The sequence below is a fragment of the Oryzias latipes genome, chromosome 1 (genome assembly GCF_002234675.1).
Source record: "Oryzias latipes chromosome 1, ASM223467v1".
NCBI lineage: Eukaryota > Metazoa > Chordata > Actinopteri > Beloniformes > Adrianichthyidae > Oryzias > Oryzias latipes.
In genome coordinates, this window is record NC_019859.2 from 31,440,700 (window position 1) to 31,512,788 (window position 72,089).

Consider the following 72,089-nt stretch of genomic DNA (forward strand, 5'->3'; position numbering starts at 1 on the left):
CACAGGTTCTTGGCCAGAGGAAAAATACAATGTTCCCTGTAAAACCCAGGTAAACAATGAGATGAGATGACAGTGATGCTCCTCTTTGCTGTGTGTTGTCATTGTTATTTAATTGTAATGTAACCCTCGTGTTTTTTTTTACTGAAAGTGAATTAATTTAATATTTTCAATATAAATTTTTATTGTTTTTTAATTATGTTGATGTACGTTTTTTATAAGCACATTGTATTCTACAGCATGTTTTGCTGTACAAATGGATTGATTGATTGATTGATGTGTGAACTTAATGGGACTAAACAAAACTATGTGACACAGCTGACTCATTTTGTTGCTTTCCCTTTTTTTTACAAGGATCTGTAAATTTTCTTGCACCAGTCTTTTTTTTTTTTTTTTTTTTTTTTTTTTTTAACTTGTTCTGTCCAACAGCTGAGCAAACAGATTAGAGCTGAAGGCTTTTTGTGTTGGACAGGTTTTACTATCACAAAAAGAGGTTATATAGCTTCAAGAAACTAGAGTGTAGATTTGTATAAACCCCTTTTTGTCGTATTATTTTTTATTTATTTGTTACATTTAGTGTGTGTGGGGAGGGAGAGGGGAAGAATGTGAGGGGAGGGTGGAAGAGAGTAAAAGGAAGAAAGGTGAAAAGGTGGGGGATACAAGCACTGATTTGACTAAGTTATTAATTTAAGCTGTAACAATTATACCAGATCTGCTGGAAAGACGAATGTTACATCAAAGGTGAAAATCTGACACTAAGATGAGCGAGAAAAAAAAACTGTCCATCAATACACTGTAGGTAAGGAGGAGGGATGAAGCAGACAGGGAGCAGTGTGGAGTGTGCACGTGCACGTGGGGGTGGAGATACATGCATGCTGCCGACGTGAACCGTGTGTTCATAAAGGGAGCCAGATCCTACCCAGCCAGACCAGCCAGACCAGGAGAGGGGAGGAGAGCCCCCCAGGCCAGAAGCCCCCCCAGCATCCGGACCCAGGCAGCCCGGGAGGGGAGGAGGAGGGGACCGCCCACCCCACCAGCCAGGCACAGAGAGGGCCCCCCTACAGGGGCCCCCCCAATGCCCAGAGGCACAAGCGAACCCAGTGTCCGGCCCCCAGGCCACAAGACAGGAGCGCTTAGCCGTACCAGGCGGCAGCCATGGGGGCCACCGGGCGCCGGACACCGAGACAAAGGCCAGGGACGAAGCCAGGGCCCCCGGAACCCAAGAGCCGGCCACCACCCGACCGGCGCCCCGTCCCCGCAAGCCAGCCCAGGCCCGCGACCTTAGCAACCCAGGGATCGCCACGCACCCACAGCCACAGCCACCCCCCTAAAACCCTACGCACTACCACCCCCCCCGCCATAATATCTGACCCCCCCTCCCCAACCCTCTCAGTGCCCTCCCCTCTCTGTGATGGGGAGGGAAAGCCCCAGAGGGTCCCAGCGAGCCAGCCCCCAGGTCGGTCCTACCCATGCACTCACACACACATACTCACAATCATCTGGTTACCCTCCCTACCCCCGCCGCCAAGCAGCAACCCCCCCCCCAGCCGGCCGACCCCCAGCGCCGCATGCCCGACCCCTCCCGCAGCCGACAGGACACCCATAAGCCCGGCCGCCCTGAGAGGACCAGGCGTGTGAAGACCGGCCGCCCCCCCCCGACCCCACCCATGTATGGAGGTGTGGGAGTGCTGTGTGTGTGCTGCAGGTAAAATAGGAGGTCACCAGTGTGGGGGGATCCACCGCTGCCAAGCCGCAAAGCCCCCCACTCCGGAGTCCCTCTGTGAGTGGTGTGTATTTGCTGTGTGTGTGCTGCTAGCATGCAGTGTGTGTGTCTACAGAGGAAGTTAAAATTGTGGGGGGGCCAGCGAAAGGTGAGCACGGATGTTTCACCGTGCCCCCCTCCACCAGACCCTCTCCACAAGGCCCTAGATGAATCAGAGTGTCTAATATGCAAGTAAAAAGCGGGGAGGAGGGCGGGTGCCAACGAGAACCCAGAGAGGGGCATCCCCAGTGAGCCCCGCCAGCATACCCCTCCCATCCAGATCCCGGGGCCCTATGTGCCTGTGTGCAATATTTGTTTGGGTGAGAGCGGGGAGGAGCGGGCGGATGGGCACAACCGGGGGAGAAGGCTCCCCCGAGCGACCGGCCCCCCAGCCGGCCGCGGTAGGCGCCCCCCCTCCCAGAGCGGCCGGGCAGCCAGAAACGCCAAGCCAGCCGCAGTCGGAGGCCAGAGCCTCGCGGCGCCGAGAGACAGCCAGCAAGGAAGGGTCCCGGTGCCAGAACGGGGGGGCAGGGGGTCCAGCCCCACCATTCATACCCTGGCCCCCCTAAGGACTAGCACACTGCCCCCCCAGGCCCCCCCCCCAAAAAAATAAATAAGTAATAATAATAATAATAATAATAATACTAATAATACTAATAATACTAATACTAATAATAATAATAATAATAATAATAATAATAATAATAATAAAATAATTAATATAATAATAATAATAATAATAATAATAATAATGAAATAAACCCACCCAAGTGAACCCATTAACCCCTGCTGTGACTGCGGGGCCGACCCCCGGGGGGCCAGGCCACGCGCCAACTACCGGCCACGGGCGAAACACCGGCCACGGGCAGACGACCCCAGGCCCCAGAGCCCCAAGCCCCCCCCCAGCCCCCGCCACGGCGACCAGCCACCCAGCACGGCACCCGGCCGCCGTTCCCGGTCAGCCGCACTGCCTACCCTGCGCCCAGCAGGCACCCGCCCAGGAACCCCTGCCAAGTTGCCGGCAGAGTGTGCGCCCCCACCACCACCCCACCCAGGCAACCAGAGCCCCGAACCGGGAGAACGACAGGCCCGGCAGAGCCCACCCCCCCAAACCCACCCCGGCCCACCCAACCAGCCAGGACCCGGCTCAACCTATCACCATCCCACCCCCACTAGGTGATGTGACTAACCAGCTGGAGCCAGGGAGAGTCTGAAGCCGACAGGTTTTTTGTGGAGGACATTATCTCTGAACTAATATGCTCTGACATGAGGTTTCTGTAGTGGTTGATGCTAAGATTATTTTTAGATTTCCAGTTTAGGAGGATAGTTTTCTTTGCTATACATACAGCGGTGAGAACCATATAAGCCTTGTTAGATTCCATGTTGATGTTATTCAGGTCACCTAATAAGCAGAATTTGGGGCAAGCAGGAATCTTATGATTAAACCAGATTGATAAATCCTCACAAACCTTACGCCAGAATGATTGGACAGGTGGACAGACCCACAGGGCATGCAAATAGAATTCTTGCACCAGTCTTCACACAGAAAGGCATAAGTGAAGTGCATTGTGGGAGACACCATTAGTGCAGAACAAACATGTAAAGGGGCAGAAGCTACCTCAACAGGGACTTCATCGCCTTCAGGTCATACTAGTAACTTATTAAGCGTTAAACAGTTAGGTTTTTAATTCAAGCTTTTTAATTCAAATTTTCCTTCCTAAACCAGATGAAACTTTGGATTTTTTTTTATAAAGATACAATTTTCAGATTATGATTGAATTTGATCAAGTTTGACAGTAAGTGTTATTATTTCTTGTTTTGACAGAAATACCCATCATTTGCACAAAGGGGCTTTCTTTCTGCTGTATTTGGCTGTCTATGCGGCTGTTCACGGAGGCGGAGGTTCCAATTACCAGCATTACCAGCATCATATTTTTGTGCTCAGCCTATTTCTCATTGTCTTTCCCATCAGTTAGGGGGTGGGAGGTGTGCAAGGAGTGGGGGGCTAGGTACGGGGAGGGGGGCCCTATTTATTTTTTTATTTTTATTTATTTCTTTGATTTTGTTCCACCCACAAAAAGCCTTTCCATGCTTTTTGGAACGAGGTTCTGATGAGAAAAATGTTGTTAACAAATGATGTGACCAAAAAGGTGAAAGACCTTCACTAAACTCTTGAAGCATGAAACAAGATCATAGCATGATCAGCATGAACCCGTGCTTTAGTCAGTGAAAAATATGACACCTGCCAGAAAGCTCATTAAATGCAAATGGTATAAACAATGCACTGCAGCTAAAGTGTATTCCAGAAAGCGTGTTTAAACTACCCTGACTTTAACCCTGAAAGTTATGTAATGTATTTACAAGAATCCTACTTTGTCACCTAAACTATTGACTCTTTAACTTTTTGCAGTTACATGGAACATTGTGAAACTTAGTGGGTGTATTTAATGGGTCTCCACTATTTTGTGATGTTATAGATGTGAATGTATGATCTTGAGGTTTAGAATACAAAAATAATTAATTGACTAGTCAATAGAGTTTGCATGCGTCCGTTTTCTCAACGTTTTTCCAATCTTCTACTGTCCAGTTCTGGTGAGTCTGTTTGAATTGTAGCCTCAGTTTCCTGTTCTTAGCTGACAGGAATGACAGTGTGGTCTTCTGCTGCTGTAGCCCATCTGCATCAAGGTTGGATGTGTTTTGTTTGTTTAGAGATGATCTTTTGCAGAACTCAAGTGTAACCAGTGGTTCTTTGAGTTCCTGTTGTCTTTCAATGAGCTGGAACCGGTCTGTCCATTCTCCTTTGACCTCTGGCATCAACAAGGCATTTCCGCCCACAGAACTGCCGCTCACTAGATATTTTCTCTAGAGATGGTTGTGGGTGAAAATCCCAGTAGTTTCTGAAAATAGTTTCTGAAATCCTCAGACCAGCCCGTCTGGCACCAACAACCATGCCACGTTCAGAGTCACTTCAATCACCTTTCTTCCTCATTCCGATGCTCGCTTTGAACTGCAGCAGACCGTCTTGACCATGTCTACCTAAATGCATTGACTTGCTGACATTTCATTGGCTCATTAGAAATTTGCGTTAAGGGTTAGTTGGACAGGTGTGCCTTATCCCTTGTGCTATCTTAGATGACCCCACCCTTACATTGACGTGTGTTTCCTACCATGACAAAGGTGGATAAAGGTGGAAAGATTTCATGTAATCCATGGACACCAGTGAAGATCACAAATTATTGAAGAAAAAAGGTTCAGCGCACTGTCTAGTGGGTCTAGATGACCCAACTCCCAATTGTAAAGTTCCTAGGATAGCACAAGGGTTACAAAGTGGCTGGTGAGTGTATAATTTCTTTCAAAAATTGTGAGAAAACCTGTAGTACCACAAGGGTACACAGCCCTTCAGTGACACAGTGACATATCTGTTTGATAGGGACACTAAGATAAAAAGGGAAAAGAAAAGAGAAATATACTTTTTATTACAGGACCAGAAAACTGCACACATTTACAACCCTGATTTTAATGAAACAACCCAAGAACAAACCTATACTGAAAATGTGAAGCAGCAAAATGCTTCTTTGTGCTTTGATCTTTGGCCTTTAGCAAAGTAAAATTGTCTGTAAAAACGTCACTTTTCAAGATACAGAAAGTTGTTTGTTGAAAATAATCTAAATATTTCTGTTGTCTTTACTGCTGGTTGCTTTGGGTAGAGAAGCGCTTCATATTGATTTTTCTAAAATTTAGACTTTGCTGACCTCAAGTGGTTCCTTTTTTGACGTAGCTGTGGGACACACAATATTTGGGTACCTGCTGTCTTAACCCTTGTGCTATCCTATGGGGTCAAGAAAATTGACGTATTCTCCCTACCACGACAAAGGTGGATAAAGGTGGAGAGGATTTCATGTAATCCAAGGAAACCAGTGAAGATCACAGATCATTGAATAAAAAAGGTTTAGCGCACTGTCTTGTGGGTCTAGATCAGTGTTTTTCAACCTTTTTTGAGCCACGGCACACTTTAATCTTGACAAAAATCCTGCAGCACACCAGCATCCAAAAAAAAAAGAAGGTGAAAATCACAGTTTGTATTGATCTACAGCCCCTCTGCAATCTCACGTGCATTTTTGTGATAATTGTGGCAGAAAAAGCTGGAAGTTGCAGCTTTTTTTCTAAAAGATGTAATAAAAGTTAAGTTAAAAGATTTAAAAACTGTTTGATGTGTGTTCGTTGTGGCTTCAAGACGTTTAACAAGGAAGACTCATTGTGCGCGGAGACGCTGTCACTTTAACCCAATGCATAATGGGAGATGTAGTACAAACAGCCACTGAACGCAGACAGAATGGTGTCTCTGAGCTTAATGGTTTTGTTCACTTTTTCCACGGTCTGATGCCGGATTCTTTGAGCTACACCGCTAAAGACGAGATTGAGCTGGTATTTTGTTGGAACTGAGAGACTTTACGAGCAGAATCAGAACAAGGAAGTGAAGACTTTAACAACCTCTTATTGGTAAGACTGATGACATGTGATTAAGCCTCCAAGAATGATTGGTGGAGACAGTTAAAGGGGCGGGACTTTTCCGAAAAAGGCTGTAGCTGCAGCTAAATTGAGGTACGGTCATTCTTATCAAACTGTCTTAAATAGAATCAAATAAACACAAAGAATGGATGAACAAAGAGCTGATATCCTGGAGATGGTAAATGTTTTTAGATCAGTCAATGAATTTCCCACGGTACACTAGTGTGCTGCGGCACACTGGTTGAAAAAACACTGGTCTAGATGACCCCACTCCCAATGTTAAAGTTCCTAGGATAGCACAAGGGTTAAAATGAGCAAAAACAGTTAACCTGAGTCTGGGTGAGTGGATGTTACATGTTTGAAAAATGAGAAAAAACTCTGAAACAAAGCTCCAAGACAAGTTAAAACAGATACATGTTGTTAAAACAATATTTTTTTAATATTGGTTGAAAAGAGTTTTAAAAACATGCTTAAAATATGATATTTATATATGCACAATTATGAAAGAGAGATAATCACCAGTGACGTTAAAGTATTTGCTTGTTAAATGTTTTTTAATTGAATGTGAAGTATGAACATTTAAATGTTTCATAATGTAATCATCAGTAAATGGGTGTTAAATCGTTTCTTAGTGTCAAAGATCATATACCATCACTTAGATACAGTTCACTCTGACAGAGTAAACTAAAGAAAAGTATAATACAGGCCTTTTAAAATCTGCTGTTGCCCCCTTATCCTTAGATGAGAGTGTTTTCTTTTAGTCTAGGAATAAGGTAAAGTGTTTTGCTTCAGCTGGCACAGAGTTACTGAGGAGCCTACACCAAAGCCAGCATACAGAGGCTCACTGAAGTGGGCTTTGAACTTGTGGATGAGCTGCATTGAGTCTGACACAGCATAAAAGGCCAAGGTGTCACCTGCATGGTCCAGGTACACTCCTATTCTGGTGGTGCGGGGAGCGTTGGGGAGGTCTTTGTCTGCCGTGTTGTGCCAGGCTGAATACCCTGAGTCAGAGCAGAGGAGGCTCCACGACTTGTCATTGTAGCCCAGCAGGCTGGAGTTCTTGCCCTTGCGGTTGATGCCCTTGTAGGCCACGCCTATGGAAAACTCCCCGCTCCACTCCGCCTCCCAGTAAAACCTGAAACCGGACATGGGCTCCCTGCAAAGCACCTGGGAGAAGCCGTCAAAGCGCTCCGGATGGTCTGGGTAAAACTGTACGGACTTCTTTCTGGTGACCCTCTGATTGCCGTCTGACAAAACCAACTCTTTGTACACCGTGTTTGGATCAAAGGACAGTTTGCAGGCATCTGAGCACAACAACAATAACACACATTTCTCTGTTATGTCCCTTTAAACTGACTCTGATTGTGTTAAACGTAGATCTTGCCCCTGAAATAGAGAAGGTTTGACTCACATCTCAGAAAGTCTGGTCTAGATTTGGGTTCCTGGAAATCTTTCCTGGAAGGAACTGTTAGGATATTTAAAAAATTAACATTCTTGTGGGTTTTAAGTTGCTTATTGCTCAGATTATTCATCATCCCCTCACCTTTCAGACGTTTCTCTCCATTTCGTGGCAAAAGTATGTAGACAGGAGTTTCACTGACTGAAGATTTGAAGTGTTAGTCTGATCTGTGGTGGATCAGTTCAGGGTACCACAGTCCTACTCATATTCTCTGCAGGAACTCACCTGTCTTGGAGATTTTGCTCAGCTCCTTTTTACAAATGTCATCCAGATTCTCCTTCATCTCTGTGGCTGTTTTGCTGATCTCCCCAAAGGAGAACTGAGGGTTGATGAGCACTTTGGGCACCATGGCCTCAGGAGCGACGCACAAGGTTGGGAAATTCTGTTCAACCAAGAAATGAAGTCAGTTTCTACCACAGAGATTTAAAAGAAATGATCGTCCAGCACCTGCAGGAAGTGAATGTTGTCCTCTGTTTCAAGAATCTGTCGCAGCTCAGCGTCCCGTCTCTGCAGCTCCATGATCTCCTGCTCCAAGCGCTCCACGTAGCCGTCGGCCTGTGACATGGCCGCCTGCATGTTGGCCAGTATCATCTGACTGATTTCAGCCTTCCAGCGTTCGACCGCCTGCAGCATTTCGTGGAACGTCTTGTCGCTTTCTGTCTGCGCTCTCTGGGCGGCGTTCTGCAAAAACCAGTCAGGAGCTTTCAGGTGCGAATACATTTATCCCACATGTACACCACTGGCAATGAGAAACACGTAACAGAGGAAGAGGAAGGAATGCAGCTGCACCTTAAGTACATCCACATTGTGCTTGAGCTCCTGCAGCTCCTTCATCCTTTCTGAAATGATGTGCTGCACTTCGGTTTGTGTGACCACCAGGACTTTCTGATGGACACCCATGAAAAAAAGGAGACAATTCAGATATTTAGATTCTCTATCCTTCATGAAAAGGAAAGGATCTGTTGAACAGCATGTTCTCAGAAGGTGTTCAGACCATGTGGACACCCCTGAGGTTTTTTCTTTTCTCTGGAATTCGATTTTTTTTTAGGAGTTTTTCCTTACCGCGAAGGATGGTCTAAGAGCAGGGATGCCCAGTTTAGTCTTGTCAGTAAAGTTAGTTCAGTTTAGAATTTTCCCATTGAATTCTTGATCCTTATGATTTACTTTAAAATTACCGATATGAAGCCCATTGAGACGACTGATGTTGTGACTTTGGGCGAGAACTCACCTGTTTCTCGATCCGTTCATCTTCGGCAGATGCGATGTTGTGGCTGCGGTGCTCTCTGACGGTACAAAGCACACAGATGCACATCTGGTCGGTGCGACAGAAAAGCTCCAGGCCCTTCTCATGCTGGGGGCAGATCTTCCTGTCCAGATGTCCCATCTCATCCACCAGCTTGTGTCTCTTAAAAGTGGACGACTCGTAGTGTGGCTTGACATGTGTCTCACAGTAGTAGGCCAAACACATGAGACACGACTTCACGGCCTTGTTCCGACGACCGACACAGAAGTCGCAGTAGGATTCCCGGTGCATGTATGGAAAAGGAGTGAGCTGTGGAAGCTGCTGGCGAGGCTGGTGCTGAACATCAGGGAGGTTTCGTCGCAGGACAGGACGTGGGGTGAAGGTGGCCCGGCACTGCGGGCAGCTGTATACTCCCATGTGATCAAACTGATCCCAGTAGATCTTGATACAGTCCAGGCAGTAAGTGTCACCACAGGGAATGGTGACTGGATCTCTAATTCCATCTGCACACAGAGGACACAAAGAATCTGGCGGTAAAGGAAAGCCAGATTCTGCCATCGTGCTGGATGAAGTAAAAATAAGTAAATTAATATAATTTTTTTGTTCTAAATATCAGAACTGCTCATACAAGAACACCAAGCCAGCGGCTCTGACCTTTTTCTAACTTTACAAAATGGTTTGGCCCATATTTAAAGGTAAAGTTTTGTTTGTACTGTAAGCACATAGGTGTCATTTTCCTACATAACCTGTTTTCAGCATTTCAGTGAAATGACTGAGACTGTGTCAAAGACAAAACAAATTCTAACCCACTGGAATGGAGAGGAATTCACACAATACAGTCAAACACACAGAAAATAAAAATGGATTTTGTATCAAGAAACACGATGGTGTAGGGGTTAGCGCTCTCGCCCAACAGCAAGAAGGTTCAAATTCCGGCTGGTAACTTACTGTGTGGAGTTTGCTTGCTCTCCTCATGCTTGGTTGGGTTATCTGGGTCAACTGGTATCTCCGCATTGTCCCTAAGTTTTAATGTGTGTGAGTCTTTTTGTTCAACAGTTGCGCCTGCGTCCCTCTGACCCCCAAAGGAATTAAGAAGGTTTTGAATATGGATGGATGAAATATTCACCTTATTAATAATAATAATTTGTTGCTGTTCACCTTTCGGCATATCCTCTTAAGAGTCGCCACTCTGTGGTTAAGTAGAGTTTTACGCCGGATGCCCTTCCTGACACAACCCTGTATTTTATCTGGGCCTTAAAAATAAAAATTGAATGTACTTTTTTCTTTATAGTGCAATTTACTTAAAATTTGCCCCGATTCTACTAATCTGCAAATATATGGCATGAGAAATGACAGCAAGCAAAAGTCAACCTGTTTTGTATCATGTTTTTTTTCCCCCCCGTAATGTTTTTTATAGTGGAAGACCCGACTAATTCTTGAGACCTTCACAGTCTCAGGTTCTTATGACTAAGCAGCAGCTCTCATGCTGGCGTTTGGTGTCAAAACAAACTGCTTTGTTTGTCATGTGAACAAAGCACTGTACACACTGGTCCCCACAGTGTAACAACCCGTTATAGCAAATTTTTTTTTCTACATGATAAAGAAGAAGTCAAATGTAGAAAAACTTTTTTTTAAAGGTTTTTCTTGAAATGAAAATTAGCTGCCTGAGGATAACGAGAAGTGTAGAGAATCAAAGGTTGCTTCCACATTATGTCTTTCGGTATATTTGAATAAAAATGCATGTCACTCTGTCTTGACCTGACTGCATATCTCATGATTTAACTTTTTATTATTGTTATACTGTTCATTTTAATGGCATTTTATTTCTAATGTGTTGTTTTAACTATGTTTTTACTGCCATGGTGCCTTTCTGCCCATGTCTCCCTTGAAAAAGACATCTTATCACAATGTCACTTCCTGGTGAAATAAAGGTTAAATACAAAAATTAACAATATTAACAATAAATTTGCAAATTGAAACAATTTTGTTTCTATTTACGGATTCCCTTGATGTAAATAATCAATAACTATTGAACATTTATGTAACAAAAAAAAAAGATTGAGACCTTTTGTTACGGAAAAAAGAGGAGAAAAACTTAACCCTTGTGCTAGCCTAGGCTCTTTAACGTTGGGAATTGGGTCATCTAGACCCAGCAGTGCGCTGAACCTTCTTTCTTCAATGATGTGTGATCTTCACTTGTGTCCATGGATTACATGACATCTTTCCACCTTGTCATGGTAGGGATAACACGTCAGTGCAAGGGTGGGGTCATCTAAGATAGCACAAGGGTTAAGGAGGTAAAAAAAAAAAGGAGTTGGTTCAAGGTCACAGCATAACCTAATGGCTGGTAAGTGGATTCCACGCCAGATTATTTTAACATCCAGAGGTATTTCCTCTTGGAATTTGAAGGTCTCAGAAAGTTTGTTAGATCATTCAAAACACAGCCGAGTTTAAAGAAATGATCATTTTTACATGTAAAAGTGGTCTCTAACAGTAGAAAGACATAGGAAGAAGAAAAAAAAGCCACGTTTAAAGGTTACAGATGCACAATTAATGTTAACTTAAAAAAACAAAACAAGATTTCGCAGAATCAGATCAATTCCTGTAGGTACACCTAAATAATAACAATAAAAAAACTCATGAAATGTGACATAAAAAGGAACCAGGCAGTCAGGATAAACACTCAAAAGTTTAACAAACCAAATCAATGTTCTCAAAGAAAAAGATCATTTTGGACTTTAGGACCTTTGCTGTTAGAAGGCACACATACGTGGGGTTTAAAATGGGAGTACAGCTCGTTTTGGTGAATATTATTGGATGGAGTACATGAGTTTCAAAGCATTTCTCAGGACTCGTACCAAACCCTTAGCATGGCTTTCAGTGTACCTCCAGGTCCAAGTAACCTGAAACCACTCATGTTTTTGTTTTGGTCACTTTGTCATCATCTTAATCAAGTCAAACTTCTACCCCTGAGGAGCCTTTAAAAACCTGTTTGTTTTATCAGTTTACTTGAGAATTAAGAAAGCCTTCTAGATGAGAAGTGAAACGTTTTTATGATTAAAGTTCAGATGACCTTTTTAAAAACTTTTTCTGGTATTAATCTGTCAATGTGGCAAGCTGAGCAGTGAATACATACCGAGGAGAGTGCACTCTTTTATAAGTCGTGGGAAAATCATTCACAACTTTATCTTACTTTTAGCCCAAGATGCTTGTCTTGGAATCCTCCTTTTCTCAGTCTCACAGTCACTCAGAACAGAAGCCATACCCATATGGCTTCCACACTTTCTTACGTCTGAAAGACAATAAAGATCTCAACTCAATATGTCATAAGCCAACTTTTGGTTGTCCTTTCAGGAAAACATACCATTTGATCCTTTGATCCTACTGTGAAAACTTTTTGGAGAAAAGGTCATGTCTTTACCAATAAAAACTGAACCGAGTCAAGTTGAAAATTTGGTTCAAATGAGTGACCCTGGATGAATGTTGGCTTGGTTTGTTGAATTTGCTCTTAGTGTGTGTGTATGTGTGTATGTGAGTGTCAGAAGTCAGAACTCTGTCTCCCCCTCTGGTCACCGGCGAGTATCCTCTCCAGATTATGAATGCACTTCATCTCCCAGCAACCCCAGCGGCCAGTTTCTGAGTGCTGCACACCTGACTCTCATTCACTCAATCATTCAAAGTCCACTTAAGGACTGCACTGCAGTGTTAAGTATTGTTTGTGCCGCTCTGCTCTCCTTACCAAGCGTTGAATCTGGATCTGATCTTCTATCTCCTGACTCTGTTTGCTTGCCGCCTGCCCCGACTCTCGCCTGGATCCTGACTACTCTGTCTCTTTTCTGATGATCATATGCCTGCTATCGATTCCTGCCTGCCTGACCCTGCTTTAGCTTTGTGGACTTTTAGCTGAGCTAATAAACCTTCTGCATTTGGAAGCAGCCGTCTGCCTGTTCCTGTGATTATAAGACCACACTCTATTGAAAGTGTGTAAGAATTTAGGCCTTGCGGGCAGAAGTACTAATCCAACAAGAGCATTTGTGTAAAATGATCATGTGAAAAATAAGATGTATTCAAAATAAATAAATGTTCAAGTAACCAAATAAATCATTTAAAATGTTTTCCCTTTGAATATAATTTTAATAAACTTTGTTGAGAATGAACTATGAATTTAAATTATTTTAAATAATTGCAATTATAGAATTTAACTAAATTGCATTAGAAATCCACCTAAACTTAAAGAATTTAACCTAAACAAGCAGAAGTGATGTTTAACGGCTGCGAGACCGCTTGGACAGAAACAGATTGACTGACAGTGGGATGGGCGGGTCCTCGACACAACTGTCAACCTGATACTACGGTAAGTAACGTTGGACAATATTGCATTAGCCTCCTTAGTTTAAGAAGCCAAGCGTGAGTCTAAGATATCAATTCAGAAATATGACTATCACGAACATAAATTTTTACGGTCAAAACTAGTTTAGCTCGTTAATTTCCTCTCTTAACGTTTGGCTTTTATTTTATTGGCTATATTTTTTACTTTAATTTTATTTTATATTTTATATATTTACGTATTTGAGTGCTTATTTTCTATTTTACAATCTTTTCTTAAATTGCTTTTATGATTGCAGTTATTACGTTTTACTGTACTGTTTTAAGGTTTCATATAAATTTGTACTAAGATTTTATTTAGTTTGATTGGTCAGTCTGGAATTTCTCCTGCTAATGCTGCACAGCACTTTGGCTAACTGAGGTTTTTAAATAGTGTTATATAAATAAAATTGATTTGAATTGACATTGCAGCAGCTATTTTATGTTACTAGTAGACTTATTTTACAGGTTAAGTCACTTGGAATACTTTGTATAATTTCAATATGTTGTTTGACATTTCTTGGAGACAGTTTTGGACTACAGTCATAATCCATTCTCATGCCGGTGGGAGCACCCGTGTAAAGCTTGAAAGTCTTAGGCTGCCATGGTTTTTTCAGTTGCCAACTCAACGGGCTCGGTCTTAACCGAACCTCGTCCTTTAGGTTGATGTATGGTTGCATGTTGTGTCGATAAGTTCAAGACATTTTATTGAGCATTCACTCTATGTTCAGAATTAGCTTTTCAGAAATAGAAATAACCACTAAAAGAAAGTAGACGCGGTAAGTTGTTTTTATTTTGGCGGCAGTGGATCAGGCGGTTGATCAGGTCGTCCAATGATCAAAGGGTCAGCGGTTCAATCCGCGCTCTCCCAAATTAACTGTTGTTGTGTCCTTGGGCAATACACTTCACCCTCCCTGCCTCCAGTGTTGCTCCACTGGTGTGTGAATGTGTATGAATGTCCCGGTGATGGTCAGATGTGAACTGGCAGCCACGCCTCTGTCATCACCAAGTATGAACGAGGTGCCAAGTCACTTCTTCATGTGCAGTATTAGTTTTTAAAGTGTAAAAGAGATTTTCTTTTCTATTGGTCTGGATCGAGTTCTGAACCTTGCGTTTGGTGTGTATTCATACTGCCGTCAAGCAGACTTTCCTGTTTCAAACCAAAGCTTGTAATCAACACCAAGTGACTATAGATCTCCTCTTTAGCAGCAGCTTCTCCTCAGATGACAAAACTAAAAATCAATGCAAAAAACTTTTTAAAAAATTAAAAGACTGTCCTATGACACATCGCTGGATGTCATTCTTGTAGGAGAGGTGGCTGATAGAGGCCACATTCCTGAGTTGGTATGCATAGTCATTTGTGTTGATTATTTGAGTAAGAGGGTTCACATCTATGTAGGACAGCAGTGGGGACAAAGCATGTGCCTCATTCGGGCTGGTGACTTGAGGCAGTAACCCCCAAGCTGAAGGAGGCAGTGGGAGGAACAGCAAAGACACTGCCCAGGACTTTAAGTTCACAGGGTCGGGCAGTCGGTCGGTCTGTAATAAATAAATAAATAAATTCCCACTCCAGTCATATTTTGATCTATTGTAAAAGCGTTACTAGTGGTTATTTAATTATGATTATACCGTTTTTGAGCGAAATTAAAAACCTGTGTTGTTTTCTAAACATTGTTTATGCAGAGCGGGAGGACTTCATCAGAAACTCCTCACTGTAGCCAGGACTGATATCCCATCATTTTTGTTTAACCCTTGTGCTATCTTAGATGACCCCACCCTTACATTGACGTGTTATTCCTACCATGACAAAGGTGGATAAAGGTGGAAAGATTTCATGTAATCCATGGACACCAGTGAAGATCACAAATCATTGAAGAAAAAAGGTTCAGCGCACTGTCTAGTGGGTCTAGATGACCCAACTCCCAATGTTAAAGTGCCTAGGATAGCACAAGGGTTACATGGTCTCCCGCTAGCTTGCAGCCCCTCACAACCCCAAGCTAACATTAGCGGTGCAACAAAAATGGCAACCAATAACGGAGCTATTCAGCCGTCCAGTTTTGAGCCAGATTCCAGCTCAGGTGAGGAAAACAAAGACATTCATGGATCCATTTGTCTGCAAGTGGATGCATCAGAAAGGAACAGAGCAGGGTGAATTTGGCCTGCCCATTTCGGTTTCTATGTCCCAACTGAAAAAATGATATCTTTTCATCTGCTCTCGATTCAAAACGAATTGAATAAAGACCTACTCAAAAATGCATCTTAAAATATTTTATACATGTCCTCCATCATGTGAAAAATGCTGCAAAAACATGTTAAAAACACAATTTTCATTGGAGTCGGTCTTTAAGAAATAATCAGTGTTTGAAGAATCCTTGAATCCATCCAGCAAATCTGCACAGAGAAGGACAGGGGGAGAGTGAGCTAATGGAGGGACTGAGCAGCGATGATGTCATTGTTGTGCTGGCTGGTACGTTCTCCCTCCTCCCTTCTCCTCCCTGCCTCTCTGTATCACTCCATCTGTGTCATTACTGTGAATAAGCAGGGAGCGGCAGGAAGGAGGAGAGCTAGAGGACAAAGACGGACGAGAAGCAACCAAACAGATTTGCTAAAATCTTAGCTGAGCATCCTCCTTTCACAGAAGCAGGTACGCCATTCGTTTTCAGTATTTTGTCTTTAGTTTGGGGTGCACTGATCTGGGGCAACGAGACCGGCAGTGTGAACCAATTAACAACATGAATAAGTCTCTACTGTTGTGTGTTTCAGTTTTTGCAAAAATTGTAAGAGATGTATTCCTTAAATCTTGCATTGGAAGTAGGCTACAGACATGTAATGTTTACAATGGATTTGTTTTCTCACTCAGGCCTGTTGTGTCTTGTTCTGTCAGATAAACAGGCTCACTTATTTAGTGAGCATGTTAACTTTCCTTATGCGTATAGAATATATATATATATTTTTTTTTTTTTTTTAAAGTATAAGATGAGGTACAATTTGTACTGTGTGTGTGTGGCCAGAAAAATGGCTAAGTAAAAGAAAATGAGAGGGCGGAACCATGCACTCTGGACTGTAGTGCAGAGAAGCTATTAGGAAACTGAGGTAATTCTATTAAAGTGGCTTGAAAGCAGCTTCTGTAACACTAGCACGAGTATCTGCGGGAGAAAAGTAATCACTTCTTGGCAGCCAAGCAGCCAATTTACTAATAGCATTAATGTATTATATTAAGTGGGGGAAAAAAACTTAAGTTTTCCCATTTAAAAAGATGAGAGGTCTGTGAAGTTAATCATAGATGCACTTCCATTGTCAGAATAAAGGATTTAGCTCCAATGAGCAAGAAGAGATTCTGTCCCTCATAGATCTGCTAATTCCTCTTTAAGAAGGACATTTTAATGGAACCTGTCATAACTGGTCATCTGTATAAAAGATCTACTTAAATATTTGGACTGCATCCTCTTCACTATGACCAAGACCAAAAAGCTGTTTTAAGACTCCAGGGACAAGATTGTTCATCTGAAAAAACCTGGGGTGGACCATCAAGCGGCTTGGAAAGAAGAGATCAACTGTCAAAGCAAGTATTAGAAAATGAAAAAAAAAAAGAGATATTGAAAATCTTCCTCAACTTAGAGCTCCATGCAAGATGTCACCTAGTGGGGTACAAATGATTTTGAGAACTGAGAGGAAACAGCACAAAACTACATGGGGGAACTGGTCAATGACCTAAGGAAAGCGGGGACAACTATGTTGTTAGTTAGTTAGTTAGCACTTTCGATGTGAGTTGGGTGGTGCTTTAATATGGTGGCACTTTACGCAGCACTCCGGTCATTAGTAAGGTGCATGATTTGGACACACCTTCCCATTTTTATAAATGAGATAGTGTATCCAAACTTTTGGTCTGTACTGTAAGTTCCCGTGATATGCCCACGCAAACTGTGGTCTGATGATCCTTTCCTTATATCTGACAGCCAGGTTGCATGCAAAGGACACACAAGCACGAACTTATCACTTTAACAGCACTAACAGGCTTCTTGCACAGTACGCAGGGAATGAAAAATCTGCATGACGTGCCCACATCTCACCAACTTCACCCTTACTCACCCATACGTGATGTTAAGATGGTCCCTACAACCTTTCACCTGCAGCATGCCCTTAGAAAAAAATGTGGCTGAACGTTTAAACCTAACGAGCTCAACCAAGCGATCTTTGATATTTTCTGCAGGACACTTGCCCCCCCCCATTTGCGTATGTGCTCATGGGGGAGGAGTTAGACCTGAGACTGGATGGTGTTGTCAACATAGCCTACATGGTTTCGGGTTGTTAAGAGTCCTTTGTCCTGAGTTGGGGAGCCAGTGACTCCCTCCCCAAACTGGTCATCTCTTTCAGCTGTTAACGACCCAGGTGGAACTGGTTCGGTTTGTTTGGGTTTCAGAACACTGCCGTAGATGGATGGAAGATTAAACCTGAGACCACCATTCTTATTAAGAGAAGGTTTATCCTTCTTGATAAAGATGGCTTTTTTCACTCCTTGCTCAAAAGAAGAATGGTGGTCTCAGGTTTCTTCTTCCATCCATGTACGGCAGTGTTCTGAAACCCAAACAAACCGAACCAGTTCCACCTGGGTTGTTAACAGAAAGAAATGACGAATGGAAGCATCACCTTAGGGAGGGCTTTCCTCCAAAGGAGAGCGAACAATTGATCTGAATGAAGGAAAGGAAGAATGGGGCCATGAATGGTAAGAATTTGTGCGAAAACCTCCTTCCAGCAGTGAGAGCACTGAGGATGATACACGCCTGAATTCTCCCGCAAGGAATTGATCCCCAACTCAATTAAAGAGAATTTTTGGAGGTGGTTGAAAATCTGTGTTGCCCAGCAACAGCCCAAAAACATCACAACTCTTGAGAAGATCTGCATGGAAGAATGGGACCAAAATAGCAGCTCCATGGTGTGTAACCCTTGTGCTATCCTAGGCACTTTAACATTGGGAGTTGGGTCATCTAGACCCACTAGACAGTGCTCTGAACCTTTTTTCTTCAATGATTTGTGATCTTCACTGGTGTCCATGGATTACATGAAATCTTTCCAGCTTTATCCACCTTTGTCATGGTAGGGAGAACACGTCAATGTAAGGGTGGGGTCATCTAAGATAGCACAAGGGTTAAACCTGCTGGAGAACTATTGAAAATACACCAACCTGCAGTACATTACAAAGTATTCTGGTGAACTATTGTTTTTTTTGTTAATTACTTTTTCATTATAAAAAAATCTGTTAAAATCATTAAAATTATTTTCTGGATTTTTTTCATTCAGTCTTTGCCTCCAGTTGAAAATCTGTATCAATGATGAAAATTACAGACCTCTCATCTTTTTAAATGAGGCAATGTGCAGAATTGGGGACTGCCAAGTACTTTTTTGGCCCACTGGACATATTTTATTCCAACTAAATCTTTTCACAGAGGAAATCGATGCCATCTTTCACTGATCTTTTGCTGGCTTTGGAGATGGTTTTATTATTTATATTGAATCAAAATGTACCGTAGCTTTTAATTTGAAATAGGTCCCAACACAACTCTCCAAGTGAGTGCCTCTGTTTGCTATAACACTTTGCATTTATAGGCTTAACTGATCTACAGTTTTGTGTGCAAATAGTATGGCTGACGGCATGGTTACTCTGGCTGAAGTTGAGACTGCCTTCCAGAAGTTTGCCGTTCATGGAGACACCAAAGCCACAGGAAAGGAGATGCATGGCAAGAACTTTGCTAAGATCTGCAAAGACTGCCACATCACAGACGGCAAGAACGTGACCACTACAGATGTAGACATTGTTTTCAGCAAAGTCAAGTAAGATTTTTAGTTCATCAGGCAACAACTACATGATTGATTTTAGCTAAATAAAACATAAAGGTGTTTATTTCTATTACTTTTAAGACAGCTGCTATAATACAAGGAATCATTAAAGAGCAGTTAATAAGGTAGGTTCTATGGAACATCGCTAATTGGATGATGACATTCGTCCATCACTTCAAACAAAACCTATTTGACAAGAAGCGATACTGGATGAGCTCTGTACTAATCATGAAACTTTTATTAGTATGTGGACATTGAATACTCATTTAAAAAAAAGTCAAACTTCATCATCCAATCAGCGATGCCTCATAGTATTTTCCTTTTACGGTTTTCTATTGTGTTTCATTTTTTTACATTTAATTTTGATTTCCAGAAATTACTTTTTTTTGTTGTTGCTACTTTTTGTTTCGTTTTTAATTTGTTTGGGAATTCTGTTATGGTTTCTGGAATTTTGTTTCAATTTCTAATTTGTAAAGTTTTTTTTTTTAAATGTGTTGTTTTTTTAAAAATTGTTATTGTGATCTTTAATATGTTTTTGCCGTGAATGTTTTGTTGGTGTAGTTTGAATTTCAAGGCCACCGTAGCTTTAACAAAATCAGTCGTTCTTTTTATTACAAAGTTGGGCTTTTTTGTCTGTGAAACAACAGAACATCTAAGGACAATACTGGACTAATTTAAATAAATGATATCTCTTAGATGGTGATTAATTTGAGTTAAAAAACATTCTAAACCTTCTTATCCCTTGTTGGGGATAAGAAATGTAAACAAAAAGGAAAGAGGTTGTTCTATCAGAATGTATTTTCCTCTTATCCAATTGGCACTTCACAAAAAGGGTTTGGGACTGATGGCTTGTAATGTCGCCATGCCATCAAATAGAATCTTGATGAAGTCATTTTATCTTGGGAGAGTAAAAGCAAGCTCTCCAGCATCAATGTAAAAGACTCACACATTTAAAATTCAAAGGGTTTCAGAGCTGGTTTGTGATCTTCCTGACTAGCACAGTATTACATGACATCTTTTTAATTCTGAACACAAACTGCAGGAAGTCAACTGATTATTGGTAACTTTACCTGACGTCACACAGCTAAGATAATCAAATATTTTTCTCAAAACCAAGCCAGCTGTCTGCTTTAGGGTCAATATTTTTGTTGTGACTATAAAAACAAAATCAAACTAAAAATATTTTAGGTTTTCACTAGTGGACATCTTTCACCATCGTGCAAAAAGAGAAGGAACTTGTGCAGAAAGTCTGAGTAACAAGCTTGGCACAATTTGATCCTCCACCCAGACAGCCCTGGAGTCTCAGCCTGTTTTTCCTTCAATGTGTTCCAGGTGGAGCCTAAACTTCTTTAGTCCTGAAAGACCTTGAAAAAAGCTGGGGTTTGACAACATACATTACTTTGACTAATATCTACACAGTAACTAACTGCTGGTATTTAAAAATGACAGCATGTGGAAGGAAGGCTGTTTTTATTGAAAGGATGAACACAAAACAGGGAGGCTACAGTTAAAGATCCACGATAAGAAGTAGAGACGTGTTGCGTTAAAGGGGTGGGAATATTTCACCCTAAAGTTGGTTGAAAATGTGTCATTTTAATAACTTGGAGATTTAATAAATGAAGGAAAAATATTACTCAGTTATCAGCTGTTACCTCATAAATAGAGTAATGATCAATGTATCAATCTCTTAACCTTAGACAATTTGCACAATTTGAAGAGACGAATAGTCTCCAAACAAATCTGAACAACGTTGTCCTTTGAATAGAGACTGAATAAAATGAGGATAAAACAAGCATGAAATACTGGACGTAACGGAAAATAATTGAAACTAGATGTAAAATATATAAAAAAACTAAAATGATAAAAAAATATTAAATGAGAGTTGTACTGATCATGTGTGTGTGTGGAGATACTGTGTGGATAGTGGGTGTTCAGTGGGAAAAGGTGTTTTGGTGATGAGTGGAGAATAGATCCTCAGAGAAATTTAAAGTTGAGGGCAAGACTTGACGTTTGTGATAACAAAGTAAATAAACAATCTATATTTCATAAACATGCATAACTTTATTCAAGACGTCTCCATCACTGCAGTTTCTAGCAACCTCTGAGTTAAAGCACACACGGCACGTCACCTTGCCAGTAACCGCCTTGCGACACGCCTCTGCCATACCAAAGTAACAACTAAAAAGTGTTGTTCCCGACGTTTAAAACTGATAGTCGACATATAAAGTTGTAATAAACGAACTGCCCCTATAAGGATCATAAAGCGCAGCTCGTCCGTCTCCTGTTGTTTTGACCCGCCCTCATAGTTCCTGGCCAATGGCTGAAGAGAACTTCAGTCACATGGTTTTGTTTACACACTTGGGTCCATAAGGGAATGGTCCTCTAGATGCCAATCTGAATACAGGGCAAGCACAATCTTTGGGACTCCATCTGGAACAAGGAATTTTCCCAGTCTTAATACACCCTATGTAACAATTCCTATACTGTAAGTGTCAAAACAAGAGGCTTCCTAATACACATAATATATACCATCAAATTCATAGCAGTATGAATAGTTCAAAGAGAATAATTTCATTGGTTTTGGTTTGAAAATTTAGATACAGTCTCTGTAAAAGCACAAGTTAGGTCATTCACACTTCAAGTTTACAGAATTTCTTGAGATCTTGAAGCTATGAAAAGATGTTTTACAGCTTGGGAGGAAATAAAACGATTGTTCTGTGTTACCAAATTGTAGTGGAAGGGTTATGGTGATGGTAATGTTCAGATTGTCTTGGCGTTATTCAACATATGTTCAACAATGGATTTGGTGTTCACATCCAACTCCATGACAATTTGTCAAAAAGTGTTCTACTTTGTGTCTCTTCAGGGCAAAGTCAGCTCGTGTAATCACATTTGAGCAGTTCAACCAGGCTCTGACTGAACTGGCCCCCAAACGCTTTAAAGGCAAGAGCAAAGACGAGGCTCTCCAGCAGCTTTACGGTCTGCTCGCCGGGAAGGAACCTGCCAACGTTGGAGTCACCGTGAGTGCTGAATTATCATCTTAACATCAGGGGTCCAGGTTTTGCTGTGTCCCACTGAATGTCATGTTTTATGAACTGATTTATTTTTGCGTATTATTTCACATTTTCAACAGCACTTTTCTTTTGTAATCCCCTTCATGTTTAGGAAGTGGAATTTATATTAAATATGCATTTGTTGTTTTTTTGCAAACATTTTATTTGGAAATTTGATGTTCGCCCTCTTTACTGTATACATTTACACGATTGCGCCAATTCCCCAAAGTCAACTAGGTCCCGTGACATTTTTTCGCATTGCCAGCTCATCAAATCACCACAATTTTGCTACCTTGGCTAATTGTTTTAATTTTGTAAAAAGTTGTATTTTAGAGGCTCAGTCATACATGTCGTTAATTTAAACAGACGTGGTTAACGTCTCCACTTCCTTGTGAACATGGCTGCTGAAGTCACTTGGTTACAACTTCATGCTTTTTGTGTTGCAACCAGCCTGTAAAAACAATGGACAGATCGAAGTGTGACGTCACCCATAGAACACGCCTTACTTCCAGCTCTCGCGAAATAGGGAACAATCCCTCACCATTGCTTCCTGATACACTCGCCGCCATGTGGAAATCAGTCGACAGTGATCGGTCTGAACATGGCGGTGACGTATCAGGAAGCAATAGTACTTCCTATTTGGGAACATGTGAAGGGAGGGTTTGAGCTGTCCATTGTTATACAGTCAATGGTTGGAACAATCTCAAAAAACAGCCGATCCTGGGGGAACTGACATTTAACCCTTGTGCTATCTTAGATGACCCCACCCTTACTTTGACGTGTTATTCCTACCATGACAAAGGTGGATAAAGGTCTAAAGAATTCATGTAATCCATGGACAGCAGTGAAGATCACAAATCATTGAAGAAAAGAGGTTCAGACCACTGTCTAGTGGGTCTAGATGACCCAACTCCAAATGTTAAAGTGCCTAGGATAGCACAAGGGTTAAATGAAGTAATTTTGTGCATAGTTTTATGTGAACTTTTTTGCGCTTATCAGCTAAACACTGTACTCACACCTGTTGTTGTCCATTTATTTTTAGAAAGTGGCCAAGGCTGCAGCAGTGGACAGACTGACCGACACTACCAAATACACCGGATCCCACAAGGAGCGGTTTGACGAGTCAGGGAAAGGGAAAGGAAAGGCGGGACGTGCGGACATCCCAGACACCAGTGGCTATGTGGCGGCTTACAAGGGCACTGGAACCTATGACGACAAAGTTAAAGACGCATAAAGGAGTCTCTATCCTAATTCAGAAATGATCGAAATTAACACTATTTTCTGTGAAAGTAAAGGGGCATGTAAAATGAAAGAAATGTTCTGTATATTATTTCCTTTTGTGACCAAAGACAAAATGCTTGCTTTATGCAAAACATTTTTTTTAATACTCTTAACTGTGTGCCTTAATTTAGTTATTGCAGCTAATGTACATGCTCTGAAATATGGCTCTATTCTAAATGATCTCAATACACTGACTGGTACATTTAAGTGCTTCCAAATCTCCAATATTTTAAGTTTCCTTGTAGTGCAAAGGTGGTGTTTTGCTTTAAGAACAAGCGGTTCCTTGTTTCCTGTATTAGCCTGCATGAGGAAGAAAAAATCATTGTCTGGGATATTTAAAAATAAAACCAAGATATAAAAAACATCAAGCACATTTTTGGGTGTACCAAGAAAGCTAAAATGCAAAGATGCAATGTAAACAAACACAGTTTCTAGAAACGCAGGCAAGTTAGAACTCATGACCATATAAGAAGTCTAGGTACATAAAAAATCTGTAACTTGTACATTTAAGAACTATTTGACCAAATCTGACACAAATTCTGACACAGAATTGATATAAATAGTGCTTTTTACATGTTCTAGTATATTACACTCGAAGACAGCATCAGGTACAGGTCTTCTTGGTACTCAAAATAAGCTTGGCGGTTCAAAACACATGTAATGCAAATTTGTGAAAGAATTTATTTGAAAGGAATGATGCATTGACAAGCATTTATTTAAATAAACCAGAGTACTAACAACAAAGAGATTCAGCTGATTCAAATCTCCCAAAAAAGGGATAACATATGGTTTAGAATGTGGACTTTATAGTAAATACCTGCTGACTATAACTGTCATAACTCAAACTACATACAGTTTGTATAGCCCTTGTGCTATCTTAGGCACTTTAACATTGGAAGTTGGGTCATCTAGACCCACTAGACAGTGCGCTGAACCTTTTTTTTTTTTTTTTTTTTTAAACTTGTCCTGTCCAACAGCTAGGCAAAAAGATGAGAGCTGAGGGCCTCTTGTGTTGGACATATTTTATTTTAACAAGAGGGGTTATTCATCTTCAGACAAACCAAAGGTATGTCTGAATAAACCCCTTTTGTAATTGAGGCCAAACTTTATTAGTTTCAATCATGTTTGAAGATCTTTGGTGTTGGACCGGACGGAAAAGGAAAGAGGGGAAAAAGAGAGAGGGACGTTAGAGAGAGGGGGGGGTAGGAGGGTGATAATAGGAGGGGAAGGGGGGTAAGACCATGAAGCAGCATAGAGCAGACAGGTTTACTGGTTGTTTATCATTACGGTACAGTTCAAATGTAGTACAAAAAGGGCGGGGCCTGTTCACACACACTGAACCTTTTTTCTTCAATGTTTTGTGATCTTCACTGGTGTCCATGGATTACATGAAATCTTTCCACCTTTATCCACCTTTGTCATGGTAGGGAGAACACGTCAATGTAAGGGTGGGGTCATCTAAGATAGCACAAGGGGTAAATACCTTTTAGAGCCAATAAATGTAGTATGCATATCAATGTGTTTACATAGCAGCCCAAATTTAAAGTCTGTTGCCTGTTATCAAATCTCAGTTCATTATAAAGGGACACATTGGATCCCATACTAAATTCTGTTAAATCTAAGATCTCCTATCATGCAAAAACTTATATCAATGTGATAGCAATTATTCAGTTTTTGTGGAAAAGAAGTTGGTTTATGGTGTTGACTAAGCATGTGACTAGAGGTCTTACAATGCATGTGGTTTGTTTGGTTTCTATGCAAACCCAACACATAATGCTTTTCTTGCTGATAAATAACACAGAAAAAACAACTAAAAACAACAGTCTGGCAACTCTGCTTTTTTCTTTTTAGTTAAAAAATGTATTGGAATGCAATTCTTCCCAATTCTAATAAAACTATATTCAGAAAACTAAAGTATTGCTCATTGAAAAGGAAGAATTTGCGAATGAAAGCCAAACCAAGAGAACAAGTAAGAAACATTGAGCTTGTTTTATTTAATTGTTTTATTTTTACCATTCCATGAACACAAAGTTATTTTTTGGACTCTGATTTCAAACAAGACACTAAATCCCAACAAAAGACATTAAACATGTTGGAAGATTGCTTTACTGTGTCTGGTCATTCTGAATAAAGTATGACACAGAAAAAAAATGGACAGAACAAAATCAACACACAAGAAAACGAGGAAACGACTATAAATGATGGTCCTAGTAACAAAAATACCATTACTATTTACACAACATATAAGGGAAGAACGGCAAAACATTACTACAGACACAAAAGTCTTTCTATAGTCTTAGGAGCAGTTAGAACAGAAAAAAATTCCATGGATTTGAAACTATGAACTTTTAGTCTAGTACTCTAGAAAACAGGATCCCATGAAATTATGAATGCAAATCTCTGCACTCATTTAACTGTAGCTACAGTTAGAAAAAGTTAGTGCAGAAGTTCTTTTTGTTCTTTTTGTCCTTCCAAGCTTTGTGGAAGTAAAAGAAGGGATATGTGCCTCCAACCCATACCATAAATGAATACGTGATGGACTCCCACAAACAAATTGAGTCCACCAAGTCGGTCTTGGAAAGGTGGAAAACTGAAATCAGAGGTAAATAGCCAACAACTGCAATGGCTTGGAAGTACAGCACTAAATTAAAAGCCCTTCTCTTCACCAAACTTGATCCATCCTTGCCCCCCTCCCCTGGAGATGGCTTCTTTAAAACTCGGAGAATTGAAATGGAACAACCGGAGTTGATACAAAACACTAAAACAAAATATGTTGTGGTCAGATCTAGGTTTACCACTCTACAGAAAACAAGTTGGATGGCACCGATCAGGAAAGTCTGAAGCCAAATGAAGCAACAAAAGCTCATTCTGTACCTGAAAGCTTTATACCGGAGGTACAGCAATGGATGTACCACTGCAACATACCGTTCTACACAGACTGTGCTTTGGAACTGAACTCTGGCCATGAAAATAATGCAGATAATTTTAACAACAATGTATGTGAGTTGATCTTTCAAGTTCAAGCTTAAAAGCAGCAGAGGGACTCCCACAAATCCAAATAGCAGCTCTGAGAGGACCATGTGGAACTCCGACATTTCCATGCGGTTCGTCCAGAAGCCAGGAGACGATACCATCAGCTTCAACACGCAGCTGTTGGCAGGCACGGAAATCAGCACATACGGCAGGATTGTAAGACGAAAGATGGGATCCTCCAAGCAGGGATCACAGCCCTTATATGTCATTGTGTGGTTTGCTTCACTAACTGTTAAGTTTTGCATGACTGTTGAGAGGAAAAAGAGCAGGAAATTAAATTTTTTTTAAATTCATTCACAGGAAATACAACATTAGAAAAAAATAAAAAAGCATTTCTTGTACCGACTCCAAAAAACTTGAAAATATAAGGAGTCAAATGGTTCTGCCATTGTGTCACATTTATGGAAATTAAACTTCATTCATAGTTGAATATTTTTGTCTCAATCCAATATATGTAGCTTAGTTTTTAATAAAGGTGAAAAGAATATGCTTGCTTAAATCTACTCTGAAATAGTTTGCTTCTCCACTACAATTTGAAAACGTCTGTATCTGCGCCGACCTGCATTCGAGCAGCGACTTTCAATGAAAAGTCTGCAAACGCACGTAGACCAGGATTTCCGGCTTCTGCGTCTGGAGAGAGAGAGAGAGAGAGAGAGAGACAGAGAGAGAGACAGAGAGAGAGACAGAGAGAAAGAGAGAGAGATTTCAGTTATGTTAAACACCAAAAAAACATCTGAACTATTCAAAAAGGAAGGAGAAAGACAAACAAACCAAGGTGCCTTTGATGAGGAGAACGAACAGAGAATAATGCCCAGTTACAATCTCTCTCCGCTCTGCTGCATATTCTTGTCCCATCCCCTTTTTTATTAAGTTCGTGGGTTTCCCTAATTTACACATGTGCTGAGCTCTAAGGAGGGGGAACAAGAAGGCAAAGCTGCAGCACGATTAGGAAACATTAATTACGACATTTCCATCTTTTGCAGCCTTCTCACATCATCTTCGGACCTGCAAAGCCTTTTCACACGGATAAACAAGGCTTATTTTCCCGACCCTGATCACAAACATCACATCTACCTACAAATTGATTGAACCTAAAAAGCTAAACACTTCTCAAAATTACTTCACAACTACAAGAGTCTCTCTGTCCAGAAGGTATTTTTGATATATTTTAAATTTATACATTTTCTTAAACTGAAATACAGAGTTTGCATTCTTCAGATTGTCAGATAATAATTTCCACATGTTGACCCCCTGACCCCCCCTAATGAACAAAAATACTATTCTGTAATCCATTAGTTCTGACCACTTTGTTTGTAAATATATCCTTACCCTGAAAATCATAATTATTAACTTTAATTTCAAACAAACTCAGCATTTTGGCGGGTACACATTGTTTTTTTTAACTTAAAAAATAAAAATTCCAGTACTGAGATAAACTAAATCAAAAATTGAAATGCCCTTAATTTTGGAAATATTTGTTTTGTGGATTGAGCGCATGAAGAGTAATTTACAACTTGAATTGTTTTTTTTTTGCAGAATTAAAATAGGTTTTGTATTTGACTTGTAACTGTGCCCTCAGATTTCTAAACAATAGGTCAAATAAGTCATTATGAGGACACAATATAGATTACACTGTGGTGTTATCCTTGCCTCTGGGCTTCACACCCAACAAGCTTTGCAGTTGCTATGGGCGTGGTCTGATTCAGTGTTCATATATAAAATGATTTGCCCACTTTATTTCGTTGGCATATGAGTGAATAAAGCTTCACGTATCGAAGTCAAAACATGTCTCCTCATCATTGCCACATCGGTGACCCCAATCATGAAAAATGTCAGAAGGAGCAGACGCGTGAGTTTCAACGTCATCATCTTCAGTGACCTCGCCATCTCCTACGCGCGGCGATCCGGCCATGCTAGCTGCCGCCGCCGTGAAGCTGCCCGAGTTCTGGCAGAGCGATCCCGCCTCCTGGTTCCAGCATGTCGAGTGAATAAAGCCTCAGGTATCGAAGTAAAAACGTGTCTCCTCATCATTGCCACAACACTATGGTCCGGGTGAATACTCGATTCTGATTGTCTGCTGGGTGTGCATTAAAAAGTGATAACGTACAGTGATAAAGAAGTTCCAGTCACCTATCTTAACTCTTCTGTATCAGTGCGCTGGCGTCTTAAAAAAAACCTTTAACTTCATCATCTGGACAAAAACAAGCAGTGAGAGGTGAACTTTCTCTCTGAACTGATGCTTTATTCAACCCATCGGGACGATCAGCATATATATATTGCTTTATATCGCCGAATCTTGACCGCACCACGTAACAAATAGTCCGCTTTTTGTGAAAAAAGCGATCCAAATCGGAAAAAACAAGAATGAAGTCCTAAAAACTGGTTAATATTTATATCTTTTGTAAGTGACCATGGTATAAGTGGGTCAATGGCCTTCGAGGTGTGCATTATCACTTTTTAACGCACTTCGCGGAAGCAACGGTTCAGGGACCTGGCGTGCGTTAAAAAGTGATAATGCATACTTCGTCGGCCATTAACCCTTACTTAAAATTTTCATGCTGAATCGCATCAACTCAGCAGTTGAGGACTCTGATTCGGTAGTAACGTGTGGGTGGCGTCTGCGCTGAAACACGAAAGTGCCAATCATTGTAAACATGATAACAAAGGAGACATTAATAATTGCGCTTTGTACCTGGTGGGATTAATCTTACACCAAGACAGACATTTATAGGAACAGAGCTGTGAAAAGTCCTGACCTGAATAAGGCAGAAATTTGAATGTTTCTGCTGTAAAGTATTAATCACATCGCCATTATTTGGTTGACCTATGGCGTGAGTCGGTTTGTATATTTGCATAATTATGATGTAATGGAAACAGTGTAAATGCAAAATTCTGTTTTTCAACATTTTTATAATTTGGATAAAATTTTGCGCACGAACAATAGAAACACAGCTACTTACATATAACAGCGTCTTTAATCTGGTTTTATTGAGCATTGATGAACAGGCAAAATCTTTTTTTGATTTATGTAGAGAACCTTTTCCATTTTCCTGCTCTAAAAAAATCAGAAGGAGCTCTGTCTCTGGTCACCGGTGGGAACCGTCTCCAGAGTGCACTTCATCTCCCAGCAACCCTGGTGCACAGTTTCTGGATGCCACACACCTGACTCTATTTTGCAGTTGCTCACAGTACACTTAACCCTTGTGCTATTTTAGATGACCCCACCCTTGCATTGACGTGTTCTCCCAACCATGACAAAGGTGGATAAAAGTGGAAAGATTTCATGTAGTCCATGGACACCAGAGAAGATCACAAATCATTGAAGAAAAAAAGGTTCAGTGCACTGTCTAGTGGGTCTAGATGACCCAACTCCTAATGTTAAAGTGCCTAGGATACCACAAGGGTTAGGCACTGCACTGAGCCTCACTCAGTACGAAGTGTTGTTTGTTCCACTCTGCCTGGATTGTATCCAGACCTGATCTTCCGATTTCCTGACCCTTGTTTTTTTCTCTGAATCCATTTGCTTGCCGCCTGTTCCGAATCTCTCCTGGATCCTGACTACTCTTGTTTCTTCTCTGATTCTCCCATGCTCCTTTTTGACCCCTGCCTCTCTGTCCCTGATTTATCTTTGTGGACTTTTACCTGTGCTAATATAATAAAAACTGCTTCAATTGGAACCGGCCTTCTGCCCATTTTGTGACAATAAACACACACCCTATGGTTGTACACTTGACTATGTGGTCTTTTTAGCAGAATCCCTAATGATGTTTCATTCCTATACTACAAAAATAAAATATTGCTACGATGTACAATTGTGAAAAAGCATTACATTTGTTTACAAATAAAATAATTTTAGAAAGAAGGTATCACACAGACATTTCCTTGCTAGGATTTTGCTGAATAGGGATTAACTATTATTCTTTGAAGTGATTTTGGCCTTTATTTAAGGCAATAACAAATATTAACAAAAGCCTTTAATTACTGAAATCCTAGTAATCCCAGTAATCCCATCATCGGGTTCTCAATTAATGATAAAAACAAACTACCTTTTGTTTAGGACCAGTTGCATGCAGCAGGAGCTCCAGATTACATCGCATCAATGACAAAAGTTCTGCTTATCTGCATACAAATCATTGCATGAGTGATGTGCTGGTATGCAAAAACCATTGCTGTAGCCATGTGAAGTTACTTTGAATAAAGATTAGAGGTTTGACAAATTGCGTCCAAAGGGAGGAAATATGGAAATCTTTTGGCAAATGATTTAAAACAAACAACAAACACATCAATCCCATAATGTCAACAGGAACATTTTAGCTTATGCATGAAACATCTCATGGATGCACTGGGACGCATCCTCAGTGATGTATCCTGGGGTCTTCGGGTGTTTCGGGTCTCACAACATCATACACCCTCACCCAGGCGACCCAGCCAGGGTTGATCAGACCCCGACTTGCGTCCCAGCAGCAGTCCAGGGATCAGCCCTCTTCATCCACAGCCAGCTCGTAGCCTTCTCTGCGGCCCTCTTTTTGGCCGCCCCTGTGATGCCTCATTGGCAGAGGACTTCACAAAGGGAACGTCCCGCAAAGCCTCTACAGCCAACTTCTACAGGCTCATAGAATGTTTTTCAGCCTCTTTCCTTGCACCCCTCAACCAGTTCCTGGTACTTAGCGCGTTTCCTCTCATTTGCTTCCTCCATATGCCCTTCCCAGGGCACCGTGAGGTCCAGCATGATCAGGTTTTTCGAAATCTCACAGATTAATATCATGTCTGGGCAGAGATTTGTACTAACAATGTGCTGAGGGAACCTTAGCTGTTTTCCCAGGTCGACCTGCAGCTGCTAGTCCGAGGCTTTGTGGAGGAGGCCTGTTGTTACTTGTAGCCGCGCCTGAGGTTTCTCCCCAGCTTTGACGAAGGGTCCTGCCTTCTTTGGAGCGCGCTGGTTTGTGCTGGTTTTAATGGCTGAGGCTAAACTCTTGGCAAGAGCTTTAAGCACCTGGTCATGGCGCCAACGGTAGCGCCCATCAGCCAGAGCCCTTGGGCAGCTGCTGAGGAGATGTTCTAAAGAGCCACTCCCAGAGCAAAGAAGGCAGGATGGTGTTTCACTCTTTCCCCAGACATGGTGGTTTGATGGGCTAGGCAGGACATCATAGACACCTTTTACCAGGAAACGGACCCGATGGAAATCTGCCTGCAAGATGTCTGCCCAGCTAATCCTGCGCTGCAGTGTACTCTCCCCCCTAGTCCATGCTTCCTGCTGCCGAAGGCCCGTCAACCTGCCCGCTCGTTCTTCCTCCACACCTGCTCGGACCTCTTCCTGGAGTAGACGGTGTCTTTCTTTGCCATGGGCCTGGCTGACCACAGTCTTTGGGAAGTGCCTTTTGTCTCAAACGTGACTCTGCCTCCTCCACTGCTTTTCCAGCCTTCCATTTTCTTCCTGTCCTCACTTCAATGCCAGCTGCTGACACCTTGCCATCTCTGGAGTCCCTATAACGTAGGACTTCCCTGGTGCGTACCACCATAAATTCTTCTGTGAGGCCACTGAAGGGCAATTGCAGGATATTACTTGTCCCATACATCCCCGCGCTGGTAAGACACCGTGGAAGGCCCAGCCACCTCCGAAGAAAGCCACTGATCTTCCTTTCTAGGGACTCTACTGTTGTCATTGGGACTGCATAAACCAGCAAGGGCCACAAGACTCTAGGCAGGATGGAATGCTGGTAGATCCAAGCTTTAAATCTACCCGGCAGACCAGACTTGTCGACCTTAGCGAGCCATACTCCAAGTTCTTTGTTGGACTTGTGGATGGTGGCAGCATCTTTCAGGCTGGAGTCGAAAAACTTCCCCAAACTCTTAACCCGTTGTTCTGTGATGGTCGGGATGACCGTCCCTGAGATGGAAAAACGGAACTTGTCAACCACTTTCCCCCTCTTCAGCACCATGGACCTTGACTTTGAAGGCTTAAAACTCATCGTTGCCCAGGTGATGAGTCTCTCCAGTCCTTGTAAGATCCACCTGCTTCCTGGGACCGATGATGTTGTGATGGTAAGGTCATCCATATAGGCTCTTATAGGGGGCTGTTGTACACCTGTCTTGGTTAGGGGCCCTCTGCATTCCACCTCAGCTGCCTTAACCACCATGTTCATGGCAAGGGCGAAAAAGGATAACACAGATGGTACAGCCTGTAATTATTCCTTTCCGAATGCGATGCCAGTCTGATATCCCTGACCCACAAGTGACCTGCATCCTGAAATTATTGTAGTAATCCACGATCAGGTCCTTGATCTTACTGGGGACATGGTGGAGGTGTAAGGCGAGCTCAACCAGCTTGTGTGGAATTGACCCATAGGCGTTGGCCAGGTGCAATCACAAAACAGCAAGGTCACCTTTGTTCTCATGTGCCTATCTGATGAGTTGTGTAACTACACCAGTGTGCTCCAAGCAGCCGGGTGCTCCAGGAATCCCCCCATTCTGCACCGAAGGGTCGATGTAGTCATTTTTGAGGAGGAACTCTGTCAGTCTTCGTGAGACGATGCTGAAAAACACATTCCCTTCAACACTCACCAACGAAATGGTTTGAAACTGATTGATGTTTTTCGAGTTCTCCTCTTTGGGGATCCACACACCATCAGCCCACCTCCGCTGGTCAGGAACTCTTCCTCTTCGCCAAATCACCATTAGGATTTTCCACAGGTGTCTGAGAAGTTGTGGACAGCATTTATATACCACATAAGGTACACCACTGGGGCCTGGTGTAGATGCTGAGCAAGCTGCCTTGATGATCTCCTCAACCTCCTTCAGGGTCCTGACGCAGGTGAACTATCTTAGTGGCTCTGTGGTTCCTGCTGTAGGGGGTATGCTTGGTCTGTCCTTTCTCTATGTGGCCAAATCTTTCTGAAGCATAGCTAACAATGATGGTAGTCATCGTTTGTAGTCGGCTCTCAGCATCTCCTTTGGCTGCGGCTTGGATGATGTTGGACACATTCTCATCAAACTGACGGCACTCACTCCGTTTACTGGCTGGGGGCCACTTAATCCGCTGCTGCGGAACTACTCTGCTGGGGTTGGGAGGCTTTGGTACGTGGAGGGACTGGGCTCTGTGGGTTGCCTCCTGGCCGGGCTCCTCCTGCGTCTCACCAGGTTCAAGACCTTTGCGTTGAACCTCCCTTTCCCGCTCCAAGCATTTCATTCTGGCCTGGTGGATTTTTAGGCCACGATGATTTTTGCACAGCTTTCAGCAAATACATATGACGTTTGTCCGTTTGCATGAGTTCTTAACCTTAGGTCCGTCCGGATAGAGATATCATCCTCTCCCCCTCTCGCGATCTCTTGGGGGTATCTCTCTGTAGGGCTTTACACTTTTATCTATCTAAGTTTTCAGTTCATAATGCAGGAAACTATAGGTCGTGTTGTGCATTCCAGATATATGTTGTAAAAGCTGATGATCTTTAATTTGTCAACAATGTACAAGTATCAGTGACGGGAAATATATACCCTGAGTCAGAAATACCTGAAGAACTTTTATTAATACTTCCTATTAAAAGTATTTCAGAAACTGCTAATTTACTGAGATTTTCACCCACAATCATCTCTAGGGTTTACAGAGAATGGTCTGAAAAAGAGAAAATATCCAGTAAGCTACAGTTATGTAGGTTCAGAATTTGGCTTCAACAACATGAGAGCATGGATCCATCCTGCGTCTATCATTCATTGGTTCAGGCTGATGGTAATAGTATAATGGTGTGGGGGGGGGGGTATTTTCTTGACACACTTTACTACCCTTAGTACCAGTTAAACATGGTTCCAACACCACAGCCTACCATATTGTTGCTGACCATGTCCATCTATCTATCTATCTATCTATCTATCTATCTATCTATCTATCTATCTATCTATCTATCTATCTATCTATCTATCTATCTATCTATCTATCTATCTATCTATCTATCTATCTATCTATCTATCTATCTATCTATCTATCTATCTATCTATCTATCTATCTATCTATCTATCTATCTATCTATCTATCTGTGCATTTCTTCAGTATCCCTTGTGCTATCTTAGATGACCCCACCCTAACATTGACGTGTTATTCCTACCATGACAAAGGTGGATAAACGTGGAAAGATTTCATGTAATCCATGGACACCAGAGAAGATCACAAATCATTGAAGAAAAAAGGTTCAGCGCACTGTCTAGTGGGTCTAGATGACCCAACTTCCAATGTTAAAGTGCCTAGGATAGCACAAGGGTTAAATACATTCACTATCTGATATCTGAGATAGTGAGAGATAGTGAGGAATACTTCACTAACTCTCATTCTCTGTTTCACAAATTTTCTCAAGTCAACCTGACATTTCTTACCATAAGTTTAATTTTTCATACTATTTTTTTTCAAATTTCACTTTAATCTGCATCGTAATTGACTCTACACTGTTGTGCATCATTCTCCTCCCTGCCGTGCCTACTGTACAGAATTGACATAAATCCTCGATCAGGACCAGATCTTTGTTTTTATTGTACAATACTGAACTAAGTTTTCTACAAAGGTTTGAACTTTGAGAGTTTCAATAAGAAAGAAAAGTGTAAAAATATCAATGCCTGCCTGTCTGAAAAAAGTGTATAAAGTCTAGTGGGTGCTTTTACAGCCTCCAAAAATCTATGTTTCTACTTAACAGCTATGGCGTGTGTTACGTTTTGAACGTAATGAGGGATGACTGTATCTATGAACATTTTTGACTTTTGTTTTTATTGCTTGAAATAAACCAACCAAAAAATATTAATTTTTCCTTTATCCCTTGTGCTATCCTAGGCACTTTAACATTGGGAGTTGGGTCATCTAGACCCACTAGACAGTGCTCTGAACCTTTTTCTTCAATGATTTGTGAACCTCACTGGTTTCCATATATTACATGAAATCTTTCCACCTTTATCAACCTTTGTCACGGTAGGAATAACACGTCAATGTAAGGGTGGGGTCATCTAAGATAGCACAAGAGTTAAACATGTGCAATCTGCTGTGTATGCCAGTCCTGCTCTGAAAATGCAGTTAAAGTTATCATTTCAGCAACAATCCTAAAGATGGCAGCATTGTCCTGAAAACTGTCAACCTGTATTTGGGTCCTCTAAAACGTTTTCATACAAAAAAATATCATTTCTACTGTAGATGCAATATTTATTAATACAATCATTTTTCAATAAATGTAAGAAAGTTTTACAAAGGAGCAGGGGAGGCCATCTTAAAGTGATGAATGAGGAGATTTGGATAGGGGAAACTTTAAAGATGTACAGGACATGTATTAACTGACTGCTAGAAAAAAATATAAGCAAAGGAAGGGTTTCGGGGGATGTGAAGGAGAAAAAAAAGAGAAAAATCCCAAACACAAACATCAGAGTCTGATTCCAGGAAGGCAGACGGTGTAAGCTCAGTAAAACCCTAGAGCAAAAGAAACTGCTGAGAAGCTGGTGTTTGGTTAGGTGCATAACCTGAAGAGTGTGATGGAAACCCAATAACACTGCAAAAACAAAAAAAAAGAGGGGGAAGTAGTTTAAGAATTTACCCAGCAGGGTTTGAGTAAAAGTGAGATTGTGTTTATGCATGTGTGGGTGGGGTGGGAGTGACTTAAGTGAATTACTCAAGCACTTTCAGCTAGGCAAAAAGTAAAAAAGAAAGTTCTTGCAGTGCCACATAAAGTTGTGGAGGGCAAACCATATTAAAGAAAAAAAAAAGAGTAAGATAAGAAGAGTGAAATAAAGAATAAACCCACAAGGAGACTGAAGCAAGTAAAGTATTTGAAAAAAGAAAAAAAGAGTGGGAAGAGGTGTCATGAGAAAAGATTGTTGTTCGCTCCAACAGAGAGAAGGAGTTTATCTTTCTTCCAATTCTGGAAGAGTTCATAAAAGAAAAAGGATCTCAGAAACAGTAAACAGGAAAATGATTCAAAATGCGCCAAATGGAAAAGAGCATGATGGGCATTGAAGAGGTAAATGTTCGACAGGCAGGTGTGGGTCATTTTGATATCTCATGTACTGCAGATTGTTACAGTGAAGGTGCAAGGACACGCTGAAGACAGTGTTGGAAGATTGAGAGTTAGAATGATCAAAGGAAGCTGAAGAAAGATTTACCCGTAACCCTTGTGCTATCCTAGGCACTTTAACATTGGGAGTTGGGTCATCTAGACCCACTAGACAGTGCTCTGAACCTTTTTTCTTCAATGATTTGTGATCTTCACTGGTGTCCATGATTACATGAAATCTTTCCACCTTTATTCACCTTTGTCATGGTAGGGAGAACACGTCAATGTAAGGGTGGGGTCATCTAAGATAGCACAAGGGTTTTTAAAGTTGTCATGGGCAAGAGTTTGCTGCACTTTGGCTGTAGAAAAAAGATACAGAGAATACACACAAATGAATGGAAACTTTTCTTTGCTCTCATTCAACTTTCATATTTCTCTGTGCATTTGCTAAACTGTTGTCTACCTTTGCATATTTTTATATCATGGACAAATCAGTTAAACTAAAGTAAGTTAGAACTGCTTCTGTTTTGACGTTTTATAAAAACAACCAACTATCTTGATTTGACTATCTTCATTATAATTATTTTGTTGTCTCACTTTGTCACGCCTCTAAAGACTGGCACGTTTTCAGCAGGATTTTTACAGATTAGGCTCACATTTACTTTAGTATTCACAGAGATGCTTGGTGCAACGACAGTTTCCTCAGATAGTTGACCGATTGCAGAAGGTGTGGCAGCTCATCTGAATGTTGTCGTTCAGAAAAGCAAACATTCTCCTTGTCCCTTTAAAAACAAAGTCTTAATTTGCTTACAAGATACATCACTGTAATGCTGCGTACACACCGAACGTGATTTGCATGCCAAATTTCCATTGTCTGCCTCTATTTGGCCAAATTCGCTGCTCGACGCCTGTTCAAAATTATGTTTAAAAACAGGACACCCCCGATGCGTGTGGGAGGAGGAACTGCCAAATGTTTTTGGCCTCATTGCTACATGGAACTGTGTCTATTTATATCACGTTTACAATGTGTTAGAGACATAAATGATGTTGAGGATCAGATTTATTTATTTTATAGATCTCTACTAAAGCCTCGGCAATCACGTCTCCATGTCTTAGTCCACGAGATCATTCAGAAACTCCCAGTACGGTAATATTCACTATCTACTGCAGGCGCTGCATCTGAATGACGACTGCTTTTTGCTGAGTTCCCGTCTCTTTGTGACCCATTTTGAAGACTCGCATTAGTCCGAGGAGGGAAAAAAACGAAAAATAAGAATAAAATTATAGGATCTTTTCTTAATGTCTGGATGAAAATAAGAAAAATATCAAAGTACAGGAGAACGATCAGATTCTCCCCATGTTGAATTTGGACTCCACCTGGTGATCGCGTCACTGAACATGTCATGTGCCCAAAGCTGAGTCCCTGATTGGTTGACGTGACGAGTCGTCCCCTCAAAGTTTAGATGTTTGAACTCGCGCCACAATGCCCAAATTGCGCTGCAAGACCTCTGATTGTGTCTGTACATTGACTTATCATTGATACGGGACACCTCTGGTGCCAAAATGGCTGTACTTTTTAAAACGGTTTAGGGGCCTGAGCGGTTCTTGAACAGGTGTTTCAAAAATGAAAAAAAAAGAACCAAAAAAATGCCAATTCTTTCCATAAACACTTAACTTTGAAAAAGCAGCCTGGCAGGGTGAGGTAGAGCGCTTGAATGTGGCTAAAATGCTTTATTTCATACATTTCCATTTTCACATATGCGGAGGCAAACATAAGCCCGAAACAAAGCACAGAAATCTGCATTTTCTAAAAGGTACCGTTAGCATATTCAGCACCAATCCCAAGTTAAAACTAAGTTGTACATGACTTGTTGAGCTCTGTGACAACAACAACTGTGAGGCTGATGACTGAACATCCAACATGAGATGGATCTTGTTGTTTTGCTTTGCTGCCAACTAGCAGTCGGTGGTTTAGTGGAAAATAAAAATGAAAGACATTGAACTACATGCTTTTTCATAAACAAAAGCATTTTAGATCAAAACAATGATCGCCAAAGGAAGTATTGCAATATTTCAATCAATTTTTCCTACATCTCTACTGGATAACGGGGTGGCTGGGGTATATAATTCTAGTACCATGTACGCCACTGGGACTGGTAATAAAAATATAGTATAGTGCTAAAGTAATATACTGGCCCTTTTTTCTTCTTGATACTTTTTTCTTCTTTTCAGTCCTTGTTGTAGAATATGCTGCCTCCTAGCACCTTTATTTAGAGGAAGTAGACTAGAAGGATCATGACAAGCAGATTAAATGAAAAAACATAAAGTCTTTGTTAAGAGATAAGTATGTATAAAAACAAATGTCAGAGACCAAATTGCGGTTTATTAAAAAAAAAAAAAAAGAAATCAGTTACTTGCCAAAATCAGAGAAAAACCTTTAAACGTGTTCATGAATGTATTTTTTGATAGATAAGAAAAAAATTGCCAATCAAAAGGGTTTTGTTTTTAAGTGTCCAGAAAACTGATCTTTTTGTGTGAAAGGCGGAGTTCTCCCCAAAAAGCCTTTAGTCCATAGGGGTTTGGAATCACTGAAACTATTAATAGAAAAAGAGGAAAGAGTGTGGAAGACATAAAAGAGACTGATGTATGATGGCAGAGTGAAGGAAAAAAAGCATTTTTCATTTCATGTGAGTCAGAGCTTTGAATGGAGAGATGAACAGCAGGAAGAAGAGAAAATGAGGTGGAAGGAGGCAACGCGACAGGAGGGAAAGGACATGGAGGCGGGATACATTTGGAGAGTCAGGAAGACTAGTTTTTAAGTGGGTCACATATTCAAGCAGAGATTTGTACAAAATGCAAGTCACTAAGAGCTTTGACCAGCACAGATGTGAGGATGTTGTGTTCCTCTTTTTATTTGCATATTTCCCTTCTTGCTCTACTTTCTCTTTTTTAGTTTCATCATTTCCTCATGCCACATTGTTTAAATGTGTTTTCACACCTTCAACCCCAAAGATGTCGCCGGCGACACCTAAATAACACATTTTCCTTGAACTACTTGTGGCAACATGAGTCACAGAGGTTCAACAACAGCAGCGGGGCGTATCCTTGCAAACCTGTCCCACCACGGCGGGGATGGGGACCCGTACAGGAACCACGAATAAGAACAGCAAAGGCAAAGCAGCAGCTTTAATCCTCTATTTACGGGGAGTCAAGTAAGGCGTGAGGCAAAAACACGTCTCTGGAGGAAAGAAATTAATGAAATGCAGGCGCTTGATTGTTAGGAGCAGAAGGGCCAGGGACAACATACCAGTCATTTAGAGGAGGCGGGTCTCCTCTATGTTACGCTTGCAGGCTACTGACGCCACACCGCAGTTGCGCCATACCGAGGTCAAGCGTGAGGCTTGCTCATTGCTGACTTACCCCAAAACAGAACAAGTCTGTCCCTGAAAGGGAGATCGACCTGCACCCACCCACACTGGTCCTTAACAAACCCAATATGGGGCCTGTATGATCTGGAGCTGAAAGGCTACCGGGAAGTGAGATGACCAGAAAGTGGGCGATCCCAGTAGGTAAGCGCTGCCCATTCCAATGCATGCATTGGACTTTTTGTTTTATTATCCTCCCAGCTGCACCTATGCTGATTTACCTTGTTTCATCTGTGTTGTCAAAATGTTGTTAACTCTGTTGACATGTTATGGGAGTCAGTTTTTCTCTCATCTCCCTGATATTTTGCATACACCTCAGTGTGTCTAGTTGAGAAATTAGATTTTATGTTTTCATTGTGAACTGCAATTTTCTCTCTATAGTTCATTCATTCATTCATTCATTCATTCATTCATTCATTCATTCATTCATTCATTCATTCATTCATTCATTCATTCATTCATTCATTCATTCATTCATTCATTCATTCATACATTCATTCTCTGTCTAATCCCATTTTGTCCCTTTCTGGGTCAAGGGGCTGCCGAAGTTTATCCCAGCATCTCATGGGCGAAGGCAGGAGACATCCTGGACGGATCTCCAGTCTGTTGCAGGGCCTCTCCCTATCATCTGACTGACAATATCTTGCTTGTTTTTAACAGATTGTGCAGTGTTTTGCTGTCTCTCCTTTCGGGTACAGCTTCCAAACTGACCCCTGATTGATTAAAACAACCATCCTCCTGCAGTCCCCCCAAGTGTTGGCCAAAAGTCTTCCTAACTCGGGGCCCCATCGCAAGCCCAAATCCTGCCACAGGGCCTCAGATCTTGTCTGTACATTGACTTAACATTGAAACTCAACACCCCTGATGTGCAAATTGTGTTCTGTGTCAATGCAACATTACACTTGCTTTTGTGTCGTCCAGACTTAATTTTTGCAATTCCTTATATGCTGCGTCGCCCCAAGCGTCAGTGGCGAGGCTGCAGCTGGTTCAAAATGCACCGAGTAGATTGATCTATGTTGCTCAGAAGTTTGGGCACATAACCCTGATCCTGGTCTCAACGAACTGGCTACCAGTTGAACATTTGATTTTTCTTAAAATCCTTACTTTTACATTCAAGTTACTGGCAGGTACTGCTTTCTCTGACTTCCCTAGTTTGCTTTTAAAATATTTCCCCCTAAAGTCCCTTCGTTCTCCAGCCCAGCGTGTGCTGCCGGTTCCGAGAACCAAATGCTGGTACTAGTTTAGGGGAACCTAAACTCCGGAACAAACTGCCACCAGCTATTCGAGAGGTTTCCCTCTTGGAGAGTTTTAAAGCTAAATGGTTCCTCCACTACTGTGTTTTAGTATCTACCAAGATAACTTTTTATCATGTTTTTTAACCCTTGTGCTATCCTATGATCCCACCCTTACAGTGACGTGTTCTCCCTACCATGACAAAGGTGGATAAAGGTAAAGAGGATTTCTTGTAATCCATGGACACCAGTGAAGGTCACAAATCATGTCTTGTGGGGTCCAGATGACCCACTACCAATGTCTAAGTTTCTAGGATGGCACAAGGGTTACGTCTTTTGTTTAACAGTTGTTATCTTTTTATCATTATGTTCTTAATTTTTGTCTAATTGTTTTTATCATTTTAGCATATTATTCTATATTGATGTAATATTGTGTATGGTCTCCGTTTTCCCTCGTACCATCTGACGCAAGCCATTTTGCAATTTAACCCAGGGGCTGGAGCCTGGAAACGACCTCAAGGCAAACCCCGTACTCGGTGGGCAGACATCATTGCGGAAGATGTTAAACCTTATGGGGTTGCTATGAAAGATAATGAGCTTCTGGCACAAGACCGGAAAAAATGGAAGACCCTTGTTTTCTTGGTCACTCTAGGCACCGGGAAGGGGAATCGCCCCCCCCCCCCTGCAAGAGCCTTCATGATGATGATGAGTATTGTATTCAGCACTTCGGGCTTCCTTGTATGGTAGTAAAATAGATGAAATGAAATGAAGGAATGAAACAACTTCCACCACACTGGTTCTAAATGAAAAGCACTATATACTACCAAAGTGGGCTCCCTTCATCTTGTTAGTACTGTGCTGAATCACTCTTTCCCTTTGGTTTTTGTTTTTTTCTTGCTGTATTTCTCTTTTCATATCTCCTTTCACTTTACTGTCAAGTGTCATACAGTTACAATGGCAGTTGCATTAGTCCCCAGTGCTTTGCTATCAATTTCACTTCCTGCTGTACTTCAAATAAACTGCTCAGGGCGTACCAGTGGTTGGGAGTCAGGAGTCACACAGAAGTTTCCAAAAATGGCACCGAGCATGAGCATTGTGTGTGTGTGGTAGCATGCAAACTAGCCTGTGCTTGAGCTCATTTTTCAAAACAGACTGGCAGAGATTGAGAGGACAGCAGGCGGAATGGAAGCATACAGCGCAGGCTTTGCAAATACGGAAAATGGTCACAAGGACAAACCACAGTCAACCAGCAGAAAAACAAGGATAGTGACTGATGGAGGGAACAAATTGATGGGACACGGTTACAATCACTACCAAAACAGATGGCTTGTGAAAAGGCATGCCCCACGAGGACCAATGTGTGTTGGAAATAGAAAGGAAGCTTTCTGATTATGAAAACATAAATGTTAAATGGGAAAAATCTTCAAAAAACACTTAATACAACAATTTTTTTTGTGAAATTGTGAAATTTAAAAAGCGTTATAGATGATCTTCCAAAACAACAAATATGTATTTAGCAGTTTTTATTGACTTTGTTGTGGAAAAAAAAGTTGTGCTTTGGTGTTGCTTTCTTACATTGTATAAAAGTGATCATGAAGTAGTGCCATATTGGCTGATTTGACAAAAGAAAACATAATTTTTAATAGGGCTGCACGATATGGAAAAAAACCTGTGATATGTAATATAAGTGATCAATATTGCGATGACGATATAACTTGACAAACATGAACAAATACCAAAAGAACCAAAAACATCATTTCCATTTTACTGTAACAGTTCAATTTAAATAAGAGTTAACCCTAGTCTACATAGGAGGCAAACTTCTAACATAAAAGAGCTCCATCCGATTGGTCAACAACTTGAGGGCATGTGTCTATGTGGTCAATTGCATAAAGGGATATCATTTGATTAGTTAAATAGATGAAGCTGCTCTAAGCATGTTTTAGCACATTGAAGGTAACCATTTATTTCAAATTTCGCTGTATTTTGCGATATGTGTATTGCACAGCTTGATATCGCGATAACAATAAATTTGCGATATATTGTGCAGACCTAATTTTTAAGATCAAATTAATTTGGAACATAGAAGATGCTGTGAGAGAATCTGCTGAAAACTACTTTTATAAGAAAGTGCAATAGAATTGTTCTATATAAACTATCACAATAATAAAAAAAATTCTCCTTAAAGGATTTCTGTCCACTCATCCAAAATAAGATCATGAGACTTGCAGAAGTTGATTCTAGGCAGGTTAACCCTTGTGCTATCTTAGATGACCCCACCCTTACATTGACGTGTTCTCCCTACCATGACAAAGGTGGATAAAGGTGGAAAGATTTCATGTAATCCATGGACACCAGTGAAGATCACAAATCACTGAAGAAAAAGGTTCAGAGCACTAGTCTAGTGGGTCTAGATGACCCAACTCCCAATGGTAAAGTGCCTAGGATAGCACAAGGGTTAAGGAAGGGTATCAACACCAGTCCACTATTCAATACAGAGAGTATTTATCCCGCATGGACCTACTGTTGTCATGCGATTAGATTTTGGTGCAATTAATTAACCGTGACCTGTAAGTAATTCATCTGTTTTTAATTGCAATTATTTGTAACCTAATAATTACTGTAAAAAGCGTTATTTTGAGATATTTTCATTTAAATTCATGACATTGTTACCGCTTGTTTTGTCCAGAGGTTGAAGAAAAAGTTTGTTTCTAGGTGTAGCATATCACTTTTTAATCCAAACCCAACAGCCAATCAGAATCGAGTATTCACCCCGACCATGGTATGAACTGTATTATCTCAGCAAGAGAAAGTGGATTTTCAGAGATCACATCTTCCCTATCCTCAAAGCTCTTCATTGTCTCCCGGTTGCTTTCCGCTTTCAATATAAAACATTAGTGCTGACTTCTAGGGTCCTCCATGGTCAAGCTCCTTCAAATGTCTGTGATTTGATCGCCCCCTACAGACCATCTCGTGCACTGAGGTCTGTGGATCAGAACCTGTTGATGGTTGACCTCATTCATGCTTTCGGACCAGAGGAGACAGCTTCTTCCAGGCTGCTGCTCTTAAACTCTGAAATGAGCTCTCGTTGCGTTTCCTTGACTCGGCAGATTCTATTAAAAGTCAACTCACAACCTTTTATTTAGCAAAGCGTTTCAACCGAAACTGGTTTTAATTGACCCTGCGACAGACTGCCGACCTGTCCAGGGTGCCCCTTTGATTTGATTTGATTTGAAATGGTTTATTTCAAGCAATTAAGTAGAAATAATACACAAGAGCAATATAAACATCAGTTATACATTCATACAGTAACTAATCAAACTTAGGATAATTAGACATATTAATAAATATTGCTTGAAAGGGAGTGGGAGGAAGCGAACTTATATAATCCCACCCCGATTATACTGTAACCATTTTATTACATGATTTATCAATATTCGGTTCCCAGTTTTTATCAGACAGAATTAAAAATAATAAGATATCGATAAAGCACATGACAAAGATGAAATACTTAAGTATTACCTCAAAAATAACTATTTTAGAAATCAACATGGCAAATGCAGATCAGTCATCTGAATTATATGCAGATTATGTTACTTATAAAAGCCATTCATATGAATAAAACATAATACTATATCAGTAAAGCAGACAACACTGTTTCAGGAATTTTCATAGCAAAAATTTCATCAAGTATCAAAAGTTAAAAACATGTGCAAAATTATGCTACATTAGGAAAGATTTTTGAATCAATTTATCAAGTTTTGGAGAAAGTGAAGTAATATCATTAAAAGTCAATAAATTTAACAATTTTCAATAAGTGATTAATCATTTGTTTTACTTTTTTTAATATTTTTTTTCATTTTTATTTTTATAACAAAGTAATGCTGTAGGGGAAAAATAAAAAGGGTCCATAACTGTCGATTGTCCACGGTTGGTATTTCTTCTTTTACTGATAACAGCTGATCTCCTGGGTTCAAAACAGAGTTTATAGTTCTCTTCGATGTTATGTCTGCAGACATTAGATTCAGGTCCATATCCTTCTTCAGCTGATATCAGCAACGGTGAAAGTTGAGGTCAAGTTGTCTGCAGGTCAGAACTCTGCTGTTATTCAGGTTACGTAAAGTAATGAATCCACGTGTCATGTTTCTTGAAATTATTTGGCTCTTTGGTTTATTACTCCATGTTGTTTCAGACGACCGTGATCAAACACTTTTCAAAGTCTTTCATGGTGTTCACAACCACAACCTTTGACCGGTCCTCTGGACCGAGCGGTTTGACATAAATCCTGCAGGCTTTAACCCAAGTGTTCTCAATCTGCTTACGCTTCCTGAGAAGCCGTGCATGTTTTGAGATTTCAGCATTCCTTCTGGTAAGATGGTCGTTCAGATAAGCAGCCGAACCTTTCACTTGTTTCCTTTGGGTCATCAAAGCTAGCTTGTGTTTGTGATTCACAAACCTGATGCGGATCGCTGGTTTATCCGTCTCCTTTCTCCTGGGGAGCAGGTGGCAGGTCTCGATGGTATTGAGATCCAGGGAAATCCCTTTAGATGTGAGTAATGAATGTATTTGCTGTTCCAAAGACACTGCACCGATCTCCGTATTGGCACTGCTAGCTACGCTAGCGCTAGCATTAGCAGTGCTAGCTCGAGGCTTGATTGGTACTCCAGTGAGAATGACATTATTCATCCTTACTTGCTGTTCCACATCGTCCAGTCTTTTCTCCAGAATCTCGACCTGGTTTTCTCGCTGCTCGTTTTGAGCCCGAAATCTTCGGAACTCTTCCATCATATCCCAAAGTGGCGTTAGCTTAGCCGACACTTCCATAAAACTTTTCAGCGTTTCTTGAATAATGTCAAGAGTCTTTTTGAGGTCTTCGTATTCCTGGGGATCTTCGGGGGCATGGTCAGCTCTCTTTTTTGAAAATCAACCTTTTAAGTAATTTGAAGATAGTTGTATTCGCAGAGAGGCACGCCACGCGTCCTGCCGTGAAACCCGGAACCGGAAAAAAGTTCCCTTCACCTACAAGTGGTCGGGATAGGCTCCGGCAGCCCCGTGACCCCGAAAGGGAATAAACGGAAGAATTTGAATGAATGAATGAATGAAAGTTTATATTTGGGCTTGGGATGAAAAAACACAAACACTCCATGTTTGGATTCCATTTTTTTAACTTGGGAATTACCTTGTGACTTCTGTTCTGTCAAAGGTGCTATATAGATAAAATGTACTTACGTACATTTTTACTGAGTGCTGGGGGGTTTGTCCCTTAGAGGGTCTGATACATTTGTGAATGAAACCTCATAATTTACAGGCAGGTTAGCTGAATACGTTACCAAACGTTTCTAAAACAATCAGCTGGAGAAAGTGTGTGGGGGGGAATGAAAGTAAAAACTTGACAAACTATTTTAAACTCTCTAAACTTCAAAGTGTCTTTTAACTGAATGGAATGACCTTGTGAAGACATAGTTGTGTTTCTGGGGTTTTTCTAACTCACTGTAGCATGTTCCCTGTGTTTTACCTTTGGCTTTTAAAGGCCTACAGTGGTGATACACAGTAGGGGGAGAGAAGCATGCTGGGAAACAGCATGTGCTGTTTTCAGAAACAACTTCTACTCTGAACAGGTAAAGTGCTTTATTATCTGTCTGTATTGACTATTTTTAATAGGGAACGTGTCCCACAGCAGGGATGCTTTTCTTGACACTGACAACCACTGAGATTTGTAGATGTATTGAAAGATTCCCGGGGATTTATTTTGTATTTGCATTGAGGGATTTTTCACAGGTCGTGCACTTTAGAAAAATGAGCCGTGCTGAATGAGTTGCAGTGCTTACTGGGATTCTTCTGCACTCAACCAAGCCGAGCTGGTAGAAGGAAGAGTAAGATCACAGGAAACCATGGAGAAAAGATCATTGCATGTAGACGGATGTTGGAAACATTTGTTTTGGTCTTTTGTAATTGAGGAAATTCTTTAAAGACAGTCACACAGCCACTACGTGCATTTTGCACATTTTTCATGTATGCAATTTCAGGCTTTTGTGATACATGCGTTATAATTCTTACGTGTTTCTTGCGTTTGTCATTCATCGATGTGCACAGGTGTCCGTCGAGGGGTTTTAGCCGACGGGTCTTTGCGTGAATTTGGTTTTGAGCAGTTCAAAATTTTTGGTCGATTGAGAACTATGCAGTTCGTGCTTATTTTACATAGTTTATACACACGTATTACGTGAATCTCACCCAATAGTGTTGGATTTTTCCGAGATGCATACGCAAATTTAGAATAGTGGAGTAAATGTGTTTATTTATTTACCTGTAATAGCTGCCTTCTGCCATTGCCCAGAGTTTTAGTTTCTTAAACCAGGAAGGGTCTTCCTGATGATGCTACAAGGCTTTTATTTTGAAAAAACAAAAAAAACAAAAAACAATACATAACATTGTGTCTCTCTTAAATCAGCTAACGGTTTTATTGATCTTCACTCTTCTTGTTTTTTTTAAAATTGATTTTTAAGTTAGTTTAAAAAGTAAAAATGATAAAAGTAAGGATTTTTACTGTCTGTGGTTTATTTTTTTCTGTAATTTTCATTTAGTTTTTCTTTAAAGCCCTTTAAAATACCATGTCTTGTGCTGCGCTAAAGAAACCTCCTTTGCCTGCTTCATACTTGCCTTAAAATGTCCTGGGTATCAAATATCAGTTTTTTGATTGCTTCAGTTACATATAATGCGATATAAGAACAATACCCAAAGGGAAGGTTCATAAACAGTGTTGTTTGTTTGAATTACCTCAGGCCTTGGACGCCCAATAGAGCTGTATGATTACAGGTGCAGTCAAAGCAATTACCTTTTATCTCACATGTTAAAGGCAGCAAAGAGTGTGTCTTTAATAATGCACCTTGCGGAGTGCTAAATGGCAAGTTAATGGGAGCTGCCGTTCCCACTTCATCTAATTGTTTAAAGAAAAGCTGACACATCATGTACAGCATACATACACTCATAATCTCTCAAGGTGGATAGAAACCCCCATGACGCAGGTGTGGAAGATAGTTGAAGGGCAAAAGAAATAGAAGCAATGGCGGCGAGCATCTGGCACAAGTTTTTCTGAAGCTGCAGAGTTCAAATACAACCGTTTGACACAAAAAAGACAATAGTTGTTCCATCCATACATTTATTTTCAATACCTGCTGAATCCTTTTTGGGGTCATGGGGATGCTGGAGTATATCCTGGCCACTCTTGGGTGAAGGTTGGGTACGCCCTGAAGAGGTCGCCGGTCTGTCGCAGGGACAGACAACCACACAGGCATACACATTTACACCTAAGGAAAATTTAGAGACACCAGTTAGCCCATGAAGCTTGGTTTTGGACTGTGGGAGGAAGCCAGAGTGCCAGGAGAAAACACACACACACACATCAGGAGAACATGCAAACTCCACAGAGAAAGGTCCCACCTGTGATTTTTTTTCTTTCCTTTTAACCAGCAGCTGAGCAAACAGATAAGAGCTGAGGGCCACTTGTGTTGGATAGATTTTACTGTGTACTTTTGCTTCAACTGATTTACGGTGTTCTGAATCTTCAGACACACAGGGTGTATATTTGCATAAACCACAGCTGGGTCTTGAACAAGGACTTCCTTGGTGTGAGGTGAGAGTGCTACACACTAGACCACCGTGTAACCCACTATAGGTGTTGAGGAAGTTAAAAATCCTGCCTGCACAAAAGAGAAAACACATGAAACTTTAAGAAAGGTTGGAATTTCTTATCGTTTTTAGAGCCAACAGGTATTTTTGGAGACTCTGGGGTAACTTTGACTTGTTTAGCGAAAGTTTGGTGACCCATACATTGGCCCACAAGGTTGTTGTCTCAAATCAATCCATTCCTAAAATAAAAGTATGCAAAATGTAGAATAATTTCCCCCTGACTAACAATGATCATTTAATGACAAAGGTCATTAGACACCATAATAATAACTCAGATTTTCAGATTCGGGCCTGATATTTTATGTTTCTGGCAAAAGATCTTTCGCTTCATATGTCAAGGACATCATGTGTAAAAGATATTTATGAAGAATTTTAATTAAAACTATTGAGTATTTTTGTGAACCACATCAATGGTGGACTCTGGCTTTTAATCCCTCTGTTATGATTTTCACCTGCATGTCACTGGTACATGCAAGTATTTATCGGCTGTTTTTCTTCCTCCCTGTCCATCAGCCTCTTTTGTGCCCCCTTTTTTAAATGAAAATCATACAATTCATCCCGCCACTGGCTCTCTTTAACCTTCACCCCATGCCCTCAGATTGTGGGTGATTAGTTTAACATTAGTGGTCCAGGCAGTGGGTCTAACTCTTTACGGATCCCAAGCAGTGAAGTTGAAGGTAAAGGAAAGTTGTTCTTGCATGTCAAGGTTCAGTTTTGGTCATGAATGTGCCTTGTCCTGGCTGAGCATTGGTGTGCGGCCGGGCTGCAATGGTGACAAGTTTGCTGATGGCAGAAAAGGCAGAAGGATAAGAGAGGAGGGGAAGTCTCATAACCTGTGAAAGATTAACACAAACTATGCTGTATTAGTATGTGTACAACTTGCTGACTTATATGACCACGAATATTTAGTCTGGGATAAATGATTGCTGTAGAAACGTACTTACATGTGCATGTGCCCACACAACTATCCAAACAACCTCCAGCTTATAACAAGCAGGAAGTAAAAATAGAAGCATTGCATATGCACAAAGCCCTTATGCTTAGCTTCAACAAAATGCTAATGTTTCAAAGGTCCATGCAATAATGCAAGGAGTGTTACTTTTTTCTTGAACAGCAGAAAGGAAGCATGTATCAAACTTAGACATAAAGGATGATATAATCAGCATTTAAAAGTTCAAAGGTGCATAAAGTTCAAATAGAACTTCTGACTATTCTTTAACACCTATGATGTACTAGTGATCAGACTTAATTGTATTTGTATTATTAGGAAAGGAATGTGAGAAAAATCAGAAAATCTTTGAGGCTGATACAAAAAGACTGTTAAAAACTGTAAAAACTCTACATTAAGTTAGTTTTGACTAATTTCACCTTCGTGATCATATTTACAACGGTTGGTATTTCCATGTTTTCAAAAGGACGCGACCTACACATCCCTACCAAATTGTTGTGTTTTAGTAGCCAAAACGTTTAACTGGTTGAACTTCCAGCGCGCAAAAATGAATGCCCGTTCTGTACGTAGAGCCCGACATGTCATGACGTCAGTGACGTAACAGACCCAGTAGCTGAAACCCGGAAGTAAACTCTCACCAGGTAATCTCAAAATGAATTTATTTTCTGAGATCCTAGGATGCAACAGAGTTTCTTGTGGAAAGCTGAGTTGATCTTGATGAGAGCCGCTGATGTCAGAGACAGAGTCTTGAGACTGATGGCAGCGGGGACGGAGCGTGGCGCTGAGGACAGCGAGACTGGAGCGCAGCGAGACTGGAGCGGAGCGAGACGTGGACGCTGAGGACAGCGAGACCAGAGCAGAGCGAGACGTGGACACTGAAGACAGCAAGACCAGAGCAGAGCGAGACGTGGACACTGAGGACGGCGAGGCCGGAGCAGGGCGTGGCGTGGAGCTCTTAGCAAGGCGGAACCAGTGACACCCGAGGAATGGAACCTGAAGGTGAGTGACAAAGTGAGGTAAGTAGGAAGCCAGACATGAAGTACTAAACATGACTAGGAGGCCAGACATAAGCATCGGAGAGTGTAAAGAACTGGCGATAAATGCTGGGGTGGATCTCCTTAAGAAGGCTGGCAGGTGATGAGGTGATGAAGGGCAGCTGGTTCCAATCAGAAGAGCAGAGAGAGCAGGGAGGGGGGAGGCAGGCTGACAGAGGCACCGTGACACGACGGCTTAAAAACTTGCGTAGTAATTCTTTGTTTTAGAGGCAGAAGCCTGATTTTCGGGTTGACATGGGTTTATATGGACTTTTGATTGAAAGTGGCTGTTTAAATGCTAGTCGAAGGCTACATTGTGAACGCAGCTTAGGTCATGTGCACCCGGACACGGGTTGTTGCTACGGGTTTTAGGTTCTTTGGGTCTGTGGAGGATGGTAGAGAGGAGTGGCGTCATTTTAAGGGGAATGGAGGCGTCTCTTGTGGTTTCCTTGAGGCTTTCACAGCTACCTCAAGAGACGTCAAAAATAGAATCCATGATTGCCGTGCATGTGGTAAGAGTGTCGTGACGTGTTTGTAAAGTTAATGTAAGTTGCACACACTTATGACATATGGGTGATGCTGTTGTGTGGTGCCGTTCCGCCACATCCCAACCATCAGAAGCCAAAGTTGCAGGTGAATATAAACGCATAAAAGAATGATTTAAGAAAAATTGCTTTAGAGGCATTCAAAAGAGTATGGCAGGCTTTATATTTATGACAAGTGGACCTGATAAAAAAGGAAAATAGTGTGCAGGAGTTTTAAAAACTAGAAATTCAAAGTGCATTTATGATTATCACTGAAAGAGGAGAGTCTAAACGCAAACAAAGAAACAATATAGAGTTTCGAGAAGCTGTTGAAGTGTGTCACCTTTAAATCTTTGGGTAATGTAAGCAGTTCAACGCCTTCAGGACCCAATTAACACTTTTATTTATATTTGCAAGCCAGTGCTCATCACATTTTAACAACACCGCAGCTGTTTCTTTTGCCCCACTTTGGCCTGTGTGGGAGTAACAGTCTGAAGGGATCTAGGTCCAGGACAGAAAGTGCAGACTTCTAAGTAAGTTTCTCAAGCCCATAATGGTGCACCTGCCTGTTAAGAGCAAACGAGAACATTAAACTAACACAACTCTCAATCACACCCAAGAAACATACACACACGAATTTGCTTTTCCCCTTGCCCCCTTAACCTTCACATCAACACACTTCTCATTGAGTTAATTACCTGGCACAAGTGTGAAATTAGTTTTCCTCGTTTACAATGTTTAAAGTAAGAAAAGTAAGAAAAAGGTAATCATCCTGCCCCCTCTGGATGGATTAATTGGGAAATAAGTATTTTCAAATAGCGTAAGGCAGTTCTTTTATCTTCATATCATTAGTTTGTAATTTATAGTTGTTTAGGATCCTAATAATAACACTCCCTTAATTACAGACCAATTAGAAAAATACTGAATTACTTGGGAATTAGGCTTTAATTAGAAAGCCAGTGTAAGCAGATATTAACACAGACCAGCAGGATGCTGTGTATGTGCACATACAATGCTCATGCAATACCCCATTATAACTGTGCTTAATAAGAATGACTGGCAGTGTTGTTGTGTTTTGAAAAAGCATTTTCATTTGAAAACCAAATTATGAGGTAATGCTTTCTTTTACAGAACAATACTTACAGTGTACTTACGTGGTATTTTCATGGTACTTATTGTGTAACTACTGGGTACGTTTAGGGTATTTACATGGTACTTTTTATGGAATTTACTGGGCACTTACAGGGTGGGGGAGCCTGTTTAGCTCGTGCTGGTTTGCATCGCCTTCCGTCCGTGAAACCAGGGTTCGAACCCGGGCTGCTCCCTGTTCCCTTCTCTGCTTCTGTGCCGGTCCCAAGCTCGGATGAATTGAGAGGGTTGCGTCAGGAAGGGCATCCGGCGTAAAACATTGCCAAGTTAACCATGCCAACTACCACTAATCTCTATCATGTAAGGGTTAAAGCCTGACTAGGGAGTTCGTTATCATGAATTAATGAGGTACATGTAGGGCAGCACCAGATGGTTAACAGTGGAATAAGGTGTGTCAACATATACATTATGGCCTTAAGAATAAGAATAGGGTAATAAGAAATTAAGAACAGAAATTAAACAATGAGGGACAGGCCAGAGATCAGCAAAACCCTCTTTTACAGTGATAGTGTGGAAAGTGTTTTAATTTATGAGAATGATGTTTCTCAGCAACCAAATTTTACCAAGTATCTGATCGTCTAAACCTGGGGTCTGCAACCTGTGGCTCAGGAGCCGCATGCGGCTCTTTAGCGCAACCCTAGTGGCTCCCTGGAGCATTTTCAAAAATGTTTGAAAATGCTAAAAGATGGGGGAGATAAATATATTTTTTGTTTTAATATGGTTTCTGTACAAGGAAAACAAGACACAATCAATCTTAACGGTTTCCAATGCTGTAAGAATGTGTAGAATAAAGATTGTAACGCCCAGCAGGGACGTCACTTGCAGCGGGAAATACGGGAGCCAAGCTGTCAACAAGTTCAGCTGTCAATCAACTGGCTGCGCTGTAGAACTGTCCCTATCCCATGAACCACACGACTTCGAACAGTCTCAGAGAGGATGAGCCAGAAAGAGAAGCTGATAATGCAATCCTCTTCCTGGCATAAGACCATTTACGTTGAACACACACCATATTGAACATTACACAGGGGTCATCAACCTCTCACCCTCCCACACTCATGGTGCAGCATAAAGAAACAACATAACAGGAAGAATAAACTAAGGTGGAACAACAAAACTGCCATATGAAAAGAAACGTGGGCAAACAGAAACGCTCCTGCTGAGCCTTAATTAGATCAGGAGACCGCTTCCCACAATCCCCTGCTGCTAACAGACCTAAAATGCACATGACCACTACTACAATATTAGATTCCAAAATTTCTGTCAACGAAGATTTGCCTCATAGCGACACACGTTTCTACCAACAGAGCTTTTTTTTTTTTTTTACTTTTAGCGGACCGCTAAGCAGGTGTCTGATGTAAATCGAACCACAGTCAGTTCCGTGCATTGCTTGATGAAGTTGAAAGCGAATATTCTGATCTCCTGCTACACAATAAAGTCCGATGGTTGTCCAGGGGTGAGGTTTTGCGTCAAAACATTCCTGAAAAGCAAAGACCTGGGGCCTCATTTATAAAACTTTGCGTAGGATCTGCGTCAGAAGTGGCGTACGGATGAAACAAAGGACGTGCGTACGCACAGAAATATTTGGATGTATAAAACCGTGCGCACGCACATCCTACGGGTTTTTCCCTTAATAAATCACAATCAATTTTAAATGTAGCGCAGCTTTTGCGGCTTCATGACACGCCCATAGTTACCCATAAATAGTCCGTGAAACGCCCACAAGTTAATATTCATTGATTGCGAAATCATGGCAAACACAGAGAGGAAATCAAAAAAACGTAACTTCACTCAATGTGAAGTAGAATTTATCGTTGGCGAGGTGGAAAAGAGGAGAAAAGTGCTGTTTGAAGGGGCACATTGTGGGCATTACTAATGCCAAAAAGGCACGTGAGTGGAAAACGGTGGCAGACGCCGTAAATTCTGTAGCCTCACAACCTCGGACCGTGGCCGAAATAAAAAAGAAATGGTCGGACATCAAAGTCGAGGCATAAAAAACGTCTAGCGCTCCATCGCAAGAGTGTGTCTGCCACGGGTGGGGGAAAGGGGACACGGCGTGGTTCCTCCAAGTGCTCCTCTGTAACGCCGGGCCCAAAAGCCCGCAGAGGTCCAACAGGACGGCTCCAGGAAGTCGGAACCGGCTCATAAGCCACTCGTCCTCGTTTGCCAGCAAGTCTTCTTGCTGTCTAAAGATTTGTTCACTCCGAATTCTTCCATTTGCCACATCTTCTAAGAGCACAAGATCAGCCATTGTGCGTCATTACGCATTGTGATGGGGTATTTTATTTCCATCCATTAATTGCATCTGACAAGCTACAGATGTCTGTAATAATCGACGTGGAAATTGTTCAGCGCAAATGTAATTTCTTGTTGCTTTCTGAATGGTTGAGACATACGCCATACATTGTTTTATCAGAAATAAAACAAACTAAAGGCAAATTCATGAATACCATAATTCTGTAGCTTATGAAGAAATGTTTTACTATGAAAACGACTTTCACCAGTGGACAATTGATGCATCTCTGTCTATCTATCCATCTGTCTGTCTGTCTGTCTGTCTGTCTGTCTGTCTGTCTGTCTGTCTGTCTGTCTGTCTGTCTGTCTATCTGTCTATCAACAATATAGTTAATATATTAACTATATTGTTTATGAGGATGGATTGCACAACATGCCAATATTGCAGAACATATTTCACTTTTCTTTTTGCAAATATGTGTTCATTTGAATTTCTGTTGTAATTTTCGTTTGATTTTTTTTGTTTGTTTCACTGCTGATCGATCAAACGGGTGTTCGTGTGGCTGTTAATTGTAAGACTTGCTTTGTGAAGTCTTCATGTTATTTATGAGAGGCAGTATTGTCATTTTCACTTTCACGTGTTTCTTCCATCTGCCGACGGTGTCGCCATTTCTCATTTCACCCCTTTTTGTGCGTACGCGTGGGTCAGAGCTTGTGTGAAGGACCGCACATTTTCCCGTCAAGTTTGCTTTTTATAAATCTCAATTATTGCGTAGAGAGTGGCGTACGCCTTCTTTTGTGCGTACGCAACGTTTATAAATGAGGCCCCTGAACTACCCACAACTGGAAGATCCCGAGTGGCTCGAAAAGCTGCACTTTTTGGTGGATATGACTGTGACAAGCCACCTAAACGAGCTAAATGAAAGTCTCCAGGCGCCGCAAATGCTTGAAGCTGTTCTGTCATTCGAGCGCAAGCGGACTGTCATGGGGCATGCACGTTTCATTTTATTGTTTTGTGTTCGCATCCTCAAAATAAAAATGACATCAAAAATCGGATTTCTTTATTACATTTCTTTAATTTTATCAAAGCAATGAAACATAATTAATTGATATTGTAATGAAGTTAAACTTGCACAACAGAGCAGTAACGTGACGCGTCGTTCTCCGCAGAATGCACTGCAGGGCAAATAAACATTTAATCGTTAATAATGCTCATTATGTATTTGTAACAACTTAGTCATTTTAATAGTAGGCTAATATAGCTAATAAAGATACATATTGCATGTGTTGCCTTCATTATAAGGCTTAAATAGGGCTTTCAATATTTTGCGGCTCCAGACATGTTTGTTTTTTTCGTCCAATCTTTCAACATTTTGGGTTGCTGACCCCTGGTATAAACCCAGAAACAGACCTTTTAAGCTGACAACGAAAAGAACAAAACCATGAAACAAATGTCAAAGTTTTTCATCAAAGATAGTGTCTCTATTCTCTAAGGACTTTCTATGAGGATAAAGAAAGTTTTAGTCAATCCTCTTCTGCTGCGCTCACATGTATGCTCTTTTTTTGGAGGGAATTCCTGCAAATTTTACAGGCTCTTTGGTACATGGAAGACATGTATGACGTTGAAGGATTAGGTTTTTTTATTTTGAAGAGCTTTACAAAGGTGTCAGGAAAGTATGTTGCTATGTCTGGGTTGACGATAGTGATGGGTCGGTTGTGAATGAAGCGTCTCTTTGAGCCGGTACTTTTCTCTGATCTCTTTTTTTTTTTAACTTCTGCGCACGGTGGGCTGGGGGGTGGGGTGTTACATGCGCAGCAGCGCGTTAACTGAGTATGACGAAGAGAGAACTCTAGATGCAACAAAAACAAACTACGTAAAGTAAGGAAAATGATTGATTCTGGAAAAAGAAGCAAAATCTGGAACAATTTTCCTTTATTGATCATTCGAAAGAGGAATGCAGAGTCTGCAAAAAAACAATTCCATCTAAAATTGGCTCCGCAACCAACCTGCACAGGAACCTGAGAACTGAGAGAACCTACTCCTCAACAGGGTAAATCATTACTGCCAGAAGAAAGATCAGCTCCTCAAAGCTGAGACACTTGGTATTATTAAATGGCAACCTTTACTGTGAATAAATGTCTTTTATTGGTTTGTTTTTGCACATTTTAATTTCTATTTTGTATTGTGGTTGCAGTGTTTTGTGTTATTTCGGTTCAATTGTTTTTTTGGAGGAGCTTCAGCAACCTATCCCTGGACGCTGAGCTCAACGTGAGGATAGGCAAAGCAGCAACTGCTGTGGCCCGCCTAGCAAAGCGTGCCTGGGACAATCCCATGCTGACAGTCAAAACAAAGATGCAGGTGTATCAAGTGTGCGTGCTGAGCACCTTTCTGTACGGCAGTGAGGCCTGGACCCTGTTCATGCACCAAGCGCGAAGACTGAACACCTTCCACAGGCGCCACCTCAGACGACTTCTACTTCTTATCATTACCTGGCAGGATCGCATCTCAAATGCTGGTGTTTTGGCCCAGGTAGGCATGTCAAGCATTTTTGCCATCCACTCTCCCAGAGGCGCCTGCACTGGCTCTGACATGTATGCAGAATGGACGACTGCATCCCAAAGGACATCCTCTATGGCGAGCTCGCCACTGGAACATGGCCAACCGGACGGCCCGCCCTGTGCTACAAGGATGTTTGAAGTCACTCAACATCAACCCAGCAGATCGCGAAACACCATCTTCCAACCGCTCTAGCTGGCGTGCCAACATCATAACTGGCGTCAAGCTGACTGAGAACAAGAGATAGATCAAGTGTGAGGAAAGTAAGAGCTGCAAACAGCAGAGAACCCAGCCCCCCACTGCAATCGTACCCACCATGGACTACACTTGCAGCAAGTGCGGCTGGAGCTACGACTCCCGCATTTTAGCTTTCAGCAGAATGTCTGTCACTCTGCTGGATGACCTGCCGTCCCTGTCTGCAAGAAAGAAAGAAAGAAAGAAAAGTAATAAAGTGGGGGAACTTTTTTATTCTTGTCTTCATATAAATATGCAAAACATCATGTCATCAGGAAAATTACAAAAGGTAACAATCAGCTTGTTTCCCATGTTGGCTTTGGATTCCAGTGGGGTTTCACATATTCAACAGGTCACTACTGAAGCTAAGTCCCTGATTGGTTGACACCGGGCAACACTTCATCAAAGATTGCACCATATCGCAAAACACTTGACCAACCCTGATGCTCAAAATGCACCACAGTGTAATGTGTTGAGAAAATATAAAGAACTAGTTTGTATTGCGGAGCAACACACCGAGTGTAAGGTGACATATGGATTGTGAACAGTCTTGCCGCAAGTTAGATAGATAGATAGATAGATAGATAGATAGATAGATAGATAGATAGATAGATAGATAGATAGATAGATAGATAGATAGATAGATAGATAGATAGATAGATAGATAGATAGATAGATAGATTTATTAATCCCACGAATGGGAAATTTCCTTGTCACAGTAGCATGGAGTTTAATTAAAGCAGTTGAAATTCAAGGCAATGTCTGGGTGTGGTCCTTTCTACAAAACATAGTGTCAGAAGTTAACCATGGCAACGTTCCTGCCAGCAGAATGTTTCACTTCAAAATTTCAAAACGTTCTGGCTTTATTAGAAGAAAAAGTTCCAAAGGTACCGGATAGTCACAAATCTGAACAATGAGAAGGGAGAGGTGCAGGTGTGGACGTTGCTGTACTCCCTAGGTAGTGAAGTGGAACAGATAGTTAAAGCTTTCGTGTACGCATCTGTTTAACCCTTGTGCTATCTTAGATGACCCCACCCTTACATTGACGAATTCTCCCTACCATGACAAAGGTGGATAAAGGTGGAAAGATTTCATGTAATCTATGGACACCAATGAAGATCACAAATCATTGAAGAAAAAGGGTTCAGCACACTGTTTAGTGGGTCTAGATGACCCAACAGGTTACAGTCTTGCCCAGTTGATGCTAGGCCGTCAGTTGTGCATGCCGATTCCTACACTGGAGGAGAAAGTTAGTCCTCAGTGACCTAAATTTCTCCTTGGTGAAGGCAACACATGCCAAAGCTAAATGTTCGTACAAAAACCACTATGACATGCAACACACCAGTGGATCGCTACATCCACTCAAGTCTGGTGATTGTGTTTCTGTTAAACTTGACAACCAGAAGGGTTGGATGTTGACCGGCACAGTTCTTCAACAGTGCTACTCCAAGGTCCAATCTCATGATAAAGTCCTAAAAAATGACAAAAACAACCACACTCATAAGCTGGTTTTTGCTGTGATGGTGGGTCTCTGTCACCCTACTTCCCACTCTAAAGTGGGGAATACGGCCGTTTTGCTTGAAATTTCGGATTAACAGGTGGATTTTATGTTACCAGACACAGAGGGAGGTTAGTCAAAGCCTGTTAGATGGAGCGGCTCGTGGGTTGAGTTCAGGAAATAGAGCTGCACTGCTTTCAAGGAAGAGTGGGTGCATGCTGCTCAACTCTCCCTTTTGAGTAAGAGCTCAGAGTGCAGAATAGAGAAAGTGTTCTGACAAGATAATTTTCTTCAAAGCTGAAGATAGATGATAAGAAAGTACAATGCCACTACCAATCTGCTGGCTTATGTGGCCTTTATGGCTGATCATCCATTCACAGCAAATCATTCTCATGCTGCAGCTCATATATACAAGAGCAAAGAGACAATACAAAGAAAGTAACATTATTTTGCAAAAGGGAACACAGACTCACTTCCTAAGTGTCTCTGAGATGACTCTGTCACTCCACACTCAAAGCTGTAGGAGCATGAATGATGATTATGATCAGGAGATTATCACTTTGAGAAGGGACACTCACACTCGAGTGCATTTATTTGGGAGCACTCACCACTAATGTCTTTACATTACCAAATCCTTGCACAGCAATCTCATGGCAAACGAGTCTGCTCTCAAACACTGAAATTCTTCATAGATACTTTTGAGAATTTCTTCTTTTTAATTGAACAGTCATGCCTCCTAATATTAGTGAAGTCTTAGAGAAGTGATTTTCAGAACTGAATGAATAATAAATAACAAGAGTAATTACAATAATAGATCATAATGGATTCCATAAATATAAACAAATATTTCATGGAAAATGTAGTTTTCCTTAGTAAATCAAAACAATGCATATATATTCCATTAAGAATAAAGGATCATAGATGGTGCTAAACAGTAGGCTGCAACGTACTGCCCCCATGCCTTTATGCATTAGTGCTTTATTGTGCTTAATCCTTTTGAGAACTTTAGGATATGTACCAATCATAAATAAAAAAACATTTTGGTTACTGTAGTGGCATTGATGTCAGGATACCGCATACGCTCTGCCCAGCAATGAGGCTCTAATGAGAAAAAAATTTGTTGACGGTTGTATTTCATATATTTAGGCTTTGTCAGCTGTAGCTGAATGTCAGTTGCTCAAACAAGAAAAATCACTTATAGTTCTTATATAGTGGGGCAAAAAATTATTAGTCAGCCACGAATTGTGCAAGTTTTCCAACTTAAAAATATGAGAGAGGCCTGTAATTTTTTATCATAGGTATAACTCAACTGTGAGAGACAAAAAGAAAAAAAAATTGAGAGGATCACATTGTCTGCTTTTTAAATAATTTATTTGTAACTTGTGAAAAAAAAGTATTTAATTAGTAAAACATGTTTAACTTGACGCAGTCAAACATTTTCTATAAGTCTTCACAAGGTTTTCACAAATTTTTGCTGGCATTTTGGCCCATTCCTCCATGTAGAGCTCCTTTAGAGCAGTGGTTTTGGATTGTCACTGGGCTACACAAACTTTCAACTCCAAAAAATCTTCTTTGGGTTTAAGATCTGAAGACTGGATTGGCCACTCCAGGACCTTGAAAAGCTTCCTAAAAAGTCACTCTGGCAGTGCGTTTGACATAGTTTTCATGCTAAAAGACCTAACCACGTTTCATCTTCAATGCCCTTGCTGATGGAAGGAGGTTTTCATTCAAAATCAGATGATACAAGGCCCCATTCATTCTTTCCTTTACCCGGATGAGTTGTCCCTTTGCTGAAAACAGGCTGAAAGCATGATGTTTCCACCCCTATGCTTTAGAGTAGGAATGGTGTTCCTTGGATGAAACTCAGCATCCTTTCTCCTCCAAACATGACAAGTATATTTCTTATCAAAAAGTTCTATTTAGTTTCATCTGACCAAAGGACATTCGCCCTGTCTTCTTCAGGATCCTCCAAATGTTCTTTCGCAAATGGGCCTGCACATGTACTGGCTTTTGCAGGGGGACACATTTGGCACTGCAGGATTTCAGTCCCTGGCAGTGTAGTGTGTTACTAATAGTCGCCTTTGTCATTTTGGTCCCAGCTCTTCGAAGGTCATTCACAAAGTCCCTCCGTACCCATTCCACTGGGTATGACCCAGGAGTGTTCCTCTGGGCCGAACCCCTCCCAATCAACAAGATATTGAAGCTGATCACCATGGTGCCTGGAGTCTAGTATCGCCCTGACAAGATTTGTTTATATTAAAGCATCATAAAGAAACAAGTTGCTGGAAGTTTATAATCAGTACTGTCAGGTTTAGATGTATAACAAATCTATTGGGGAGGTGCGGGGGCTGTTCACACACAGACTTAAATACTACAAAAACATACCTGTTGGCTCCAATAATGTTCACATACAAAGAAGTAAACATGGACATAATACAACTGACAATCACACACACATGCTTATGCATTTAGACTTACACTTGTGAAACGTTTCATTCAGTCAAACTATTTGTGCAAAGGTGAGATAACATCTGTGCTCGAGTAAGTGTTTCTGTTCGTTCTTCTGGGGTGGAGGGTGCCCAGTCTTCCCCACACTAAGGCCCCCGCCATAGCAGAAGTGGGCGCCAGGACCCCCTCCAACACCCGCACAGTATAGCAGATAGTGAAAAACTGCCGGGCAATCACATCTGCCACCCAGGCCAGGGTCAGCAGGACTGCCACAGGGGCCCCCAATGTCAGAGAGCAGGCAGGTACAGGGCGACAGAGAGTACAAGCTTCAGCCGACCAGGAGAGAAGCACCCCACCCCTGGGGAGCCCAACGCACGGCCCCGACCCAGGAAAGCAACCCCAGCCACAGACGGGCAGACCACCACCACCCAGCTGTTCTGAGCACCCCCCCACCCCAACCCTGGGGATAAGCCAGCGGCCTCCGAGGGACCAGTTTTGAAAGTTATGTATCTTCGGATAACCAGGGTGTATATTTGGATAAACCTCTTTTTTTCTTTTTATTATTTTTTTTAAGTGTGAAGGGGGAGTATAAGAAAGAAAAGAGAGGGGTAGAAAGTAAGGGGATACAATTGTAACAATTGTTACGATTGTAAGCTCCATAACATTTATACTAGATATGCTGGAAAGTCAAATGTTACATCCATGTTCATTGAAATATTTAAAAAATAGATAACTAGATCTAGTAGTTTGAGGTCATTGTCTTTGTAATTCAACTTTTTAGTAATAATAGATTTAAGTTGCTGGTTTTCCAAGAAGTTATTTATTCCATGGTTGTTTTGTAGTTCCTGGGATGTTACGAATCTTCTATCCATAATTAAGTGCTCTAGTAGTGTTACGCCCCCTGCTTGGTAAGCTGGGAAGTGCAACATTTTTTTGGTTTATAAGGATGTCTGGGTTGTTCCAGATAGGTGTCATTTTGCACAGTTAAAGTGAGGAGTTTGATACTTTGAGAATTTTCCACCAGGCTGTTAAAGAGGCAATTAAATTAGTACTTTGAAAGTAGTCCTGTTTTTTTTTTATTGTTTGGCTGATAAATGGTAGATCTGACAGGTTAATCTTTCCACATAACACCTGTTCCAAGTCTAACCATTATGTCATGACTTGAAGGATGGACAGACCCAGATGCTGTAACCCAGAATGAGGACAAGGGGTAGTGAAAGGTAAATAATAGTTTTTATTTTCCTTGCAGGAGAGTTGATGGTTGCTTGGTGCGAAGCTGGAGAGGACAGCGGCTTGTGGCGTGGCTGGAGGTAATAGCGCGGCCTGGCAAAGCTTGAGATTTCCACCGGACTGCTGCAGGGCTCGAACTGACATTCACACAGGGGACACTTGGAGACTGGAATCCTGAGACAGGGAGAGGCAGGTTAAACACGAGGCCAGACTTGAACATGGAAACATGAACTAGACTGAGACCAGGTTTAGTCACCATAATGGGCAACGAACTGGCGTTGGCTAATGGGTCTGGATCTCCTTAGGAGCAGAGCAGGTGATGAGGTGAATTGGTCCCAGCTGGTGGAGTCAGAAGCAGAGCAGGAGGGGGAGGGGGAGGAGACTGACAGGCACCATAACACATTAGTTGGTTTCTGGATAGTTTTTAACCATTTAAAATGGATTGTAATTTACTTGCAAGAAAGTCATTGTGAAAGTTAGGTAATTCTAAGCCTCCACAGCTTTTGCAAATGTTACAATTTTTAGGCTAATTCTTGCAAGTTTATTATTCCAAAAGAAACTTGATATGGCTGGGTCTAATGTTTTGAGCCACTTTATTGGCGGTTATGTGGGGATCAACAAGAAGAGATAATAAACTTTTGGCAACCTTTTTAACCGTGGCTACCTTGCCCATGAGGGACAGAGGCAGGTTGACCTAGCGGGTTATATCGTCCTGTATGCTTTTCAGTATGGGGTGTTGTTTAGCTGCACCAGTTCTGGTTTGGGGAAGAAATAAATACTTAGATATTTGATATTTCCTGATTTGACTGATACCGAGAGTCTTTGCTCTGCATTACTGTTCATTGTTAATAAAACAGATTCATTCCAATCAATTGAGCAGTCTGAGATGGAGGAGAATTCATTAATAATTGTTGCCGTTTCATTAACAGAATGTGAATTATTTAAAAAAAAAGTAATATGTCATCTGCATAGAGACTAATTTATGATGGCTGTTTTTTTTTAATACCTTTAATGCTCTCATGCTGTCTTATTGGTGCAGTTAGAGGCTCAAAAATATAGCGAAAAGAGAGGGAGAGAGTGGGCAACCCTGTCTGGTTCCTTTTCTGTCTGATTGTTAAGTATGACAGATGCATCGGGGTTAATAGCCGACGAAGTGCGCATTATTACTTTTTAACGCATGTCATGGAAGCCTGAACCATCCAATGCGAAGGGCTGCTTCCGCGAAGTGCATTAAAAAGTGATAATGCACACTTCGAAGGCCATTAACCCACTTATACCATGGTCACTTACAAAAGAAACAAATACTAACCAGTTTTTAGCTGGAGTCAAGACTTAGATAGATAGATAGATAGATAGATAGATAGATAGATAGATAGATAGATAGATAGATAGATAGATAGATAGATAGATAGATAGATAGATAGATAGATAGATAGATAGATAGATAGATAGATAGATAGATAGATAGATAGATAGATAGATAGATAGATAGATAGATCAGTGTTTTTCAACCAGTGTGCCGCGGCACACTAGTGTGATGTAGGAGATGGTCAAGTGCGCCGTGGAGAAATTGCCCTCATTAACTGATCTGAAACATTTTCCATCACCGGGATTTCAGCTCTTTGTTCATCCAAACAGGCCCTGATAAAACACTGAGTAGTTAGGAATATAAAAGATCTTAAAATTACTTTTTCTTTGTGTTTATTTAATTCTTGATAAGAATGCCGGTACCGCGATATAGCTGCAGCGATTTAGCTGCAGCTATAACTGTGTAAGGAAAAGTCCCGCCCCTTTAACTGTCTCAGCCAATCATTTTTTAAGACTTAATCACATGTCATCAGTCTGACCAATCAGAAGTGGTTAAAGTCTTCACTTCCTTATTCTTAATTCTGCTGATAAAGTCGCTCAGTTCTAACAAAAATACCAGCTAGAGCTCGTCTTGAGCTGGTGGTTTGCGGAAACAGCCGCAACTTCCTGCTTTTTCTGCCACAATTATCACAAAAATCCACGTGAGATTGCGCGCGGGGGTGGGGGGGGGGTGGGCTGTCGATCAATACAGACCTTGAATTTCTGCTTTTTTTTTTTGGGGATGCTGGGGTGCCGCGGGATTTTTGTCAAGGTTAAAGTGTGCCGTGGCTCAAAAAAGGTTGAAAAACACTGAGATAGATAGACAGATAGATGCTGATCTTTTCGATGGGTTGAATAAATCATCAGTTCAAACAGAAAGTTCACCTCTTACCGCTTGTTTTTGTCCAGACGATGAAGCTAAAGGTTGTTTTAAAGAAGCCGGCGCAGTGATACAGAAGATTTAAGATAGGTGACCGGAATTTATTTCTGTGGCGAGCGGTTATAACTCTTTAGCGCACACCCAGCAGCCAATCAGAATCGAGTATTCACCCGGACCGTGGTATAAAATATTAAAATATATTAATCCAATCGACGAATTACTCCCAAACCGAAGTTAATGGAGCAATGGCAATGAATGAAGGAACTTTCAGTTTACTCTGGCAAATGCTTTTTCAGCATCCAGCGAAAGTATGGTCATTTCCTGGTTTTTAAATAGTGGCAAAGTCTAATATGTTAACAAGTCTGTAGACATTGTCACTTGAGTATCTGCCTTTGATAAATCCAGTTTGATCAAGGTGAAACATGTGAGGAGTGATTTTTTTCTTTTCTCTCTGCGAGTGCCTACAGAATCAGAAGTATTTTATCGATCCCACGGGTGGGAAATTTGTGCATTACATTCGCATTGTAATTATAAAAGAAAAAAGGAATAATATGCAAAAAATTATTTGTAAAGAATTTATAAGGTGCATTGATTAAAGAAATTGGGCCATCGCTTGAAGGATCTTTTGTCTTTGTCTGGTTTTATAAGACAGATTTTTTTATTTTATAATATTCATATTATAAAACGGTGGTCCCAGCTGCTCTCAGAATTATTTGTAAAACTCAGCAGGAAAGTCATCAGGTCCTGGAGCATTGTTGTTTGGCATTAGAAACAGTCAGAACTTGAGCGTTATTTTCGATTCTAAGCTAACTTTTATCCCTCATATAAAATGGTGTGTTTAGCCCTTGTGCTATCTTAGATGACCCCACCCTTACATTGACGTGTGTTTCCTACCATGACAAAGGTGGATAAAGGTGGAAAGATTTCATGTAATCCATGGACACCAGTGAAGATCTCAAATCATTGAAAAGAAAAGGTTCAGAGCACTGTCTAGTGGGTCTAGATGACCCAACTCCCATCGTTAAAGTGCCTAGGATAGCACAAGGGTTACATCTGGTAATTATCATCTTGGAAATCTAGCTAGGGTCTGCCCACTACTCTGTCTTGCTAATATGGAGATGCTAATCCATGCTTTCATCTTGAGTGACATTGATTATTGTAACGCCTTTCAGCTTCTCCAGAACTCTGCTGCACGAGTTCACACCAAGACCAGGAGGTTGGCTCACATCACTCCAATTTTAAAATCCCTGCATTGGCTCCCCATATGCTTCAGGATTGATTTTAAGATACTTTTAACCGTTTTTAAATGTCTTAACAGAGTTGTGTGTGGGTATGGGAAGGAAGCTCTTTAAATTGTCATGCTTGTTTTTATATTATTTTGTTTGTTTTAATGTAAAGCATTTTGAAAAGTGCTATATAAATAAAGTTTGATTTAATTTGATAAGCAACAGAACTTCGTGAAGTTCAGACAGTGAAAGCGTTGAGTCCAAGTTTGTGATTTGATCCTCTTTTAACCTGGGTAGGTTAACATTATGTAGAAATGAGTTGATGCTTTGCTGTGATGGATTGATCTGTCACGTGTAGAAGTTGGAATACAAATCTTTTAATGTGTTAAAATTTTTGACCGAGTTACGTTTTTTGTGCTACACAACAACATGTCTCAGCAGTAAAGCAATAACATTTGAGCTATAACTAGCCCATAGGACCTTTTATCGTTTCAGAAGCATCCGCACTGTTCAGAAAAAAATTGGGTCATCTTCAACTTGACTGTTTCCTGTCAAGTGTAAAAACTTATTTAGGTTATTACAGGTTGGAGCTATCCAGCTGTACAGTCTTGAGCTAGATGCTAACTCAGACAAGAAAAAGAAGACACACATGGTTGTCGTCTACAAGTGGATGGATATGAAAGGAGCAGGGAGATTGTGGTCTGCCAAATGTAAACTTCACGTAAGAAAATACAAGCTTTTTCAAATGGCATTTTTTCTGCTTCTGATTCACCACCATTTGAATAAAGAAATACTGAGAAATACAACCTTTAATCTTAAATTATTTTACATATGTCATTTAAAGAAGACTGGAAGATTTTATTCAAAACACAATTAAAAACCAAACTAGACTACACAAATTATTTGTATAAAACTAAGTTGTGGAAACAAAAACAATATTAATGTAACTAAAAATAGCACACACAAAAATCCTACCAACTAAACATGTTTTTAAAGGCATTAAGCACATTAGTGGGGCTGTAAAAACTAAACTAAAAATTAAGTGTTTACATAAAGTTATAAGTCAAGCAAAAACAAAGTTAATCAGGAAAAGAAACTTAAAAATACCTTTAAGACATAAACAATAACAGATAAAACTAATGTTTACATGAAAAGAAATCTACGTCAGAGAAACTAAGAAAAAAAAGCACCTAAAGCACTAAAAACTAATAATTATATCCTACTGACCGTAATGTTAAAAATAAAACACAGAATAAAAAGAAAAAACTAAACTAAATACGGCCACATCCTTAACAGTATTCAATGGAAAAGCTTGTTCCAGCTAATATATACACGATCCTTCAAATATGACTAGCAACTCACTACAAATGTTCTAATTTTTTGTATTTTAAATATTTACATTGATTTATTTTACTAAGGACCATATTAATCTAATAAGGCTCATTTTTTTTTCCAAATTATGTTTTAATACAGTAAACTTATTTTTTGGAAAATGGCCATATTCTAGAAAACAGTGCTGTAATTCTTGACATGAATGACTTTTTAGTTTTCCCCTTAGAGTTTTGCGCCGGTAACTGTACTTCATGCTGAGTCTTTTCCACAGCTACAGAGCGGGGAACTTTCTTCTTTTTGCATGAGGTTGGCTTTGTTGAAGCTTCCATGTTTTTCCCACCAGAAGAGCTGCTGCTTTCTACGATCCTTTCTGAGACTTTAATGTTGATCTCAGTCTCCACTTTGAGTGGTCTTTTGGATCTTTGAATCTCAACTGGACTATAGGGCTTTACGTGAATGACAGTTTCTTGAGGTTTTAGTATTCTAGGTGAGTTTTGCGCCGGTAACTGTACTTCATGCTGAGTCTTTTCCACAGCTGCAGAGCGGGGAACTTTCTTCTTTTTGCATGAGGTTGGCTTTGTTGAAGCTTCCATGTTTTTTCCACCAGAAGAGCTGCTGCTTTCTATGACCCATTCTGAGGCTTTACTGTTGGTCTCAGTCTCAACGGGAATATAGGGTTTCACGTGAATAACAGTCTCTTGAGTCTTACGTTTTTTTGGAGAGTTTTGCGCCTGTGACTGTTCTTCACGCTCAGTGTTTTTCGCAGCTGCAGAGCGTGGAACTTTCTTCTTTCTGCATGAGGTTGGCTTTGTTGAAGCTTCCATGTTTTTCCCACCAGAAGAGCTGCTGCTTTCTACGATCCTTTCTGGGGCTTTAATGTTGGTCTCAGTCTCCACTTTGAGTGGTCTTTTGGATCTTTGATTTTCAACTGGACTACAGGGCTTCACATGAATGACAGTTTCTTGAGGTTTTAGTATTCTAGGTGAGTTATGCGCTGGTAACTGTACTTCATGCTGAGTCTTTTCCACAGGTGAAGAGCGAGGAACTTTCTTCTTTTTGCATGAGGTTGGCTTTGTTGAAGCTTCCATGTTTTTCCCACCAGAAGAGCTGCTGCTTTCTACGACCCATTCTGAGGCTTTAATGTTTGTCTCAATCTCAACTGGAATGTAGGGTTTCACGTGAATAACAGTTTCTTGAGTCTTATGTTTTTTTGGAGAGTTTTGCGCCGGTGACTGTTTTTCACGCTCAGTCAGTTCATAAGTATTCTGTGTTTCTGTAGATTTTTGAGCAGTTAGCTTTGCTGCACTAAATGCTGAAATGTCTGTACTAGTTTCCGTATGGTCAGTTTTGTTATTTGTGGTTGCAGATTTTCCATTTTCAGTGTCTTGGCAGACAGACATGAGTCTATGTGCTGATCTTACATAAGGATGTGCTTCGCTTTTAGAAAGATGATTCATGCTAATAAAATTATGGTTTAGAGCTTCTTCTGGAGTAATTCTGTCCTTTGAATTAACACACAGCATCTGCTTTAATAGGGATTCAAATTCTACTATATCTTTATGCTTTAAATAATCCCAGTGGCTAATGGCAGACTGCATTTGGCTGAAATACTGACGTTTCTGATTGGCTAGCACATCATCTATTGTGCCAAGAGCCATGAAAACACGTTCTGTCATTCTCCCTTTACAACCCATGTACTCTGATGGATTTTTGAATCTGAACTTCTTTCCAGATGAAGTTTTATCTACAGCAAAAAAGTAATGTACTCTTAAACCTTCCTGTAAAACATTATCTGGGGGGGTACCTTGCAATCGAACAATGGTTGCAATATATTCATATTCAGAAGTTCTTGGATATAGGTTTTTGTAGAAATACATAAACGCCAAACAACAACCGAGACTCCACATATCCACACTTTCATTCATTGGGAGGCCAAAGACAGCCTCAGGGGCTCGGTATCCCAAAGCCTGAATCTCGCTTGTACGTTTTAAATCAGAAATATTTCTTGCCAAACCAAAATCAATTAGCTTTACCTTGAAAGGATGAGTGGCATGATTTACTAACATTAAGTTGTTTGGTTTGATGTCAGTATGAGCAAGACCCATCGACTTTAGAGCGTTTAAAGCCACCAGAATTTGCTGAGCAATTGGCCGTATTTCAGACACTTCCATCGGCTTCTGGTTTTCATGAGCCATGAAATGTAAAACATCTTGGTCTAGTTTTTCTAAAACAATACAATGTTGCACTCCAAAGCTAAAATGTTCCACTAACTTTAAAAGATTATTTTTGTCTGGGTCGGCGCACTGGATTTTCTCAAGCATCATTGACTCTTTTATTCCATAATTTCTAGCCAACATTTTCACTGCCACATGGTTAAATGTAGGACATTGTCTATAGAGGATAACTGCCCCAAAGGCTCCTTCACCCAAAAAACGAATTTTTCGGTAAATGTGTTCGTTACTTGTAAGAAGAGTGGGGTATAGAAAGCGACAACTCTTTGAAGTGTCCATCGTTTGCAATAATGAAAACTGTTGAAAAACCTATGTTCTTTTTCTGCAAGACAATACAATTCAACTGTTATATTAAGGGACTTGTGCACAGCTCAGCCTAGTTTGCTAATCACATCACAGTGATGACATATGACATCACACCCAACTGTGTTGACATCACAGTGATGACATATGACATCACACCCAACTGTGTTGACATCACAGTGATGACGTATGACATCACAGCTTAAATGTCATCTGATGACGTATGACATCACTGTTCAAATGGCTGGCTGATGACATCATTGCACTATTTTTGTCATTCTTTTTTTCGCACCTATACATGTGTGGTTGAGCGGTGTTGTTGACAACTTTTTCTAAAGGTAATTGATTTCCAGTGTACTACAATATGCAACTTTAAATTTTGAAAAGGAAAAAAAAGGGAAGGAACAGGAAGTATAATTTATATAGGCATGACAAATATACTAATTTCATTCTTAAGATGTACATTTGGACTTTGCTCAGACACGACTGAAATAAAGTACCCTTTTCTGCCCTTTCAAAAATTCATTAAAGGAATTGCTCTGTATAAGTAGGAACGTGCAGCTACATGTATGAGTTTTACCTGTTATGCTGGGTTCACACTGAACGTGATTTGCACATTAAATTCACCTTTGGTTTGCAACAAATCTGTTGCAAGATGCTTATTAAAAAACATTTTCATAAATCAGTGTTTAATGCAGTTTGAGTTGTTTTGGGTTTTTTTCGGGGCGGGGAGGGGGGGTTATCAACTATAGCTGTGTAAAGTAGGGCTCTGTACAATTAGACTTTCCACTTGTCTGCCGCACGGAGATGTAGGGTGGCCCTGGGCCCTTGCCCTGGCCATGGAGACGTGTTCTGCCTTGGGTCAGAGCGGGGGCCCTTGCACCTTCCGACGCAGGGACACCAGCGGTAAACCTGCCAGCCTTCCAGTCAGCCATCTTACCCTATAAAATGAAACATGTGGTCATTTCCTGGTTTTTAATAGTGGCAAAGTCTAATATGTTAACAAGTCTGCAGCCTTTGTCACTTGAGTATCTGTCTTTGATAAATCCAGTTTGATCGAGGTGAAATATGCGTGAGTGATTTTTTCTATTCTCTGTGCGAGTGCCTTCAGAATCAGAGGTATTTTATCGATCCCACAGGTGGGAAATTTGTGCATTACATTCGCATTGTAATCATAAAATAATAATAGAATAATATACAAAAAATTGTTTGTAAAGAATTTTTACGTTTGCATTGATTAAAGAAATGGGGCGATTGATTGAAGGATCTTTTGTCTTTGGTTTGAGAAGAAGGATTTTTTTTTTTTAGCTAAATTAATGTTAGGTGGCATTGATTGGCTTTCCTTGATAAATCTATATTCATATTATAAAACGGTGGTCCCAGCTGCTCTCAGAATTATTTGTAAAACTCAGCAGGAAAGTCATCAGGTCCTGGAGCATTGTTGTTTGGCATTAGAAACAGTCAGAACTTGAGCGTTATTTTGGATTCTAAGCTAACTTTTATCCCTCATATAAAATGGTGTGTTTAGCCCTTGTGCTATCTTAGATGACCCCACCCTTACATTGACGTGTGTTTCCTACCATGACAAAGGTGGATAAAGGTGGAAAGATTTCATGTAATCCATGGACACCAGTGAAGATCACAAATCATTGAAAAGAAAAGGTTCAGAGCACTGTCTAGTGGGTCTAGATGACCCAACTCCCATCGTTAAAGTGCCTAGGATAGCACAAGGGTTACATCTGGTAATTATCATCTTGGAAATCTAGCTAGGGTCTGCCCACTACTCTGTCTTGCTAATATGGAGATGCTAATCCATGCTTTCATCTTGAGTGACATTGATTATTGTAACGCCTTTCAGCTTCTCCAGAACTCTGCTGCACGAGTTCACACCAAGACCAGGAGGTTGGCTCACATCACTCCAATTTTAAAATCCCTGCATTGGCTCCCCATATGCTTCAGGATTGATTTTAAGATAGTTTTAACCGTTTTTAAATTGTTAAATTGATTGTCAAGATGGCTGCC

At 40.9% G+C, this 72,089-nt stretch overlaps 2 protein-coding genes and 1 pseudogene across 3 annotated transcripts; 1 reads left to right on the top strand and 2 right to left on the bottom strand.

The window, feature by feature from the left end:
* Positions 1–6,681: 6,681 nt before the first annotated feature.
* Positions 6,682–9,626, bottom strand: LOC101161952 (tripartite motif-containing protein 16). 2 transcript variants are annotated; one of them, XM_011480017.1, is made up of 7 exons: positions 8,956–9,626; positions 8,517–8,612; positions 8,175–8,408; positions 7,953–8,109; positions 7,812–7,868; positions 7,680–7,733; positions 6,682–7,572 (listed from the first exon to the last, which is right to left on the bottom strand). In XM_011480017.1, the coding sequence occupies exons 1-7, from the start codon at positions 9,526–9,528 to the stop codon at positions 7,031–7,033; spliced, it is 1,713 nt and encodes a 570-aa protein (XP_011478319.1). In that variant the 5' UTR covers positions 9,529–9,626; the 3' UTR covers positions 6,682–7,030. The 2 variants fall into 2 exon arrangements, with proteins under 2 accessions (XP_011478319.1, XP_011478313.1); XM_011480011.1 differs by having other exon boundaries at positions 7,680–7,868.
* A 6,211-nt stretch (positions 9,627–15,837) lies between these two features.
* LOC101167683 (tubulin polymerization-promoting protein family member 3) lies at positions 15,838–24,248 on the top strand. Its single transcript, XM_004066211.4, has 4 exons — positions 15,838–15,979; positions 18,973–19,164; positions 22,037–22,190; positions 23,266–24,248. The coding sequence occupies exons 2-4, from the start codon at positions 18,974–18,976 to the stop codon at positions 23,455–23,457; spliced, it is 537 nt and encodes a 178-aa protein (XP_004066259.1). The 5' UTR covers positions 15,838–15,979; position 18,973; the 3' UTR covers positions 23,458–24,248.
* A 6,727-nt stretch (positions 24,249–30,975) lies between these two features.
* On the bottom strand, positions 30,976–33,723 carry LOC105354905 (annotated as a pseudogene).
* Positions 33,724–72,089: the final 38,366 nt, after the last annotated feature.

What these genes read in the sequence shown, in the direction of transcription:
- LOC101161952 (XM_011480011.1), bottom strand. Translation starts at nt 9,528, where the DNA reads ATGGCAGAATCTGGCTTTCCTTTACCGCCAGATTCTTTGTGTCCTCTG. An exon ending in ACAACATTCACTTCCTGCAG is followed by an intron (nt 8,110 to 8,174) that starts GTGCTGGACGAT and finishes TTGGTTGAACAG; the next exon opens with AATTTCCCAACCTTGTGCGT. An exon ending in GAGCAAAATCTCCAAGACAG is followed by an intron (nt 7,869 to 7,952) that starts GTGAGTTCCTGC and finishes TCAAATCTTCAG; the next exon opens with TCAGTGAAACTCCTGTCTAC.
- LOC101167683 (XM_004066211.4), top strand. Translation starts at nt 18,974, where the DNA reads ATGGCTGACGGCATGGTTACTCTGGCTGAAGTTGAGACTGCCTTCCAG. An exon ending in ATTGTTTTCAGCAAAGTCAA is followed by an intron (nt 19,165 to 22,036) that starts GTAAGATTTTTA and finishes GTGTCTCTTCAG; the next exon opens with GGCAAAGTCAGCTCGTGTAA. An exon ending in CTGCCAACGTTGGAGTCACC is followed by an intron (nt 22,191 to 23,265) that starts GTGAGTGCTGAA and finishes ATTTATTTTTAG; the next exon opens with AAAGTGGCCAAGGCTGCAGC.